Raw genomic sequence first — 68,164 nt, 5'->3', positions numbered from 1 at the left:
TATTTTAATCAAGTAATTCAAGAAACTAAACACTAGGAATATAGGTTCCACATGCAAGTTCAATAATCATGCTAATTGATAGTTCATTCAATTGATTCAAGCATTGCAAAGGACAAACAATAGTAGCAATCAAAAGAATTCAAGAGCTATTTCCTAGAGGCAAAGCTAGTGGTCACTATGAATGGCTAGTCAAGGAAAATCACAATCAAACTCAATCAATAAAAACAATTTTCAAATTGATGGTTCATGTCATTGAGAATTGTAATGCAATTTAGATTAATCTTATATGTTGATCACTCCTAATCTAATTAATCACATACAAAAATATGTCAACCAATTTAATTGCAACAATTCAATCAATCAATGATCATCAACTAGCACAAATTATCAATCAAGCATGCTTCCCCTTCTCCCTAGCAACTAATCTACTCACTAATCATGGTGTAACTCAAGAACAATTCACTAGAAATTTCATTGATCATCATTCTAAATCAAAATCAAGAGAAAACATTATCAACTACAAAAACAAATTCAAATCCAAGGAAATCAAACAATCAAACATGAATCTAAAACCACTACACCAAAAACAAGAATAAGGAACGCAACATACAAAACGGTTAAGTAGTATAGGCGTTTTGTGGAATTAAAAAGAACGCTTATCTTATATATACGTTCTATAAGTAAAAGTATATAGAACGGTTAGCTTAGTTAACCGTTCTCTAATATTATTTTGTATATAAAAATAAATTTAATAAATTACTTTAAGATAATATAGAACGGTGTTTTGTTCAACCGTTCTGTATTCCATTCCAAAAATATGAAATTCACCCTTCCAACATTAGAGTTGTCGTGTCTTTTTTTTGAATTAAAACCCTAACTCCACTCATACAGTCATACGCTCATACCCCTAGTCCAGCCGTCATATATCATTCTCTATAAACTTCATTTTCTACTCTTCTCACAATCTTCTTTCATGAATTTCTACAGCTTAAATTATTTACTCTTCTCACCGCTTTCCTCTTCGTCCCGGCAACGTCAGTGAAATCACTCGCTCATTCCCTTCTTGGCCGACCTTGTTCAGATTTCTAGTTTTCGTTGTATTTCTTTCAGTTTTTTTATTTTTTTTTTACAGATTCATAAAGTAGGATAGTGTGGGTTAATTTGTGTTCTTTCGTTATGTCTCTAATTGAAAAAAGCGAAATTTTGTATCAGATCTTTAGTGTAGATGGTATTGGTTCATTCCGTGATTTGCAATTTGGTACCGCCTAAATTAGTTCCTTGATGTCAGGTTTACAATAAAGTTGGGTGAAGGGGTCATTTTTTACCATTAATTTTCATTCTTATTATTTTTTATGTCATTTTGTTTTACAGGAAAGTAAATTTGTCACTTCCATACATATTTATTTTAATTTTTGTATCACAATTCAGATTACTTTTGAGTATTCAAATTTTATGAATTTTTTATTCAATTGTTATAGTTATTCATATTACAGAATTGATTATTCAGCATGATTTTCTCATGTTGTTTTCTTTTTGATGCAGACATATGTAAGGAAGAACAAGGAATTTCTCACAAATCTTCTCAAATACATTATTTTAGTTCTCAAATTTCTCCTTTATTATTTTTCATTTAAATTGTACCAATAGATATTGTAATTAATTAATAAGATGAGTATATATTCAGTTTCGTATTTCACAATTGCATATCTGCTACGAGTCTAGGAGCACTACAATTTTTGTTTAATTCAGTTTTCAACTTTTCATGTGGAATTTGAATACCAATCATTTTTAGATCTGCAGATTTGCAGGTGACAATTATTTTTTTTTATAAAAAAAAAATATAAGAAAAGAGTACTGTTGTGTGTAAGAACCGTTCTCTTTTCCCATGAATTTGTAAGCGTTATTTGGGAGGGAAAAGAGAACAGTTGTTCTACATAACCGTTCTCTTTTACTTTGCATACAGATCGCCTCTTTCACCCGTTCTATAAACTTTACACATCGCTTAGCAGAAGAACGGTCCTAAGGCGTTCTATAAGACCTATTTTGACCGTTCTCTAATCCCTTTTTTGTAGTAGTGAACAAACAAGTAAAGAGATGAACTAAAAGAAGAGATTCTTACTAATATTAATGATTGAAGATGAAGAAATCCAAGCACAATTTAACAAATGTTGAAATACAAGTCCAAATCCAAGAACTTCTCTCTAACTTCTCTCTCTAAAACTAAGCTAATGAAAATGATCTAGAAGTTAGTTTTCAAAAAGGAATTACAAGTGTATTTATAGGCAAAGAAGGAAAATAGGATTCCCGCGCCCTCTCTAAGAAATCTCGCGCCCGCGGGGAAATGGGTACGGAACCCATAAAAAACTCCGCGGGCTGTCTGGGCAACACTCGTGCTCGCGGCAAAAGCCACTGCGCCCGCAGTAAGGGCGCGATGAATCTCCTGCTCCCAAAGAGTAATCAGAGGGCCGCGGTCTCTCTAATCTAGAGCGCTCTCTCCAATCTACCCGCGCCCGCGGGGAGCCCTTGGCCAGACCGCGGAGAGTTCCTGGTCGAATTTGGCTAATTTGGTGCAATCGAGCCCGCGCCCGCGGCAACCTGGCTAGAGCTAAGTCAATATAGCTCATCTTGATCCCTTTGCAAAGACAACTCCTAGGTACCTACAAGAGCAAACAAAGGAAAGGAGTAAAAGGGAAAAAGGGCCAAATAAAAGGAAAACACAAAGAAAACACGAAAAACACAAAGAAAGAAAGAAAGAAAGGAATTAAGGGAAGAAGGACCAAAAATAAGATACAAAAGCATGAAAAAGGGATGAAATCATCCTAAAAGACTACCCTATGAGTGCCATTAATGACACTCAACAAATTCCCCCAAGCTAGACTTTTGCTTGTCCCGAGCAAAACAAAGGCTAAAAAGGAAAAAGAAGGGCTTATTCAAAATAAAAAAGAAAAAGAAGGAGGTGCGAATATACAATAACTCACTTTCGTAGGAATCACGGTCAATTTTAGCAACAAAAGACAAGCCATTTAAACACCTAGATCGCCCTAGAGGACGAGTGATGCTCTCATAAAGGTTTCCTAGAGATAACCTATAAATCTTATTAAGCAAAACAAAAGAAGCAAAAATGAGGCAAAATACAAGAATAAAGAGCAAAGTTTGAAAATCAACAATTTCAAAAATCTTTGTGAAAATGGACTTTACAAATGGACTATAATTCAAATGAAAAACAACATTTCTAAGGTTAATCCCATGGTATGCACGTTATAAGATACCTAAGGTTGATTGAAACATAAATATGCTAAGCATAGGAACTAGTTATCACACTCCACTTTCATCCCAAATGATCTTACCGCGTTCCCCCCTACTAATCTCATATCCCCCCTTAGTTAGCGTCTCATAGATTCCGCGAAGGAACCGGAAAAAGATCAAAATTTTGGCTACTCGACATCTTGACTTCGCATCCACTTTCCTTAGGCTATAACCCATGATTCCATCCACCGATGAATGACTCAACCCCTAGGTAAAAAGGTCTTCCCAAAGGTTGTAACGTAAGGCAAAAAGGGTCCAGGTAGGCTAAATTAATAATTTGGTTGTTAACCTAAATTGTGAAGCAAAGATTGCGCATTTCTTTACACCATAACTAAGCAATCACCAAACAAAAATACCAACACCCCCAAGCTTATTCAAAGCTAAGATCACAAACATATACACAAAAAGCGTGAGAACGCTTCCCCCCAAGCTTAAATGGAGCATTATCCTGAATGCTAAAAAAGGAAGAGTACTCATAGAAAACTATTTTTTTGCATTTTTGCAATTTTCACTTTTTTTTTTGTTTTCTCTTTTGTTTTCTTTCTTTAGTAGTGCTTGTCCTCGCCTCTTTTAACTTTGGACGGTTTTTATTTTCAAACTTGCATTTATTTTGTCCTTGCCTTTTTGAATTGGGATGGCTTTTCACTAGACATTTGCCATTATTCACAATGGATCTACAACACAAACTTGCTCATAAACTTGAACCAAGTTCCAGACTTATAGACCACAATCTTCAACAATAATGACCATTACTTCACAAATACCAAAAATGAAATTGAAAATGAAGCAAAATGCTCAAGATCTAAAGATGTGGCTGGAAAAGATGAGAAAAAGGCTCAAAGGGCTAGCAAGTAGGCAAATGTATCCTAAAAACCAAAAGTAAGGACACTATCTTAAAAAAAGGAAAAATACCTCCCCGAAAAGATGCCTTTGTCCTCCCTAGGTGGTTCGGTCTCGGTCTTAGGAATCATACGTTAAGATTCTAGATTAGGGTTGTGAAAGTCAAGGATCCACGCCGCTCATGCAAGAATATGTTGAAAGCTTGAAAAAGTATGAATCTCCCATGGTTATAGCAAAAACTCACTAAGTTTGTCAAGTCGAAGATAGGGAGCAACTACCAACATGCCACAAACAAGTAGAATCCGGCTTCATGATCCCCATAGTTTTAGACAACTACCTTATCATGCTTTATCCTAGAATCAACCAAACGTAATCTCAAACCTTGCATACCATGACCACCTAGTAAGATTATTATTCAAAAGCAAAAGTCCATTGTTAACAAGTCCAAGTCAAAATAGATAGAGGAAAAAATAATTCCTTCAAAAGCTATGTACAAAACCAAGAACAAAAAGAAAAGAAAATAAAAGAGAATAAAAGATGGAAAGCAAAGATAAAGGAAAAGTAGGAGAACAAAGAAAAGGACAAAGATGCAATCATAACACGTATTTCCCAATCGACATACAAGCGATCAAATGGCCACATCGCCAAAGACCCCAAACACACTAGGTGTTATAATCATATATCCTCGAACCGTTCAACTCCCCTAAAACTAATCCTAATCTAAGCAACCAGGAAAAGTAAAGGAATAAAAGAAAAGAGATCAAACAAGAAAGGTCTCACCAAGCGTCCAAGCTATGCTACAATAACCAAGGGGCAAGAACGACTTCCTTTAAGAAGCTTCGAAGACCAAAGCATAAGCTACGAGCAAGGTGAGAAAAAGAAAAGGTCTATATACAAAATGAAATTGTTAGTAACATTCAAACAAAAGCAAACAAAAGAAAGCTTACTCGAAAACTATGTACAAAAACCTAGAGAAACCATCATCATCATTGAAAGAAACCTCAAAACATCATCATTAATATTAAGACAACAAGACAAACATCATACCAACTAGAATACCAAGAGCAAAGCAAGAAAAATCCACCAAATCCTTTTCAAACACATCCCCATGATTCCCAGGTGCCTCCCCCAAAACCTACCCTAAACCATCCTTTTTGATTTCCCCCTCACAAAATAAGAGCATCGACCGCGATGCCCAAAAACATGCAATGCTAAAAGGTAGGAAACAAAAAGGGAATCAAACAACCAAGGGAGAAACTATTGGCCACTAGGGCCGGCACCACCATCACCCACATCCAAACCTCCGGTAAAACCGGGAGGGAACCCATAACGACCCTTGAAAAGGTCAAGTTGGGATGTGGACAATTGGTCAAATGGCTCGGGCTGCACACAGAGCTTGGGGTGAGTGAGGTGAATATAGTAGTAGTCGGGGTCACCCTGATAATCACTCCCCCCTGAAACCCGGTAGTCATAATGACCGGACTCATTTGGAAAGTCACGCCGTGGCTCATCGGGGTGTGTAAACTCGGGCCAATAGGGGTACGTGGGGAGGTTGTCACCACCCCAAGAGGGCACAGGCCCTTGTTGGGGCGGCACATATGGGTAGTTCACCGGAGGAGTGACCTCCCCCCTACGCACACTATCGTCATATAGGGCGCTAGTTTGAAAAGACAAGGTTTGATGGTTGGAATACATACCTTGCATGCTCAATTACATGCGCTCCATATGCTCACGCATAGCCTCCATCACACGGAGATAGGCATCTCCTTGGTGGTCATGTTGTTGATGTTGTTGTCTTCTTCTTCTTCTTTGCCGCGGTTGTTGTTGTTGTTGTTGTTCATGTTGAAATTGTTGTTGTTGTTGTTGTTGTTCTTCTTCTTCTTCTACTTCTTCTTCATCTCCAGCTTCTCCTTCTCCTTCCCCACCTTCTGCATTATCATCATCATCGTCACCACCATTCACATCATCATCATCCTCCTCCAGATCATCCCATTTCTCCCATCGTCCATAGGAATCCTCCAAACAATACTTTCCTCTCGAGTAATTGAGGTGGAAGCCGGGTTTGGGAGTAAACAATGGTGCACATTACGCACTAGCCAAGAATAAACATCGTCTCTCTTAGTTCTAGTAATGAAGCGCAAATTGTTAAGTTGCTTCAAATCTAGATACATGTCTTCACTCCCTCTAATTGGAGTGCATGACCTCAAGAAACCTTCTTGCTTGAAATAATGAACCAATCTAGTAACCATACCACCCCAATGTATCTCACCCGTTTTCTTCCCATTAATGATTACTTGACAACAATTCATGAAAATATACCCAAAATTCAACCTTAGCCCCAAATCCGGCCTTGTAGCCATCCAAAGAACTAAGATCTCCTCCCTCGAAAGCTTCCCAAGATCTTGCTTATTAAACACGGCATAGCCAAGAACCCGATGAAGAATTCTAAGAGCTGGGTGAATGATCTCACTAGCTAGTGAATTTTTAGAGTCAAATACCTTCTTTTTAGCAATGGCTCTCCACCATGAAACCTCATTGTAATCGGACTTGAGAAGGGAAACCAAGGGCTCATAGATATCGGTATTGGGGGTTGAAGCCAAGGGCTTTATTGAATTCGGCAAGGTTCATGGTATGCTTGAAATTGAATAGTTGGAAAGAGATGATATAGTCAGTATCCCCCGCCCTATTATACTTAAAGGTGGAGAAAAACTCAATGCACGGTTCCAAATAGGTTCACGGAGATGACTTTACAAACTCATCCAAACCAAGGTTACGGAGTAAGATGTCAAGATCGGCATCAATTCCTAATTTGACCATATCATCGGGAAGATAGTTGTGGGTAGGTCTATATTTCCGGGATTTCATTTTGTTATAGATAGGGACATGTTTAGACCGATTGTGAAATTTGAGAGGAGGTAAAGGAGGAGGTGGGGTATCGTCTTGAGTAGTTTGGTTGTGAGGAGGTTCGATGTTTGAAGGCTGGCTACGAGAGGATTGGCCTTGGGAGGATTGGCCGGGGGATTGGTTAGAACTTTTCTTGCTACTCTTAACTTTCCTTAACAAATCCATAGTCACAAGCTCAACCAACACAAGAAACTACACAATCACCCAAAATAAACACCAACACTACCACCAATTTTTCAAACCACCTTCACAGTACCACCCAAAACCACCACAAACTACAAAGTACCTGTTACAAGCAACAAAACAACCAAAAATCCAAAAAAAAACCAACAACATTAACAATCCATCACAAAAATAAACACAAATCACTCAAAATAATTTCAAAATCACCATACAAACTACCAAAAACATCATAGTCATGCTTAATCAAGGCAAACCAAAACCAATGTATAATAATCAATTGAAATTGACAAAAATAAAACAAAGGTTAGAAATATACCAAGATTTAAGACTCAAACAAAGCTCAAAATCCCGTCAAGGACTCGAATTTTCCGAAAAACTACGAGAAAATAGACTAATATTGATGAAAATGGAGTGTGAAGGAAATTCAGATGGAAAATTGAGTGAAAACAAGGATGAATTTGAGTGAATTTGTGTGAGAAATATGATTTAGGGGTTAGGGTTGGAGAGGAGGAAGAGAGAAAAAGGGTAAAATAAGGGGGGATTGAAAAATAAGAGAGGAGAGAGAGAGAGGAGTAAAATTGGCCCCCTTGTAACCCAGCAAGCCGCGCCCTCTCTCGCCTTCCCCGCGCCCGCGGCGAATTGCCCGCGCCCGCGTTAAGACCGCGGAGAGACCGTGGGACCTTACTGGAAAAATCCTTCGATTTTACCTTTAACTGATGTCGCGCCCTCTCCAGAAGGGCCACACCCTCTCCAAAGTTGCCGCGCCCGTGGGGTAACCGCGAAGAGCTCCTTATCCCTTTTGACATAATACGCCGCGCCCTCTCCAATACTCCCCGCGGCCTCTCTAAGACACCCGCGGGGAGACAGCGGAGAGACCGCGGGAAGTTCCTGATCGGATTTTCCCTTTTTTTTATAGCAAGGGCACCCGAGGCCTCTCCAAGTCCGCGCCATTTCTAGGGATCCTTTTATGAATAAGACCAACAAATACTCCATCATAGTATCTCTTGAGCTGATGACCATTAACCTTAAAAGAAGATGAGGAATCCAAAGGAGAAATCTCCACGACACCATTAGCAAAAACATCTTTCACCAAGTAAGGGCCACTCCATCTTGACATGAGCTTTCCGGGAAACAACTTCATTCTTGAATTGTAGAGGAGGACTTTGTCACCAACAAAAAACTTTTTTTTCTCAATAAGCTTATCATGAGCTTCCTTGGAAAGAGCATTTTAGGTGCTAGAACAATCAGAAGCATCATGTCTAAGCTCCTCTAGCTCATGAAGATCCAACCACCTTTTCTCCGCCGCACTTTCCAAATCAAAGTTTATCTTCTTGATTTCCCACAAAGCACGGTGTTGAAGCTCCACCGAAAGATGGCATGGTTTTCCATAGACAAGGCGATATGGAGTGGTGTCAATAGGTGTCTTGAAAGCCGTTCTATAGGCCCAAAGAGCATCATCCAACATGTCCGACCAATCCTTTCTATTCCTTTCAACCGTCTTCTCAAGAATAAGCTTTTTTTGACGATTGAAGACCTCGACTTGGCCACTCCTTTGCGGATGATATGGAAGGCCGAACCGTTGATGATACCCATGTTTCCTCAACATCTTTTGGAAGGCATTGTAAACAAAATGAGAACTATTATCGCTTATCACAGCCTTAGGCACACCAAACCTTGGGAAGATGATTTTTTTGAACAACTTCAACACTACTTTGTGGTCATTTGATGGGGAAGCAATGGCCTCAACCCACTTATAAACATAGTCCACAACCACAAGTATGAATTGATTCCCATATGAAGATGGAAATTGTCCCATGAAGTTAATCCCCCATACATCGAACACCTCCAACTCAAGAATAGGTTGTTGAGGCATCTCATTCCACTTGGAGATATTCCTAACTCTTTGACATTGGTCACATGACTTGACAAAGCCCCATGAATCCTTGAAGAGATGTGGCCACTAAAAACCACATTGAAGAACCTTAGTAGAGGTTTTGGAAACACCCATATGGCCACCACTAGGGTCTGAATGGCACATCTTTAGAACACTAGGCATATTTTCATTCGGAACACAACGCCTAAGCAATCCATTAACCCCTCGTTTATACAAGATAGGATCATCCCACAAGTAATGTCTTGCCTCTCTCTTGAGTTTCTTTCGTTGGTTCTTGGAGAAAGAAGGTGGAAACTCCCCACATGCTAGAAAGTTCACCAAGTCGGCATACCATGGTAGCTCCTTAACCTTAATGGCATACAAGACATCATCAAGCATTCTATCTTCAATTGGTAAACCATCATCAACAATTTGATCACCCTCAAGGCGAGAAAGATGGTCCGCCACAACATTTTCCGAACCCTTCTTATCCCTATTCTCTATTTTAAAAGTTTGTAGTTCAAGCACCCAACGAATCAACCTTGGCTTGGAATCCTTCTTGGCAAAGAGATACTTGAGAGCCGCATGATTCGTGAAGACAATGGTCTTGAAACCCAACAAATAACACCGGAATTTCTTAAAAGAGTGAACAATGGCCAAAAATTATTTTTCCGTTGTTGTGTAGTTCTTTTGGGCTCCATTTAGTGTCTTGGACATATAGTAAATCACATGAAGATTTTTGTCCACACGTTATCTTAATACACCTCGAATTGCCCAATCACTAGCATGACACATCAATTTAAAGGGTAGATCCCATCTTGGGGCTTGAATAATGGGGGTAGAGATTAGGGCCTTATTCAATCTATTAAATGCCTCCAAGCATTTACCATCAAAAACAAACTCAACATCTTTTTGAAGAAAATCATTAAGGGGCTTGGAAATGAGTGAGAAATCCTTGATGAATCTTCTATAGAATCCCGCATGTCCTAAAAATAATCTCACTCCCTTGACATTCACCGGAGGTGGAAGTTTCTCAATAACCTCGATCTTGGTCTTATCCACCTCTATTCCTTTATGAGAGATTTTGTGTCCAAGCACTATTCCCTCCTCCACCATGAAGTGACACTTCTCCCAATTCAAGACAAGATTAACCTTCACACACCGTGCCAAACATTTCTCAAGGTTTACAAGGCACTCTTCAAATGAAACCTCACCTACGGAGAAGTCATCCATAAACACCTCCATTTCTTCCTCCAACATGTCTCCAAAAATGCTCATCATGCACCTTTGGAAAATTGCGGGGGCATTACAAAGGCTAAAGGGCATTCCCCTATAAGCAAAGGTCCCATAGGGGCATGTAAATGTTGTCTTCTCTTGATCATCGGGGTGGATTGGGATTTGGAAAAATCCTAAATAGCCATCAAGGAAGCAATAAAACTTGTGCCTTATTAGTCTCTCTAACATTTGATCAATGAATGGAAGTGAAAGTGATCCTTCTTGGTGGATGTATTTAAACGTGTATAGTCTATACACATCCTCCAACCGATGACCGTCCTAGTCGGAATGAGCTCACCTCTCTCATTCTTGACTACGGTCATACCCTCTTCTTAGGAACGACATGAACGGGAGAGACCCACCTAGAGCTTGAGATGGGGAATATGATTCCCGCATCCAAATGCTTGGTAATCTCTTTTTTCACCACCTCTCCCATTTGAGGATGTAGCTTTCTTTGTCGTCCAATAGAAGGAATGGTGCCTTTCTCATGCTTTATGTGGTGTGTACACAAAGCGGGTCTTATACCCTTAAGATCATCAATAGTATAGCCCAAAGCAACTTGGTGCTTTCTCAAGACACAACACAACTACAAAACTGGTAAAAAAAGACCGCTAATTAAAGACCCGTCACATTAGCAAACATGTCTGTTTTATGAAAAAGATCTAATATTACATATAACGGGTCTCTTACCTTGTTTTCAATATAAAAATAAGAAAGCTAAGAGACCCGTCATTAAAGTAATAGGTCCCTTAACGGGACTCTTACCTTCTTTATGAAACTCAACGGGACTCTTACCTTCTTTATGTACTACCTCAAGGGCTCCCTCAGATCTAGAACTTCTAGTATGTTCTTCTTTATACATATACCTTCAACCTTACTTTAATTTTTCAAAACCACCTTTCATATTCCTTTTCTAATCCTCATTTTATCTCCTCTTAACTCTCTCCATGTAAAATTGAAGAGACTAAATGCAAGAAAATCTAAACTAAAATAATGTTGCAACGATGACGACGACGATACAACAGGGTGCTACTTCTATTATTGAGTATAGAAGTATACTCCAATTTTTTTTTTTTTTTAATTGTTGGTAAGTTCATTCAATTAATTAATACTTGATGGATTTACTTTAAATTAACTTCATTGTTATTTATGTATTTTGATTTATAAAATAACTTGAACTGTTAATCTTGAATTGTTGAAAGTTTTATAATTATTTTTATTTTATTTGCATGCAACTTGATTGGGTATTTTGTAAGGAGTTCTTAATATTATTTGACCACTATAATGTACAATAAGAATGGTGGGTTTAGTTTTGTTGGGGTGGATGATGGATTACTTTGGTATTTTGTTATTTATTTTATGAGGGTGTAAATAGGTGTGGTAAAATTAATTTCGTTTTTATACTATTGAAAATCTTTGTATTGCGGTGTTCAAGAGAAGAAGAAGGAGGTCGGTTTTTCTCTTATATTTTGCCTGATTTTCGTCTCTTAATCTAGACAATGCATTTCCCTTTTTAATAACTTTCTTTTCTTCTTAATTTGTGTTTAATTATATATTTTGTTTAATTTTTTTTTTTTACTTTGTGTTGTTATTATAATTGATTCTTTGGTTTTTATAATTTCAGATCTGATTCAAGGACATCTCAAATGCAGAGAGAAAATATGCAGTACACAAGCCATACTAATGATTGTAAATATAACTTTTTTTTGTTGAGGAAATTTTAATTATAACTATAAATTATATGCAATAAGTGTATACATTTTATTGTTGAAATTTCAAAGAGTTGATTTTGATTATATATCAGTTATTTTATGAAGTACTTGTTTTTATTTTTTTTTTTGAATTCGAAAATTACCATTTTTTCGCCATTATATTGGAATCAAATTTCAAAATTCATATTTCAATCTTAAAATAAGAAAAAATAAACAAATATATTATAATGGTTTTTTTTTAAAAACAAAAAGGATCGAAGAGACCCGTTGTAAGACACAAGAGATCCGTTAAATACAACTAAAAAGGCCTAACATTTTAAATAACATATCTGTTTCCCTTAATAAAATATTCACTTAGTACCACACATAACAGACCCCTTATCTTTAATAACATGCCTTTTTGCCTTTTAAAACAGACCCCATCTGAAGAGGCGGTCTATTTATCAAACAGACCTCTAAGAAAGAGACCCGTTCAGAGGCGGTCTGTTAGACATATTTGAACGGGTCTCTTTGCCAATTTTTATAGTAGTGCAACATAACGCTTGAGCTAGGATTTCACTCAAGGATGCACTAACAATTACGGGGTAAGTGAAATTGAGGCCTAAGAATTCATACCTAAAGTGTGATGGTAGAGGTTTGAGCTCTACCATAGTCACACCTTTACCTTCTTTTGTTGCGGCCACTTGCTAAGCTTCATGGCTTGAGATCTTCAAGCACAATTGTTCATCCACTTCCTCTATGCTTCCATTAAGCAATTCCTCATACAATGTCATCTCCTTGTATGGTGCACCTAGCTTATCTTTGTTCAACAAAACATTCTCAATAGCATCGTTAGAGATGAGCAAGTGCTCATGCATGGAAGACACAACATGATCAAGAGAGTGAATTATCATGAAATTTTCTAGAGAGGAACTTGGATATATATATTTCATGCTTTCATTCAAATCGAATTCTATGACTTCATCCCCTACCTTAAGCGAAATCTCTGCACTCTTGAAATCTATCATAGCACCCGAGGTAGCAAGAAAGGGTCTACCTAGAATTATGGGAATAGTAGCATCTTCATCCATTTCTAGTACAACAAAATCCACCGGGAACACAAACTTCCCAACCCTCAATGGAACATCTTCCACTTTACCTTTTGGAAACTTGATTGACCTATCGGCTATTTTCAAGATAATGTTAGAAGGTAAGAGTTCCCCTAGATCAAGTCTTTGATAAACCGAATATGGCATTAGGCTTACACTAGCTCCTAAGTCACATAGGGCATTATCAATTTGCATCTTGTTAATAGCACAAGGGATAGAGAAGTTTCCGGGGTCTTTCAAATTGGGTGAAATTTTGTTCATGATGATTGCACTACAATTCTCAGTCAAGTTGATAGTACACACAACATCACAAGTCCTTTTCCCACTCAAAATGTCTTTGAGGAATTTAGCATAGTTAGGCATTTGGGTGATTACATCGGTGAAAGGTAGAGAAAGGTGAAGTTGTTTGAGCATATCAATAAATCTCCCAAATTGCTCATCCAATTTGTGTCTCATGAATTTTTGGGCATAAGGGAGCTTGGGTTTCACAATCTCTTTCTCTACTCTCTCCTCTCTAGGTGTCTCAACCACAACCTCATCTAAAGATTCTCTATCTCCCTCATTCTCAACCAAAGCTTCCTTGGGGACCTCCTTGTCTTCTCTCTTCCTAGGCAATCTCTCCTCAAGAACCTTACCACTCCTTGTAACAATAGCATTCACGGGTTTCTTGGGATCTAGGCCTTGGGAAGGTAAAGAATAAGGGCTTTCTTGGTCTATCAAATCATTAGCAAGTTGAGAAATTTTGTTTTCAAGCATTTTGTTAGGGGTCATCATCTCATTGAATTTCTTGTCACTAACGGCCATGTATGTGTTCAACAACTTGGTTTGATTTTCAATTATTTCCTCCAAATTAGTCCTAGAAGAAGAAGAAGGTTGTAATTAGGAATTTTCACCTTGAGTCTTTGGAACAAATACGAGTAGGGGACCTCTTTGAGAATTATTTTGAAAATTGCCCCTACCTTGATTGTTCCAATTACCCCTATTTTGATTTTGACCATAACCTTGATTATGGTTTCCAATAACTTGGTTATGATTTCCATAACTTTGGTTTTGATTACCATAATTTTGGTTTTGATTTTGACTAATATAACCTTGATTGTTATAGTTACCACGAGAACCTTGGTTCCCTTAGTTCCTATAACCACCACCTTGGTTATAGTTGTCAAAATTACCTTGATTTTTTGTAATTCCTATTCCATAGACCCCTTTGATTATCAAACCTTTGCACATTATTATTTGACACATAGTTCACATGCTAACTCTCATTATTATCAAAATCATCACCACATTCCGGAGAAGCATGAGGGCAATTACAAGAGTCATGATCATAGATCCACATGCATCACAAAACAAGCAACCACTAGGCATATTATTTGAGGAGGAAGGGGGTTGAGTTAGAAAGACTACCTCTCCCCTTAAATCGGGAGGGAAGATTCGACGCTTGAAAAGAAGAAGAGCTTTCCAATTTGGCCTTGATTGCGGTCATTTCTTTTCCCAAGTTTGTCATTTATGAGGATAGGTTGTTGATCGCATTTAGATGGTCTATAGAGTACACCAAAGAGCCACTCTTTCTAGTTGAATCCCTCTCACCATCTTACCAATCTCTATAGTACTTCACCACATCCTCAATAATTTCCACCACTTCTTCCTCCGTCCTATTCATAATGGGACCTCCGGCTCCCCCATCTACGCATGACTTACCTTAAGGACTTAGGCCACCATAGAAAATTTGAATGACTTGATAGGTTGGAAATCCGTGGTGGGGACACTCCCTTTGGTACTCTTTATACCTCTCCCATGCTTCGTAAAGGCTTTCATTAGGTCTTTGCTTGAACCCTTGAATCAAAGCTCTAGCCTTTGCCATTTTCTTTGGTGGGTAAAATCGGGACAAGAATTCCTTGGTGACTTCGTCCCATGTTCTTAGGGAGTTTGGCTTTACGTCCTTATCCAACCACTCCAAGGCTCGACCTATGAGAGAAAAGGGAAACAACTTTAGCCGGATGAACTCTTGAGAAACTCCGTTTACTTTGATAGTATTGCAATACTTTTCGAACTCCTTGAGATTGTTTAATGGACTCTCATTCTTAGCTCCGCTATATTGTCTCCTCTCGATCAAGGCGATCATAGCCGGCCTAATTTCGTAATTATTCACCGGTGTTGTAGGTGGAGCAATTCCACTCTCAAACTTGTACGCACCGAGAATTCCTAATTCTTTCACAGAAACTCTTGGTTGTTCTCCCGTGCTTAATTCTTATTCAAATCCTTCCTCGCTTGAGGAACTAAAATCCAAGGATTGACTACCAATTCTTCTCCTTGAGAGAGTCCTTTCGATTTTCGGGTCAAAAGGCACAATGGATCGATCACGAGCTCTATGGATACAAAACTCAATGAAAATATTAGTAGCACGGCTACAAATGTAGCCTTAACAAAAAAAAATCTTTTTGTATTTTTTCAATTAAAGTGAAATAGACTCAACAACTAAAGCTAAGCACCAATATCACTCCCCGGCAACGGCGCCATTTTGATAGAGGAATAAACGTGTCGTCAATTGTCTATTCCTAGATCAAACACAATTTATAACAACCTAAACAAACCTAATACAACTATAAGGCAAGTATAGGGTCAAACCCAAAGGAGTGAGTCGGTATTAACTATAGTCTAAGTAAAGCTACTTCGAAGATTGTAGTGAGTAAATGGTTGGTACTATGGTAACAAAGCTAGATTAATCAAGTAATTCAAGAAACTAAACACTAGGGATATAGGTTCCACATGAAAGTTCAATAATCATGCTAATTGATTGTTCATTCAATTAATTCAAGCATTGCAAAGGACAAACAATAGTAGCTATCAAAAGAATTCAAGAGCTATTTCCTAGAGGCCAAGCTAGTGGTCACTATAAATGGCTAGTCAAGGAAAATCACAATCAAACTCAATCAATTAAAACAATTCTCAAATTAATAGTTCATGTCATTAAGAATTGTAATGCAATCTAGATTAATCTTATAAGTTGATCACTCCTAATCTAATTAATGACATGCAAAACTATGTCACCCAATTTAATTGCAACAATTCAATCAATCAATGATCATCAACTATCACAAATTATCTATCAAGCATGCTTCCCCTTCTCCCTAGCAACTAATCTACTCACTAATCATGGTGTAACTCAAGAACAACTCACTAGAAATTTCATTGATCATCATTCTAAATCAAAATCAAGAGAAAACAGTATCAACTACAATATCAAATTCAAATCCAAGGAAATCAAACAATCAAACATGAATCTAAAAAAAACAAGTAAAGAGATGAATTAAAAGAAGAGATTCTCACTAATATTAATGATTGAAGATGAATAAATCAAAGCACAATTGAATTAATGTTGAAATACAAATCCAAATCCAAGAACTTCTCTCTAACTTTTCTCTCTAAAACTAAGCTAATGAAGCTTATCTAAAACTTAGTTTTTAAAAAGGAATTACAAGTGTATTTATAGGCAAAGAAGGAAAACAGGATTCCCGCGCCCTCTCTTAGAAATCCCGTGCCCGCGGGGAAATGGGTACGGAACCCATAACAAACTCCGCGGGCTGTCTGGGCAACACCCCCGCCCGCGGCAAAAGCCACTGCGCCTGCGGGGCGCGGTGAATCTCCTGATCCAAAAGAGTATTTAGAGGGTCGCGGTCTCTCTAATTTGGAGCGCTCTCTCCAATCTACCCGCACCCACGGGGAGCCCGCAGCCAGACAGCGGAGAGTTCCTGGTCGAATTTGGCTAATTTGGTGCAATCGAGCCTGCGCCCGCGCCCGCGGCAACCTGGCGAGAGGTGATGCCCTCTCCGAGGCCTCTCCAAGCCCTCTCTTAGCAGAATGCTTCCTCCTCGCTTAGTCAATATAGCTCATCTTGATCCCTTTGCAAAGACAACTCCTAGGTACCTACAAGAGCAAACAAAGGAAAGGAGTATAAGGGAAAAAGGGCCAAATAAAAGGAAAACACGATGAAAACACGAAAAACTTAAAGAAAGAAAGAAAGAAATGAACTAAAGGAAAAAGGATAAAAGATAAGATAAGAAAGCATGAAAAGGGATGAAATCATCCTAAAAGACTACCCTATGAGTGCCATAAATGACACTCATCGCATACTTTTATTCAAATCAAATTCAATTCCCTCATCTCCAATTTTAAGTGAAATCTTAGTACTTTTGACATTAATCAAAGCACTAAAAGTAACAAGAAATGGTCTACCAAGAATAATAGGAATTGTGGAATCCTCATCTATGTCAAGGACCACAAAATCTACCGGAATGATGAACTTTCCTACCCTTAAGGGAACATCCTCCACCTTACCCTTGGAATCCTAATTGATCTATCGGCTAATTGCAAGGTAATGTTGGTAGGTAAAAATTCTCCCTTCTCTAGTCTTTGATAAACCGAATATGGCATAATGCTAACACTAGCTCCTAAGTCACACAAGGCATTATCAATTTTCATTTTATTAATAGCACAAGGGATAAAAAAGTTTCCGGGATCCTTTAACTTGGGTGGAATTTTGTTCATTATTATTGCACTACAATTCTTGGTCAAGCTAACCGTTTCCGCCACATCACATGGCCTCTTTCCACTAAAGATCTCCTTAAGGAACTTTACATAATTTGGAATTTGTTCTATCACATTGGTGAAAGTAAGAGTAATATTAAGTGTTCTAAGCATCTCTATATATTTCCCAAATTGTTCATCCAATTTGTGCCTATTAAACTTTGGGGGTAAGGGATCTTGGGCTTGTAAACTTCTTTTTCTTTCTCTTTTAACTTCTCAAATTGTTACTTGGCACTTCCTCAACCAAAAGGTTCTCATCTCCCTCAATCTCAATTTGACTCTTACTAGGACTCTCTTTAGCATCACTCTTCTTAGAAATGTCACTCTCAAGGATCTTACCACTCCTAGTCACAATCGCATTTATAGGGCTCTTAGGATCTAAGCTTGGTGAAGTAAAAGAAGAAAGATATGTAAATTCCTTAAACTCACTAGCCTATTGAGAAATTTGGGTCTCCAACCCCTTATGGTAAGTCAACATGTCATTGAACTTCTCATTACTTAGGGAAATGTAGGTGTTCAACAATTTGGCTTGCTTCTCTGTGACATCATCCAAGAAACTCCTAGAAGAAAATGGTTGATCATAAAAATTATCACTTTGGCCTTGGGTATTTGAAATAAATCTAAGTGGGGTAACTCTTTGAACATTTGTTTGAAGATTTCCCCTACTTTGATTGCTCCAATTACCTCAACATTGATTTTGGCTACAATCATGATTATGGTTACCATAACCTTGGTTACGATCCCCATATCCTGTGCCATGACTTTGACCGTTATAACCATGGTTGTTATTGTTACCATAAATCCCTTGGATTCCATGGTTTCTATAACCACTATTTTGGTTATAACTATCATAATTCCCTTGGTTGTGATATTCCTATTCCAAACATTCCTTTGAACATCAAATCTCGCTCCAACATTATTATTAACAACATATATAATTCACACGTTCATTCTCATTTCCAACATATTCATCACAAGGAACAGTAGGGCAAATTGAAGCATCATGGTCATTCATTCCACATATATCACAAGACCAACATTCTCTAACCATGCAACAAGAAGAGGGAAGAGTGTTAGGGAAAGAAGGTGTATCTCTCCCCTTAATTTAGGAGGGAAGAGTCGGTGCTTGTGAGGTTGCACTCTCAAGCTTAACCTTGATAGAAACTACCTCCTTCACTAAGTTTGAAATTTGAGTTGACAAATTGTTGATAGCATTGAGTTGATCAACTGAGCATCCCGTAGTGCTACTCTTATTTATCGGCTCTTTCTCACAATCTTTCCATTCCATGTAGTGTCAAACTACATCCTCAATGATATCTACAACCTCCTCCTCGGTCTTGTTCATGATTGGGCCTCTGGCTCCGGCATCAAGACTTGACCTCCCTTGAGGACTCAACCAACATAAAATTTTTTGAATGATTAGGTAAGTGGGGATTCCACGGTGAGGACACTCGCGTTGATACCCTTTGTATCTCTCCCATGCTTCATAGAGTATTTTACTAGACCTTTGCTTGAAACCTTAAATCAAAGCTCTTGCCTTTGCCGTTTTCTTTTGAGGGAAGAAACGGGAAAGGAATTCTTTGGTGACTTCATCCCAAGTTCTCAAAGAATTAGGTTTCACTTCCTTGTTTAGCCACTCTTAAGCACTTCCAATTAGAAAGAAAGGAAATAGCTTGAGCCTTATGAATTCTTGAGCAACTCCGTTCACCTTAATTGTGTTGCAATATTTCTCGAACTCCTTAAGATGATTGAGGGGACTTTCATTTATTCCTCCACTATATTGCTGCCTTTCAATCAAAGTTAGCATTGCCGGCTTGATTTTAAAATCACTTTCCGGGATCAATAATGGAGCAATCCCACTCTCACACTTGTATGCACCCGGAGTGCCCAACTCCTTCAATATAACCCTTAGGACTTATCCCATGTTGACTTGTACACACAAAATCAAAGTAAAATATTAATAATACGGCTTCAAATGTAGCCCAAAGAGAAAAATATTTTTGTATTTTCGAAATTAAGTGAAATAGACTTTACAACAATAGCAAACAACTACGCCATTCCCCGACAACATCGTCATTTCAACGACCTAGTTCCACCCCTCGTCACCTATCTCTCTCACGCACGCCCCTCTCTCTCCCCTTCCTTGTCCATACGGTACGGACACCAGGCCCCCTAGTGGCGCACGTTGGTGGTGGTACGGTGGTGGTGGTGGTTCGTGGTTAGTTTGTTTCTCTCCTCTCCATAGAAGGTTGATTGAAGGGTTCAATCACGACTAACTAGCATTAGTGAAAGCTCAATTTTGTGCCCGTGAACCATGTAGAGGAATCACGTTTGGAGTTCTAGATCTCCTCATTATTCTTGCTCGATCACACGTGATCACGCTTCAAATGTACAATTATGTGTTCAATATGGGTTATGCAATGATCTTGGTTATTAGATGCTTATGAGTATGTTTCATGCAATTCCGTTTATAATACATAAAGTCCTACAATACTTTCATATACGCAGTAGCGGATAACAATAAAAAAAAAAAAGAAAATTAGTGACGGATGTAGGGGTACATAGAGTTACAACTGTACTCTCATTCCACCAAAAAAAAATTAATAACAAAGAGACTGCCTATAGCATACAACAAGTACGATATGTTAAACGTATAATTCTTACATCGGTCTTTATCTACTTAGGTTTATTCTATTTACTTTATTATTAATATTCCCTTCATTTTATAATAATCACAGTAAAGTATTATGTTGCACAAAGTTTTAGGGAAATTAGTTCACCTTATTTTTGCTTATTTCATATCAGATTAGAAAAATTAAGTTCACATTTGATTTTATTAGAATATATAAGTTCCAATCATATTTTGTCGTTTTATGTACGGTTCTTTATCGTAATCTTTACTTCCATTTAGGAAAAATTTACGAAAATTTCATGTTAGTAAAATACTAATTATTATGAATCTAACCCGTTTGATATATTTTTTTCCTTAAAGATAAGCGTACTTATATATAAGGTCAAAGTTTGGTCAAACATCATGTCTTATCAGATGAAATAAGATTTCATCTGATCTGATTAAATAAGATAAAATAAGCAGAAATACACATAACCTTATAGGATGGGGGTCTAAGAAGAAATTTTATAATTTGAAGTATACTTATTGGGAAACATTTCATATTTAATTTAATTCTTAGAATGACATAATAAAAAAGTGTAAAAATATAATAAGGGTGGGTGGAGTCTAATAAGTTGTGCCCAGTTAATTCCCAAAATTTTGGTATATAATCGTTTTTTCAAGTATCAATGAAGGGCTACATGCATCTTTTCATGTAATAATTGAGTGGTACATGTATAATTTTCTAAATGCAAATTGCAAACAATAATTAGACAGCTCACCAAAAGTTCTGAATATATTAATGACCACGCTTTTTTAATAAATTTTACGAAATGCTACCTGATTAACAAATATTCGAGAATATAAATATAAATCTCTAAATTGAATTGATCTAATTATATTCCCTCTTCTAATATTTGAAGTATTCAATCAATTTTGGATGAATTGTATTTGTCGTTATCAAATAAGGGAGTGTTGTAATTAATACAGAACGGATAAAAAAATAGTTTTGCTATTACGCAAACTTTTAAAAAAAAATCGAGTGTACAATAATTATTGTACATTCATTATAAAGATCTCTTAATGTGATCAAAAGATACCTTTGAAATGAATAAAAGCTAACCAAATATTTATAAAAGTAACCCAACTGAAATAAATAATCAACGCTTTATTGGTAAAGAATCACATTTCAAATGACTAAAATTAAATTATTATTGATTCAAAGTAATTTTATTACCCTTATAAAACTTTTCTTGTTATATATATATATATATATATATATATATATATATATATATATATATATATATATATATATATATATATATAAATTTAATTAAGTTCAAAATTACCCAAAATAGGGAAAAAAGTTATCCTAAATTGGTTTAAAGTTATCCTTATATTGCTCGATGTACACTAATATTAGTGTAAACCGGATGTAGATAAAAGTTTTTAAGTTATTACCTAATAGAGGAGTACAAAGTAACTTTTTCACTATATTATTATTTTCAATATTAAGCCATATCGGATCATATCACCAAATTTTTAGATTAGATCACGCCAGACCATATTTTCTTATTTCTATTTGATTATTTTCGTATATTTTAACTTCATATTTGGGCATATTTGATATAATGATAAAAATTAGATATTTGAAATTTACACAATGATATTAATCTTACAGTATTGCTTACAAAGTATGACTAAGAGTTTGTTTTCATTGACTGAAATGAGCTGAATTGAACTAAATTAGGAGCTGGACTGAACTGAACTTAACTGAACTTATTAAAGTTAAACTGAACTGAAAATAATTTGATAAAAACAGGGCCTAAATAGGAAAAGACATAATAAGTAGTTCATATATTGCAAAGTATATAATAAGTAGTCCAAGTTAATTTTTAATTTTTGTTAGTTTGTTTAATTATATGAACTATGATTGCTTATAAAACAAAATTTGATACGTTTGAATTAATAAGAATGTGGAAATAAATCGTTACCACTAACTGTAATTCGAATCAATTTTTAATTATTACTTGTTTCAGTTGGTTAGTATTAGTTGATTAGAAAGAGATAATGTATTATTGCCTAGCTATTAGCACTAGCATAGCCAATATAAGATAAGAGGGGGACACCACTTAAAAAATAATAAAATTATAATAAAAAATTATAATAAAATTATAAAAGAAATTGTGTAAAAGAAAAGAAAAAGTAAGAACATGAATCACCATATGATCTCGAATTAAGCTTATAATAAATCATAAAGAAAAAGAACAATATAACACATTTTAATCTTCATCGCTTTGTATGAGAGCGTAGGTCCTATAAGATAAAATAAGAAAATATGTAACGTACGCCCTTTTCTTGTTATATTATTTTCAGTTCATTTCAGCTCTAATATGTTCATTTCAGTTCAGTTCAGTTCAACTCTAATAATTTCAGTTCAGTTCATTTCTAATAAGTTCAGTTATGTTCAGTTCAGTTAATGATAATAGGCCCGCAGTAGAAAAGAATAGGGTGATGAGTTGGAATTTGTTTTTTTTTTTGAACGGAGTTCGAATTCTTTCATGCTAATGGTGAAACTAGCCGTGCGTTGGGGCGCGCATGGCATTTGATAATCACCAAGCTTTTAATGGCTTGCAAATTAAACTTCCAAATAATTGTGGCACTTGTCGCAACTCCGTGCATAAAGTGTACAATTGGAGTCATCAATTTTTTAAATCTTCGAGGGTAAGGATTTTCTAGAAGGCTTCGATCTAATTGCAAATGGGCTTTCGAGGATTTTTTGAGTTGGAATAAATAGGCTTTAAAAGGTTGGATGAGAAATCTGAAGTTTTGGGTTTTGGATTGGACTTTGGGTTTACATGGGTTATCTTTTGATGGTTTGGACCTTAGCAACATTATCGCTCATTTGTAGGATCATATTAGATAAGCAAAAATGCTAATTTTGTTATAATGGGGCGTTTAATGAGAAGACACTTTAAAGGTTGCGCCTACTTACATTTTTATTTTATTTTTTTATTTTTATTTTTTATAGTTAAAAATAAAGGAAAGGATTAAAAACAAAGTAAAGAAAGCTAAACAGATATTATAAAAAGTTAAGTTACAAGAAAGACCAAACAAAACAAAATACTAACACAATAAAAATGAGAATAATATATAATACAGACAACAACAAAATAAATGTCAATAATATTAGGATTCAAGTTTAAATTGTATGCCCATCTTCAATCTATTCCAAGGAGTCTCTTCCTTATTTCATGAACATATTCATAGATTTTGAGCTCATTTGGTACATACTTTTTAACACTATTCCTCTCCATGCATATCTTAGCCCATGCATTAAGTTTTGGACATTCAGCTAATATGTCCAATTTAGTGAACATCCCATAGGTGCAAATATAATTATAGTTTGGAATTAGTGCGACGTCCAAGTATCCAAAATTGTTTCCTCCAAAATAAGGCTCGTCTGCAAGCTCTTCTTCAAACAACTTGAGAAAATTTATGAAATCCTTCTTTTCATCATACTCAATTACTTCTTTTTGAGTCCATATCTTGCTAAGAAAGGTGCTAAACTGGATGTCACAAATTTGAGAGAGACTATCATTATTAGAAACAATAAAAAAATGATTGAACTCAAACTAAGTAATAATAAAATCAATTAAGCAAGTCTTTTTTTTTCTCTCAAAAATTACCAAAGTCGGTTCCGAGGTTTCTAGGGTTAATCTGTTATTTTTGGTGTTTTCCTTCATTTTCCTCTAATTTCTTTCTTTTTAAGGTTTCCTTTGCATCTGTCTTATTCATATTTGATGTTAAAGGCCCTTTCTACTACCCAATCTGTTTTTTTGGAGGTTTTAAAATTCTTTTACTCTTAGTGGGAAGTTTACTTAAAGCTCAAGGCTTTGTTCTTCAGCCCCACTTCTCAAGCTTGGTCACTTCTTTGTTCTCCTTGGTCCAACAAGTGGATTCCTTGCAAGGTCTAAAGCAAGCTTAGTGTCTCCAATAATTTTAGGGGAATTATAATTTGGTTTTACCAAATTTCAACTCCTCTTTCTTCTTTTCTCATTCTGTAAATCAAAATTTAATACTCTCAACTCCCCTGTTCTTACCCCTGCTCTTTAACTCTCCTCTTCTTTAATACCTTGTCCTTTGTTGTCACTTTTGTTATGGCGCATGTCAACCGTTGGACTGTGTACCAATCCGGGGTTTATCTAAATCAACCTTTGAAGAATTATATTTCGAATATCGATTGGAACAAATCGGTCGTTGGGTGGTTCTTTGGCCCCACTCCTCCATGTCGTGTGATTGTTCAACAGATGATCGATTCTCAATGGCTATCACGAGGTAATATTATTGTTCATCGTACTGGTTGTTACTATGTTTTTGCATGATCAAATTTGGCAGATGTAGAAGCTTTACTTGAGCAACACACTTTCGTTTTGGATGGACGTATTTACAATGTTCGTAGGTGTAATAGGTATACCGTCCCTGCCAATGTCAATTTAACATGACTAGACTGTGGATTCGGGTGTACGGGCTTCCTTTTGGGCTCCTGGACCCAGAGTGGGCTGTTGAAACCCTAAAACTTGTAGGGGTAGTTGAAACTCTTGAATATCATAGTGATGGCTTTCCTACTGAGCCAGAATTTTGGGATCAAGTTTTAGTCGATCTTTCTAAACATTTAATCCCTGGGTGTTTTGTTGCGGGTGAATTTGAGTCTATTTGGATTTATTTTCGTTAAAAAGGTGTGTTTATGTACTGTAAAAAATGTGGTTTGGTGGGTCATTTTAAAGAATTTTGTCATTGTTCGGATTATGTGGCTGCTAGAAGGATGCATTCGCGTATGGAAGCTTTCAAGGCTCAAGGGTTGACGGTGCTATATAATCCAAACAACAGGCCATTATACACCAATATGGTTGAGGGTACTCGGGATGTTTTCATAAATCGTAATACAACAATTAATCTTCTTGTCTTAGCACAAGATTTCGAGTACGATGATATTAGCTCTGGTAATGACAATGATAATGGGGACGGGGATAATGATGATGAAAATTCAGATTATAATGATGGTAATCCTGAGAATGCCGATGATAACCAGGAACCTCCTGACAATAATGATCAACATGATGAAGGTAATTCGGATTCAGAGGGAGGGAATGAACCAAAAAACTATGACTCTGATTCGTGCTGATCAAGGGGCAATAATTAACCTAATGGTCATGATAATCTACTTGAGCCGAATGGGGATAATGATGATAATGTAGCACCTGAGTTTATACCAACTAATGGGGTGCATTAGAATGGATACATGTCTCACCCTATCAATGCTGCTACAGCTTCTTTGTCGGATGCTTCGGTTTATGGCTCTGCTTCTAAACAGGGGACCGATAGTATCACATCCTCTGAGAAAGACCCTTCTACTTCGGAGTCATATCACAACCCGTACTCAATGCGGTTTATTGAAGAAAATTGTGTTGAAGCTATACGAGCTCAACAACAACCTGCTATTCAAACTAGCGATCCTTATGCTCTGTTAACTGAAATTCGGTCAGGGATTAATCTTGGAGGGGCCTTTCACATGACAACAACCTTGGAGTAGCCTTGCGTAATCACGCGGGGGTAATACACCTAAGTCTATCTCTATTGTATAATTAAACGTATTATACTAGTATTTCTATAGAGTGAGATTTGGGGGTGTTACATAGAAGTGTGCCCCACATGTGAGTAGTTCCTTGGTAGTACTCTATAAATGTTTTAGGTTGCCGGAAAACCATATGGTGGTATTAAAAATGGTTCTGAAAGAACTAGGAAGCTACGGTTTCTACTAGCACTGAAAGTATTCTGGTAGTACATTAACTAGTAAGTGAACAATGCAAGACCAATGTGGATTGGCAATACTATGAAGGGTTTTTTTTAGCAACTGTCTGAAAAGAATTATAAAGTTTTATGATGATAAATTGAAACATTTTGGTAGAACTGTCAAATTCAAAGTTGGTTTCATACGTGCCCTAGAAGTAGTATATGGCGGTAATAGAAAATTTTATGGTAAAAGTTAGGGAGGCAGTAGAGCTGGATGGGAAAGGATGGGGATACATCAAAGAGTAGACATTGAGTGAGTAACAGTCTAAAAAAATTCGTAGAATTGTAACAGTCTAATTTATGTTCCAAATTCCAGCTCAAATTATGCTTGTAATGCCCCTGATTCTCCTTCAGTACAACGCGACAGTGCTGCTCCTGCTATCAATTCGCATCCTACTAACTTTGTGCCTCCTTCCTTGTTTGAACAGATCTCTTTGCAGGAAAAAATTATGGAGAATGCGCCACCTGCTGCTCTTTTAAGCAGCTTAATGTTTAGAGTGACAGTCTTTTGCCATCAAATTTAGAGGTTCGGCCGCCTAAACGGAGTCGTTCACTCCCTTTTCATCGGTGCAGGTCTTATAATCAGGTGTCTTACTTTGGCTATTATGGCTCTACTTGGTCTAAAATACGTCGCAAAATTCATACTTTGAATTTGCAAGGCAAAGATGGCTTCACCATGCCTGTTTCTGTTCCGCATAGGGTGTCTCACCGCAACTACAACTCAGATATCTCAACAGTAGCTCACTTAGGGGTCTAAGGTTGTTCTTCTGACTTCACTTGCCAACATCCTAGTGTTAATATTCTCCTTGGGAATAAGCATAAGGCAGGATACTCTAGCGGTGCATCTTATTCTCTAAGATTGTTAAGGTTTTGAAGGATGGGCTTTCATCTCAAAATCTCATATATGGTATTAGTGCTACCTCACCGAGTATGTCTTTTGGGTTCTCGGGCACCACTAGTTTGGCGGCTGGCCTTTCACAGCTTCCTATGGTTTTATGAAGACTACATCGTGGAATTGTTGGGGACTAAATGATCAGACTACTCCTAAGCTCCCCTATGTGTTTTGGTTATTAAACTCTTTTACTCTTAACTTTTTATTTTTGTGTGAGACTAAATTTTCCATTTCAGTTGTGATTAGCTTGCTTAGTTTCTCTAATCTTACTTTGGTTTTTGGGGTTGACTCGATTGGTACTAGCGGAGGTCTAATAGCATTTGGGTTTGGCTCGGAAGAAGTTTCTTGTATTTTTTGTTTTACAAATGTTGTACTCTGTAATATAAAATCAGTAATGAAATTAGTAAATGTGTAACGTTTGTTTACGACGCTCCTGTTCTTGAAGATAGACCTCAAGTGTGGGGTTTGATCCTTGATTTACTTTCCATAGCTCCTAATTGTTTGATTATTGGTGATATTAATCACATAGAGCATCACTACGATATATTGGGTGGGTCAAATGTCATAAAAGGGTGGGATTCCTTTATTGCTTTCAGACATAAATCTAGTTTACTGGCTATGCCCTTTAAAGAACCTCCGTATACTTGGACAAATAATAGGGATGAAGATAACTCATTTTACAGCGTTTAGATCGCAACCTCTGACTGGTGTCATAGTTATCCGGATAATCGATTATTCAATCAGTCGATCCTTCTTTCTGACCATGCTGCTATTTTGTTTGATGACTCACCCGTTCAATGGCAGTCAAACCGCCCTTATCAGTTGGATAACTAGTGTGTTCACTACAATGAAATTCATGACTTCGTTTTTAATACTTGGCAGAGAAGCATTTCTTGCTCTCCTATGTTCACCCTCTTTAAGAATTTAGAACATTTTAATTATTTGATTCGAAGTGGTGTCTAAACAATAAGAAATTTTGGGGGGTGGATTGGAAAATTTTCTCTTCAGAGCTTTCTAATAAGGGTAAGTTAATTCAGTTCATTACAGATGCCTCTCTCTATATGGCTAATATTGTGACTTCAAAAGAGAATATCTTGTTGCAACTTCAATTTTGGCGACAACGTTGCAAGAAAAATTGGATTTTCAAAGGGAATTGCCCTTCTAAACTCCTGTTCTCGAAGGTTAAAAGCCGCCAGAAAAAGGATGAGATTTGTTCTTTACTTGATGATCAGAGGGTCATCCAACACGGCCACATGAATGTCCAGCGAGTCATTGTGTAATCACTAAAGAAAACCTTTAAGAGTGATGTAATGCCTCCGTATTACCCGGAAACTGATATTCCTTGTTCACAGCCTCTCAGGTCAGTAATTTGGATCATCCTTTCTCTGCTTCGGAAATTAAAAATTCCATGTTTGCCTTGGGAAACTATAAATCTCCGGGCCAAGATGGAATTAATGTTGAATTTTTCAAAATTCATAGGGATGTCGTGGGAGAGTCGGTTGTTTCAGGCGTTCAAAGTTTCTTTTAGACATGGTTCCTCTTGAAAGAATGGAACCAATCTCTCTTAGTTATGATTCTAAAGATTAATACTCCAACAGAGATGGGCCATTTACGACCAATTAGCCTTTGTAATACTATTTACAAGTGTGCTTCCAAATGCTTTGTGGACAGACTTCGCTAGTATCTTCCTCTTCTTATTTCAGATTCTCAGCATGCCTTTGTTCAAGGTCGTGTTATGCTTGATAACATCTTGTTGAACCATGAATTAATGGAAAAACATAAATTGCTCTACTTCAAGCACTAATTGGCTTGCTGCGGTTAAAATCGATATGAGCAAAGCCTATGATAGAATTCACTGGAGCTTTCTTTTGCGAATCTTAAGAGCCTATAGATTTCTTGATCGGTGGTTAGTTGGTTACAGATGAATCAACAATGTCTATCGATAGTTTCTTATAAATCCCTTGTCAATGGTACTACCTCGGCTGCTTTTAAACCACAATGTGGTCTTCGCCAAGGAGATCCTCTCTCTCTGTACCTTTTCCTTTTATGCATGAATATTTTCTCCCGTATGCTACACCTAGGGCAAGATCTGAATTTGTTTCAAGGAATAAAGTTGTCTAGAACAAGTCCGTCTATCTCACATCTATTCCTTACTGATGCTGCTCTAATATTTTTTCGGGAAACTACTCTTTTGTCTACTAATATTACGCAGATCATTTAACAATTTACTAGGATTTCAGGGGAGGAACTTAACCTTTCAAAGTCATTGATTAAGTTTAGCTCAAATGTATGTCCTCCTATCCAAGAGAGCTTCAAATCTATACCTTCCAAATGAAGCTAGTTCAAATGTTCGATCACTATTTGGGAGCTCCAATTGATTTTATCGGCAAAAAGAGGGACCACTTCCAATTTCTTATTGACAAAATTATCTAAAGAATTAATTTCTTAAACGCTATATGGCTCTCTCAATCACAAAAGTTAATTTTTATTAACTCTATCTTTGTTTCTTTGGTGTCACATGTTCTTTCTTGCTATGAGCTTCCCATCTCGGTAACAGGGAAAATTGATTCCTTACTCATGCGCTTCTTCTAGGCGCATTGTGATGCTAAGGGTATGCATTGGGTTAACAAGGATACCATGCATCCTCCTCGTGGTATGGGTGGCTTGAGAATTCGTTGCTTATCCTCCTTAAATAAGGCATTCCTAATGAAATAGGTGTGGAGGTTTGTTACGAATCCACAACTCTTAGTGTCTAAAGTCTTCGCTGCGTGCACTACCTTTCTATGTGGTAATTCTAACAACAGCTCTAGGGTATCGGGTCGACATTCGTACGACCTACGAAGGTTACTTAGGGCGAATACTCATTTACAACAGGGCCATCACTGGAAAATTGGTAATGGCCGCTCTACTCTGGGAGGCTCGGCAAAGTGGGTCAACGATCGCATTCCAGAGTTCAAGCCCCGCCACTCACGTCAGTCTACTACAAATCGTACTGCTTGATTTTTCCTCTATCCTCAGACAAATACATGGGATTCTGACAAAATTGTTGATTTATTTGTTCCTGGGGATGCTTCTACAATTTTAGCCATGGAAGTTTCGGATACGATGAATGAAGACTTCTGCTACTGGGCGCGCACCCCTTCGGGGAGATATGTGGTGAAGACTACAAGTTATGCTATGCTTCAACAACAACAACAACAACCTTCTACTTCTGTGCTTCCTGGCTCAGGCAACTTTTGGAAATTGCTATGGTCGCTCCAGTTATAACCTCAATGGAAACTATTTTATGGAAATTGCTACATTGTGCTCTCGCGGTTAAGGGCGAGCTTCATCACCGGGGTGCGCCCATTCAATGTGTGTTTTGTGATCTTTGTAGCTCAGCACCAGGATTTTCAATATCTACTTAGAATGTGCATTAGCGCACGAACAGTTTGGATGGGTGGATGCTTGGGCATCTGCTCAGAAATTAATGTAGACCTTTCTCTCTCAGGTTGGATCCAATATTATATCCGACTTTTTATTAGTCAGGATGGCCCTTCTAGTACTCGCTTTGGTACTTTCGTTTGTACCCTTTGGAGTCTTTGGTTACCCTTTGGAGTCTTTGGTTATGTCGGAACTCCAGAATCTTTAGGGATTCCACTGCAATACGACCCTTTTTGTCGCAGTTTGAGGAGGTTATTGATTCTCATAAATTTTATGTTACGCCTGAAGCTTTTGGAGGTATCTTCTCTTCGAAGGAGGATGTTGGTGGTTCTTCTCACCCTCCCGGGTTTCATATAGCTCATCTTAGTTTAATCAGCCAAGGGCTTGCTTTACGGTCATTACAGGTAGATAGCTCTTGGTTCCCAGATACTCTCCGGGCGGGGATGGGCTAGGTCTTAGATAATGATGATCCGTTGGATGATCGATTCATTGGCGGTAGTAACTTCAGGGTTTGCACGCCTGCCTTACATGCAGAGGCGATGGCTTGCATGTATGGCCTTCAACGGGCTTGAGATCATGGCTTTCATTCCATCACAGTGTTTATGGATTCCTATAATCTTGTTACCCTTCTACATGGAGATGGGCACGGAAACATTGATTATCTTTGGCTCATTCGCAAGATTAAATGACTTGGAAAATCCTTTCAGTATTGCAATGTTCATAAGGCAGAGCGTCACCGTGTTCATCGTGCTCATCAAGTCGCTGCGGAAGCTGCTGCTCATTTTATTTGCTTTAGTATTAATATGTAGTGTGTTTTATCCTTTGTAAAAAAAAAAGGATGATTGAAGATATAAATGAAACAAGTAGCTGACTAAGACATAGAATTGGACGAAATTTGATCATATAAATTTAGAATCCATCAGTTAATGTGTAACTATATTTTTGCTTTCAACCCTCTAATTAATATTATAGGATCTTTTACCAAAACGGCTAATTTGGCAAAAATATTTACCATAATGGCTAATTATGAATTTTAATTCCAAAACTAGCTAAATTATTAACTTGGAAGTAAATTAGCTATTTCTTTTACCTTAATTTGCATCGGTTTTTGTTTAGGGTTCACTTTTTTTTTTTTTTTTTTTAATTTAGTTTTTTAGTTTTATTTTAAGTTTTATTTTAGGATTTTTTTTAAGTTGGAAAATTTAACGATATACAAGTACAAATATACTTCCTCCGTTCTTTATTACTTGACCCGCTTTGACTTTTACACTATTCACCACCCCTCCTTTGGCCGTCTTTTGTGAATAATATGTAAGAAAAAATATATTCATGTATGATCTTTTTGGATTCGTCTCAATAAGTACTATAATAATATATAACTTTTATAATTTTTACTTATGGAGAATTTAAGTTATTGATCGTTAAAATTTTGTATTGGCAAGCGTGATAAAAGAAACAAGTCAAGTAAAAAAGAACAGAGGAAGTACTAAGTTTTTCGTCTAGATCGTATCATTTAAATTTGGAATTTCAAGTAGTATTGTTCTATTAACACTACCACAAATTTACACTCATATTTTCCTTTAAATTTAGCCAATTTGAAATTTAATAATTTAAATAGCTATTTTTTATAAAAATATTTAAATGACTACTTTTATAAAACTATTTACCAAAACTACTTGAAATTTAAATGGCTACTTTTATAAAACTATTTATCAAAATTATTTACCAAAACTACTTGAAATTTAAATAGTATTACATATATAACAAAATTTTAAATGAAAAATTCCCTCTAATTTGTTACTCGTTATAATAAAAAACTTTGGCTAAATATTAACTGCCTCTGTTTAGAATTGAAAACTACTATGGGGTATTATTTTGTATGTTACAAAATCATACGCAATTATTTTTTAAGAATAATATATTAGTTTCATTTCTATTAGAAATCTCTTTAAAGTTTATATTGGTTTAAAACTTTAAACAAAAGTAAAAGAAGGTGGTAGTCTGTATCTAATACGTACTCTATGTTACTCCTCATTGACTTTTCATGTACTAAGACAATATGAAACAAACCAAATGAACAATAAAAGTTGGTTAAATTTAAGTAGAAAAACGTTAAGAAATCTTCAAGGAATTATATGAAACAAACCAAATGAACAATAAAAGTTAGTTAAATTTAAGTAGAAAAACGTTAAGAAACCTTCAAGGAATTATTATGTTAATTATACTTAACTATTGATTATCTACTTATTTAATCATATGTAACGTGGCAATCAATATATACACAACGATTAGTACATGATTAAGAGATAGATTAGAAGTACCGTAATATCGAAATAATCAGCCAAAAACCGAGCTCGAGCCCTCTCATAAGGATCAGCAGGCAACAAGTTACAAGACTTGTCATTCCAAACTTCATCAATGTACTCCAAGATTACGAGTGACTCGCAAACCGGTTTTCCATCATGTATTAACACCGGAACTTGATTATGAACCGGGTTCATATCTAAAAGAAGTGAGCTTTTGGCATGCAAATTTTCATATTGGGATACATAATTTGTTATGCCTTTTTCTTGTAGTGCAATATTGACCCTCAAGGCGAATGGACTAGCCCACTGATCCAGCAGCACCAGCTCGTCCGGCATGGTTATTAGTATTTGTGGACGGTCAAAGTAATAAGGAAACGATATAATATAATCCCGTCTTCCTTTGTTACTAGAAGTTCGACTTAATTTTCAAGCAGAAGTTTAATTTTGGAGGGTTGGTCTCGATCTGATTAAATGCTTTTTGCATTGTTGTTGGATTTGCATTTTGTAGATGGCTCTATTAATTTCTAAGTCAAAAAGACAAAGAATAAATTTATGTTTAATGACATGGATAAATGCATAACTTAATTAAGAATTTCATTTGTGATGTCACTGCTTTCGTTTGATGTGTGTTGACCAAGTTTTTTGTTTTTGTTTTGTTTTTTTTCTTTATAATCTATATATATATATATATATATATATATATATATATATATATATATATATATATATATATAAAATAACAACCGCAGATGTTATTATTGTCTATCTGTCAATTTTTTATTTAATTTTTTCCCTCTAAAATGCAAAAATGATGTCATATTGTTTTTCCTTTTTAACCTAGTCTATTTAACATAGCTTTGAAAATATATTCCATTTGAATTTTTAAATTTTGAATTTTGGGTGTTCTACACATATTATGCTATTTAGTTATTTACGAGTTGTTAACAATAGTCAATAATATAATTTTATTGAAATTTCTTAATTAAATATGAATATTATGCACTCTCGGGAATTGTATATTCATATTTAGATAGAAATTAGTTAGAAAAAATGAGGAAGTTATTTTTTTCAATATGTGTTAAAAGTCTATAATTCAATTTTTATTTTAAAACCGTGCATTGCATGGGGTTAATTAAGTGGGGATATTATAATTATATCCTTTGCTTATATTTGATAGTTTACAAGAATAAATAAAATACTCGTATTACCTAATTAAATACTCCATCCATCTCAAAATAATTGATATATTTGACTTTTTTTATCAACTTTGACCATATGTTTTGCTTCCATATAAAATAAAATGTTAATAATGTTGTGACAACAAGGGAAAACATCAGGGATTGAGAGAGAATTAGTCTGTTATTCCATAGAGTAGGAGATATATAAAGATATATATAATATATTTAGGGTTTGGTTCGATAAGAATATAATCTCTAGTTCTAGATTATTCCGGAATGATATAAGGGAGGATAATGGATATCCACAAATATTTCATAACACTCCCCTTTGAATGTCTATTATTGAAGATCGTGTCTCGTTAAAACCTTAATAGAAATAAACCCCTATCGAATAAAAACATAATTAAGGAAAAAGAGTACAACATTCTTTGTAATACGCTCAAGATGCTGCCTCATTAAAAACCTTACCAAGAAAACCCAATGTGGGACAAAACCTTGGTCAAAGGAAAAAGAGTGCAACGCGTATTTTCTCCCCCTGATGAATACATAGGAAACATAACTTGAGATCTTCTGGTCCCGCATCAATGAATCCAAATTAGTTGAGTATCTTCTCATAAGGTGCAGTATAGTATCATTCCTTGATCTTCAATCATCCTAAATCTTCACATCTTTACATGAACAAGTGAGTCTTCATATCACCATAATTATGATATTATGATAATAATACATGTGTTTGTGCACATTTCATTCAAAATCTTTGTTTAAATTTTCCTTAATCATTATACTTTATGCCTTCTTCTTGAGGCAGTGAATAGTAGAAATATATTGATGATCATAATAATTATTTGATCAAACATTTCTTATTAATTATATGGAAACACATGCTATTATTAATGCTATTCTTCAATCTTGTATGAATTAAAAAATATAACACATGTAATTATATACGTTGATCCTGGTTCTTCTAGACCATAATAAAACAATCTCATGCATAACTATCCCATTGATTTTCTTTAGAATTTTCATAATTGATATGATAGTTCTCTTGCAAACACAAATAGTAATTCTCAGTAAATTTTATATAATCAATCTTCAGGTTAAGATGTCAATGATGTAGTCACAGAGACTAAAGTTTAATAATAAGTACAATATTCAGAATATAAAATTTGTAAGGGCTATGAATACGTTGCATATAAGTTCTTTGGGAACTTTTCTTAAATGATATTAAATCGATGTCATCAACAATTTCATCACAACTGTAAGCCCATTGAAATATAAATATCTCTTTGAAAGTTCACATCAATGTTGTAAATACGCCATACTATATTTTGGAGGAACATTCACACATACCACATTAATTATATAGAAATTAGTGCATGCAATATGACATATAGAAATCATGATAAGATATTGAACAAAATATACAATGAGTAATGCATCTAACAACTTCCTACACGTGTCATAAGTATCCATTAACCTATGACTCACAGTTGCACATGAATATAAGACACAAAATAATGCAAAACACTGTACAGTGTAGATTTTAAAAATCCATATTCCATTGTACTTCTAGTCCATGATAAACTTTAGTTATTATCATTATGTTGACATTAAATAGACATATATATATTTCATTTCCCTTATTCACTAGTCCATTATATCATGCATATGCATTATTTATCTGTTCCATCATATACCGATATTGTAGGCGTCGGTCGAAGTGCGCTTACGTAAAGCATGTGATGAATATTCTTAGCACTCATAGGAAGTGGGAATTGACATATACGATTAGGGACAACGATTAGGGACAAGGAAAGTAGGGAGCCGCCAACAAGTTTTTAAGGAACTTGTAAACCGTTCACGGATCATAAAAAGGCAACCTTGATAAGGGACAACGATAGGCAACAACGATTGACCCATAAAGGTTACACCCCATTCATAATCCATGAGATTACTACCTCCATATGGTTCGGAACCACGAAAGGAGGATCAAGGATGATGGTACCAAGTGAGTCATGGAGTCACATTCGCCTATATTTGCTTCTACTCGATTTGTATTGTGAAAAATGAATCCTATGATCTCAAAGGCATGCAAACAAAGATTCAACTCGCTCCAAAATATTATTAAGCTAAATCGGTTGAATATTATTGCAACACATAATTCTAAAACTTGTGATCACTTGATTAAACAACAAGATTAAAAAGGAACCTAAACCGGTTGTCCTAATTATCTTATTAGGCTGATTTTCAATTACATATTCCCTTTAACATGCAATATGGTGATCAGAATTATAATAAAATAAGCATTAATATTGGAAGCAATTTAACATAAATCCAACAACATAAAATCGTTAGAAAAATAATAGAAGTAAAAGGAACATAATTCTTACTTTGATTATGTTTGCTTGCAACTATAAAATAATAAACGAATTAGTAACTTCAAGGAAAATTAATAAAACAATAATTAAATTAAATTAAATTAGATAGAGTTGATTTGGGGTCAAACCCTTAAACAGTTCTACCTTTCACGTCTTGATTTAAGGACATAACCTCGAGTAAAGTAGGGACTCCTTGGAGTGCTTGAAGAGGGAATTTTGAAAGAAGAAGTGTAGGCTAGTGTTTAGGCTAAAGCATAGAAGAGAGAAAAATAGAGTTAATTAATGCCTCGTACATCAGAAATGAGGCGGTATTTATAGGAAAAATGAGTAGAGGGAACACAAGGAACCCTAAAAAGATAAAACCCAATAAAATAACACTGCGACACGGCAGAGCACGTCGCGACACGGTGCCGGAGATCGTCAGACGGGGGAAATTCCCGTGACACGGGGGAATATGGTGTGACGTGGGAAATAAATAGGTTATAGGAGATAAAACGCGTAAAAGGTTTACGCGGAAAGGACAGGGAGCTGCCCCATGTCACAGCACTGGCCCCGTGTCATGGCAATGCACACCGTGGCGCGGCATTGTGCCCCATGACGCGGTGCTTATTGTCGTGACGCGAGAAACTGTGCATCCATTTTTCCGTCTAAATACATTTTTGCCCTAATTTCGTTCAGCCTTTTTAAGTGTCGATTGATAATTTCGGGCCATTTCTGATTTATTATTTATTAATTGTGCCAAAATAATAAAGTAAATAAAATAAAAAAGGTTTGGGCCAAAATAATAAATAAAATAAAAAAAGTTTGGGCAAAAATTAAAAATAAACTATGCTTTGACTAAACATAAAGACTGATCCATGGACTATTGTAGGCGTCACTCGAAGTGCGCCTACGTTAAAGCATGTGTGAATATGCTTGGCACTCATAGGAAGTGGGAATTGACATATACGATTAGGGACAAGGAAAGTAGGGAGCCGCCAACAAGTTTTTACGGAACTTGTACACCGTTCACAAATCATAAAAGGCAACCACGATAAGGGACAACGAAGGCAACAACGATTGGCCTGTGAAGGTAACACCCCATTCATAATCCATGAGATTACTAACTCCATATGGTTCGGAACCACGAAAGGAGGATCGGGGATGATGGTACGAAGTGAGTCATGGAGTCACATTCGCCCGTATTGGCCTCTACTCGATTCTTATAGTGAACAAATGATTCCTACGATCTCAAAGGCATACAAACAGAGATTCAATTCACTCCAAACTATTATTAAGCTAAATTGGTTAAATATTAATGCAACACATAATTCTAAAATATTTGTGATCACTTGAATTAAGCAATAATATTAAAAAGGAACCTAAACCGGTCGTCCAAATTATCTTATTAGGCATGATTTTCAATTACATATTCCCTTTAAACATGCAATATAGTGATCATAATAACAATAGAATAAACATTAATATTAGAAGCAATTTAACAATAATAGCGTTAGTCAAATCAAATAATAATAATAACCTAATCATGATACTAGCAATAAGAAAATAAAATAAGACACTACTACAAAAAGCGTACTTTTTGGACGCTTTTGCTGCGACGCCTTTGATATGGCGTCAGTGTACGAATTTTGGTACCGCCTTTTCTCGACGCTTTATAGAGTCGAAAATTGTATCGACACATAAAAGCGTCGGGAAACTCACATGCTATGCACGCGAGTTATTTTTTTCGCAATTTTGAAACTTTTAATGAAAATATTAGCGGGTTCCCCAAATTTCCCAATTAAACCGCCCACGACTACTGCTCAATTGCGCTGCTCATCTCCTCTAAACCCACGACTCCTTCATTAGCGACAATTTTTTTGCAATTTTGTTTGCTAATCTTCAAGGAATTTGGGGGTTTTTTGCTCATCACTTTCAATAATTTCAGGTATCAACTTACAATTTGATATACAATATTGTTTCTAGGTATATATCTATCATTTTTGGTACCCTAATATCTCACAATTCTCTAAATTTCGTTAATATTGGGAATTCTTCTTTGCATTCTTCGATTTTGAGTTGGGGTAGAACAAGAATCGATCTTTTATTGTGAGGTAATTTTTTGCCCTTAATTAGATGATTTAATTTCTTTTTATGTTGTTTTTTTCGTGAATTCTAATTTCATATCCATGGTTTCCATGTTTTTTTTTTTTGTAAGTAGTTTTTTGGGTTTTTGTTATGATTTTTATGTCATTTTTTAGGGTTTTAGTTTGGAATTTTATGGGTTTTTGATATGAATTTTATAGGCTTTGAATTATATGGTTTTTGATATGAAATTTATAGGCTTTGACTTTTCTGGTCAGAGCTAAATAAATTAGCCATTACACATTAAAGTTGCAGTGCATTAATAGAACAATATGAACTTGGGAATATTGGCAGCATAATTTGTTTTTTCACCCAAAAAATTAGATCAGGTTCTTCAAAAAAGCAAGTCCACTTCATCTCGACACTTAAAAGAGCTCAAGGTGTGAAAATTCATGGCATAGCTAAAGAAGCTAAGATCGAAGCCGATTTGTGAATTTCTCTGTATATAGTCTGCTCACCCAAAAAAAACAAAAAATAAATAAATTGTTATCATCTCTAGATTGCAGCATTTTTTTGTGATTGTGAAGTTTATCTCTCCAATCTTAATCTACATGTATCCATTTATCTTAGACCTTCTGATCTTGTTGTTTTAGTTTTCCAGATTGGTGATAGTTTTGATTCTTTATTAAATTGCTCAAATGCTCACCAGACTGCTAGAATTATAGATTGGACAGAGGTGATAATTCCAGATCTTATTGTTTCTTTTTATCCACCCAAGAAAAATCTTATGTTAAAGCTTACTAACACTACCTTTTCTGTTTTCAGCCTTGTTCAGTAGCTTGAAACGCACAATTACTTTTGCGGCAAAAGAAGGTACACTCTACCTAAGACATTAGCTCAAACTAGAATACATTTTTAAAGATTGTGGCTTGATTAGTACGTGTATGTCATATACTTATTTCAATTGTGTAGACTTTATTAGATTTCCCTAATTGGATGATTCATGTGACACTATCTTTTAGTTACTTGAAAAACGTGTGCCTATTGCCTTGGAGTCATGTTTTGTAGATTTCCAGTGTGGTTTGTTGAATAAGAAATTCATCGAACTTGCATGACTTATTTTTGTTGTTGTATGTTTCTTACTAATTTTCTTCTTTCACCCCTCAACAAGTTTGTAGGCTTAAATTACTTACATTATTTTTAAGTGGATAAACTTGTTGATATTATAACTTTGATGGATGTCTATTTACTTAGTGAAAGTGATGTCCCTATTATATATTGGTTTAAGGATCCTTGTAACATGATTTTTTTTTTATTTTTTTTTAATATCATTGTTTTTAATTAGCAATTAATTATATACTTCTTTGTAGACATGGATACTAGTTGGATTGATTTACCAAGAGGTGATCCCGGTTATTTTAAAGGTTGCATGAATTTCTTGAAACTTGCTAAAGAGACTCTTTTACCAAATACACGTGAATATAAATGCCCATGTAATAAGTGCAAGTTAAATAAAACGAATTCTGTAGAAGAAGTTGGAGGCCATATTTTATTTTATGGTTTTTATAAAAACTATAGAAATTGGATATTTCATTGTAAAGATGAAGGGAGTAAGACCTATGATCTAAGTGATGATCAAGTAAATGCAGTAGGTCGAGATGATATGGACGGGTTACTAAGAGCAGCTTTTAGAGTTAATACGCGACAAACCGACAAAACTCAAGATCCATCATTTAATGAACAAAGTATTGAAGATGACAATTCATATGACATGGATGAGGGGTTTACGATTTATCGCGAGGTAGATGATGAGTATCAATCAACTTTCTCAAATGAAGAACAGGCAAAGTATAAAAATCTCATGGAAGCTTCTGAAAAAGGCCTGTACGAGGGGTGTACTACTTTTTCAAAACTTTCATTTCTATTGCATTTGTTTCACCTAAAGTGTATGTTCCATTGGTTTGCAGTCATTTAATAAATTACTTGAACTTCTAATTGACGCATTTCCCAATATTAAGGAGTTTCCATCGTCCTATTATGAAGGCATGAAGATAATAAATGATTTAGGGTTAGGATATGAGAAAATCCATGCATGTCCAAATGACTGCATGTTATATTGGGGTGAATTCGCAAATAAAAGTGAGTGTCATATATGCCATACATCAAGGTGGAAAAATGTGAAGGGAAAGGAGGGTGATGTAAATGAAAAAGGAAAAGAAGCATGTAAGAAAGGCGGGGCAACTAAAGTAATGCGGTACTTTCCCCTTATCCCTAGATTAAAGAGGCTTTACATGTCATCTAAAACTGTAGAGGACATGAGATGGCACTTTAATCGTAAGGATGATAAGATTTTACGACACCCTGCTGATGGCGAGGCCTGGAAAAAATTTGATGAAAAATATATAGAGTTTGCCGCTGATCCTCGCAGTGTTATATTAGGCCTAGCGAGTGATGGTTTTAATACATATCGTCTTATGAACACAAATTATAGTACATGGCCGGTGGTCCTCATTCCTTATAATTTACCACCATGGCTTTGCATGAAACCATCATCCTTTATTCTTTCTATAATTATTCCTGGTAAATTTGGTCCCGATATGGATATTGATGTGTACTTGCAACCACTAATCCATGAATTGAAATTATTGTGGGAAGGTGTTGATGCTTTTGATTCTTATAGTGGAAGCAACTTCAAACTGCGAGCAGCCCTACACTCTACTATTAATGACTTTCCGGCTTATGCTATGCTGTCAGGTTGGAGTACGAAAGGCTACAAAGCTTGTCCTTCTTGCACTCATTCTACTAATTCAGATAGATTTTGTGGCAAAATTATCTACCCTGGGTATCGAAAATGGTTGCCTATTGATCACCCATATCGTTCACAAGCTAATTTGTTTGATGGGAAAGAAGAATATGGTATTGCTCCGATTCGTACCAGCGGGACCGAAGTTTTAAAGCAACAAGAAGGGGTAAAGTATGTATTTGGGAAGACAAAAAAAGTTCCTAAAAAAAGAGGGAGAAAAGCTGCCAATGAACTTGATGATGATTGCGATCCCGATGGTGATGATGTTCTTTGGAAAAAGAGAAGTACATTTTTTGAATTAGAGTATTGGGAGCATATTCCTCTTAAACATAATTTAGATGTTATGCACATTGAAAAGAATGTGTCCGATATTTTATTAGGAACTCTTTTAGATATGGATAATAGTAGGGATGATGAGAGTGGCAGAGAAGCCCTAAAGAATTTGAATATAAAACCTCATCTATGGATCAACCCTCAAGGTTACATCCCGCCGGCTGCATACACCATGTGTAACAAGGAGAAAGAATGATTTTTTAAAGTCTTGAAAAAGATGAAAGTTCCTGATGGATATGGATCTAATTTGCAAAGATGTGTGAATCTAAAGCAACGGAAACTTATTAATATGAAAAGTCACGACCATCATATTCTCATGCAAGATATCCTCCCGGTTGCTTTAAGGGCGTCGAATGCCACAAGAGTTATTGACTTGCTTGAGGAGTTGTCTGACTTTTTTAAGAAGATATGTTCAACTGCTATAGATACAAGGGAATTAGATACCATTCAATCAAAGCTCGTGTTGACTCTTTGCAAGTTTGAAAAAGAATTTTTACCAACATTTTTTACAATCATGGTTCATCTACTAATTCATTTAGTGGAAGAGGTCAGACTAGGCGGACCGGTTCATTATAGATGGATGTATCATGTTGAAAGGTACTTTATTATTATTATTATTATTATTATTATTATTATGATTATTATTATTATTATGATTATTATTATTATTATTATTATTATTATTATTATTATTAATATTCTATTTATTTGTATTATTTAATTTTTAAATAATAATTTTCCTTATTCTTTCACATTCACATACAAAATCGTTACTATAATTCAAGGTACTTGGCCTTTTTGAAATCTCATGTAAGCAATAAAGCGCAACCGGAAGGATCTATAGCGGAAGGTTACCTTTTGTGGGAGAGAATTTCATTTTGTTCGAGATATTTAGAAAGTGTTGAGACTATGTTCAATAGACCTAGAAGGAATGAGGATTGTGTATCAAACATTGACAACTATTTGTATAACTCTGGTGGTCGTGTTGTTGGAAAGAAAGAAAATGTCCGTTTGGATGATAGAAGTTTAAAGCAAGCTCATCGCTATGTTTTACTTCATTTTGATGAACTAACCCCGGTGCTCAAGTAAGCAGCATTATGAGTTTAGTTAAAGCGTCCAATATATAATTGTTACTAACATAAAATTAACAATCTCGATAGTGAGTTCTTAAAATTAAAGAGGCAAGAGAATGACGTTGGAGGAAGTCAAGCTGATGAATCTATTGAAAATCAGTGGATAATTGATGAATTTGCAGATTGGTTGCAAAGCCAGGTCATATGCTTTTACATTTAGGGTCTTTTTATTTTCATATTATACAACTTTCTAATTCTAACTTTATTATTCTCGAATTATAGGTCCATAATTTAGATGATAGCACGGTAGAAGGAAAGTTAAGAAAAGCCTTAGCCGGTGGCTTGAGTAACCGCGGGAAAAGGATGAAAAGTGTTATTATCAATGGTTACAAATTTGATATTGTGGATCGTGAGCGATTTCGAATAACTCAGAATTCGGGAATCATGGTGGAAGAAGAGGGTCACGAATATTATGGAAAACTCAATGAAATTTTGGAATTAGATTATTATGGTTCTTATAAGGTTGTATTGTTTCGTTGTGATCGGGTCGATATCCGTAGGGGTATCAAAACAAATCCAAATGGAAGTGTTCATATCAATTTCTCAAAGTTGATGACACTGGTCGATTTTTGCGTGATGATTCATTTGTCTTCTCATCTCAAGCAAAACAAGTTTTTTATATTGAGGATGAGATACAAAAAGGGTGGTGTCATGTTGTGAAAACTAAGCCTAGGGACTTGTTTGATATACCTGAATAATTTGTTTACAACTTTTATAATTTATTATAGATTTGAGTTCATAAATTTGGATGAGTGTGTATTTTTATATTTCATTTAGTTATTCTAATTCATCAAAGTTTGCATTTTGTTAACTTAATTTCTGTTTTTATGGTACTAAGTAGTATTATTGTCTTGGTTTCTTATTGGTCGAATAACAACTGAATTCTAAAACTGAATTCCAAACTGAATCCAGAACTGAATTCAGAGCTGAATTCAAAAACTAAATTCAGTTCTGGAATTCATTTCTGGAATAATTCAGTTCTGGAATTCAATTATGGAATAGTTCATTTCTGGAATAATCAATAATTCATTTATGGAATAATTCATTTCTGGAATAATCAGTTCTGGAATTCATTTCTAGAATAATTCAGTTCTGAATTGCAGCTCTGAACATCAGATTTTGTCCTTTTGGTCACATTTATTTCCTGTTATTTCAACTCTGATGCATTGATTATTGTTGTTCTTATTTTGTATTTCTGTTTAGATGTTTAGTTTAGCTGTACATATATTGTCTTGTCTTTATATCAGTTTTGTCTATATATAGTGTCTTTACTTTCCACTGATATTGTGATTACATCAGTTCAGAAATGTAATTGAACTAAGTGTTGTTGCTGTTTGTAATGAACCCACTGTAATTGTGATATTGTGATTATAGTTCAGAACTATATAGTTTAGATACATAGTTTAGATCTTTATATTAGTTTATTTTGTATTTCAGTTTAGAAGTATAGTTTGTATTTCATTTTACGTCTTGTCTTTATATCAGTTTTGACAAACTAATGTAGCTTGTCTTATGGTTTTTATCAGGTAAAAGATGACTTATCGAAGCAAGAGAGCAAGGGAAATACTTGCTGCCACAGCTAAGTCAAATGCTACTGAAGTTGTTTCACAACCTACCAAAAAACAAGCTACTAAGTAACCGCAGAATGAGGTACTTAAGGATGACAAATGGGGACCTTTTTCTCCACCCATTACCACTACAACATCTGACCAACAACCACCTAATAGTTTAGGATCCATTTGGAAAAACCCTCCTGGTTCAACATCGAGTTCAGTCAAAGAGGTAGCTACATCAGGTTATCAGAATAAATACCCAGCAAAAGTCCCACCTAATATTCCACATTCAATTGCACCAGACTCATTGAACTCCCCTTCTACTTCTCACAAACCTCCCGAGCGCCCAAAACCTGCTACACGAGGAATCCGGAGCCGTGAAACAGGTGCTGTGAAAACTTCAGCTACAGCTCCACAGGATAATAATGAAAGACAAAAAAATGGAAACGAATCAGAAGAGATCCCGAAACAATCTTAGTCCTTACGACCAAAAGCACTTCCAAATTGGCCTGTAGACATTGATTTTGACAACAAGGAGGAGGTTCTAACCATAGGTAAATGTTTTCTATTAAAGTTGTCTGCTGATGCTTGTTGTTGTTGTGGTGTGATCCTGCCATGTTGCTGCTGCTTGTTATTGTGGGGGGAGGGGGTGGGGGGAGGGGGTGGAGGCTAGCTTAATTGTGTTATACGTGTTACACATGCATATGTATTTTACATATCATTGTCAAACTTGTTCTAAATTTGGATATATGGAATTGTTTATATCTTGAAACTTGTATTGAGCTGCATAATTAATTTTTCAAGTAAATTATGCTTGTTATGTTGAGGTACATGCTAATTGACATTTGAATTGAGTCTCTATGATATGTGTTCTGTGCTAATGTCATGTTTGTTTTGTTTTTATTTTTTATTTTTTTTTATTTTTCCTTATTGCATCATGAGATCACATTTTGAGACACACATATGATATGTGTAGCATGCTTTCTTTTTTGATCCAGTACATGCTAATTCTATAACTGAAATCAGAACTAAAATTCAAATCTGAATTCAGTTCTGTATTTCAGTTTTGATTTCAGCTCTGAACATCAGAAATGAATTCTAGAACTGAAATCAGAACTGAAATTCAAATCTGAATTCAGTTCTGGAATTCAGTTTTGATTTCAACTCTGAACATCAGAAATGAATTCTAGAACTGAAATCAGAACTGAAATTCAAATCTGAATTCAGTTTTGGAATTCAGTTTTGAATTCAGGTCTGAACATTAGAACTGAATTGCAGCTTGTGTGTGTGTATTTGCAAAATTCATTGGCTACAGTGTTGGGTTATTTTGTAGATTTTTTCTTAAAATAATTTTATCTGCTTCTCTGTTAGAACATATTGTTCACTTAACTGATTATTTCTTTTAACTTAATTTTGTTATTTTATTTAGATGCCAAGGGTAATACTACATTAGTAAGTGGTATTATTCTGCCAATTGACGTGTGGAGTAATAACGGCGTCCAGTACTATGTCGAGTTCAATGATTTATGCCAGCCAATTAGGAAGGGTGGACATATTTTGGTTAAATTCATTAGTATGATTGCGAAGATGGAGTCACATTGTCCAGTTGGGGAAAAAGATTGGAAAGCAATCGACAAGCATTTTAAAGGGAAAATAATTAAAGACATAAGAGTAAGTATATTCATCCCTAAGACATCCCTTGTCATTTCCTAAACACACATACTTAGATGGTCTCTTACTTCTAATAGATTACTTACTGATTTATATTTTTAACTAATTATTTTTACTGAAGGACCGTTTTGTGATTCCTCCTGGTGTGGAATATGACAACCAAGCTCTCAAGGGTGCCAATAAATGTTGGAGGCAGTTCAAATATTCTCTGAAACTGATTCATTACAAGACACTAGAGAAGAAATTGGATGATATGTGTAATAATGTGCCACATGGAATTACCAGTAGTAACTGGTTCAGTTGGTAAAATATTGGGATTTGGATTACGGCAAAGGACAATATTTACCTTATTTTTTACTCTATTAAACGTTATTTAATCTCTAACTAAAAAATCTGAAAATGTGATTGCAGACTATGTCAGCATGCGGTAAAAAAGCACGAGCTTGTCAAAATCAGATTCATACATCTGGCTCTAAAAGTTTTGCAAACCAACAAGCTGATTATGTATGGAATATATATGTCATTTTATATTTACTTAGGATATTAGTAAGAGCAAAGCCAAGTTATATGCGTTATATACTATTGTACACATATTTAATGCTTGTTTTGCCTTATTATTTATAGGAAGATGAACATGGACAAAAATGAGCTTGTTAGCGCTGTGGATTAAAACCCATGCGGGTGAAGACGGAAAATTTCTTCCTGACACAGTCACTCAAGATTTTGTTGTATGGTTTTGTGACAGATTTCTGGTATCATTTTGTGTAGATTTTGTGGTGTGATTATGTGTTATTTGTGGTCTTACATTACTCCTAAATGTTGGTATAGGATGATGTTAAAGCTAAGGTTGAAGAGTTGAGGATGGTGCACCCTAAGATGTCTGAACAAGAGCTCGAAGATGAAGCATTTCAGCAAACTATGTATGGCAATGAGATTCTCGATCGTCCGGTAGGTTACGGACTAGGGGTTAAAAAGGGGGACATTTTCGGAGTACGTGGTGTGTTAAGGAAGGAAGGCTATGGAAAAGTTCAAAAGAGGACTATTGTGATGGATAGTGTTAAAGAAGAAGTGAATGCTTTGCACAAAAAAAATGATATACTATCTCAAGAAAATGAAAAGCTGAAAGACGAGGTCGGACACAACAATCTTCTTCTTAAAGCGCTTGTTGGAAAATTTTCTCAGATTGTAGGTGCAGTTCTTCAAGGGAATGCATCTCCGGGTCTTCTAAACAAAGCATCTGAATTCTTAGGAAAGGCAAAACATCAGGTAACATTTAGAGCTTGTGTGAATGCTTGCTTGTGATGTGTGTGTGTGTGTGTGTGCCATGCTCCCCTGCTACTGCTTGTCCTGCTCCCCTGCTGCTTTTATACTACTTGTCTGCCCTGTCCCCTGCTACTTACTGTAATGCTCCCCTGCTGCTTGCTGTAAAGATTGAATTAAGTAACATTTAGAGCCACTTTTTGGAGGAAAGCCCTCAACAATTTCAGAACTGAAATCCTGAACTAAATTCAGATCAGAATTTCAGAATTGAATTCAAAACTGAATCCAGAGTTGAATTCAAGAACTGATCTCAGACCTGAATGCAGAGCTGATCTTCAGAACTGAAAATCAGTTCTGGAATTCAGTTCTGAATTGCAGCTCTGAACATCAGAACTTGTGTGTGTGTGATTATATTTCAGAGCTTGTGTGTGTGTGTGTCATCGGATTTTGTCTTTTTGATCAAATTTATTTCTTGTTATTTCAACTATGATGCATTGATGTTTGTTGTTCTTAAGTGTTGTTGCTGTTTATCATCAATTTGACTTTGAGCTTTATTATGGCTGAAGTTTGGGGATAAAAATGTCTTTGTTGTTAGAGTTTTTACCTCCCCCATTTTGAATTTGTTATGTGATTGTTGAGGTCTGATGATTTTACTTGCTCTAATTTTTACGAAAAAAAAAATACAAAATTTCTCATAAAAGATGGATGAATAAATAAGACAAGTAAAATGAAAGTGAGATGATTTCAAACAAAGCTGATGTACATATATCTATATGAAGTATGAACTGAGGTCTGATGAATTTACTTGCTCCCCTGACTAAGTGATTGTATGATTGTGACTTTTATACATATAGTCTTAACTTATTGGATAGATAGAGTATAGGGATCATTGAATATAGTGGGTGCCTTTGTTCTGTATTATATTGTGAGAATGTGAGGAACTCTAACTGATGGTGCATGCTTTGTAAATGGCTCTAACTGATGGAGCATGCTGAGAATGCTTTGTAAATGGCTTTCTGATGGAGCATTTTCAATCTGCAAGGATTTCAGCATGTATGTCAGCTCCATAACTAAATAAGTTTATGCAACCTAGCACCTAAGTGTTTGTATGATCTCACCTAAGTGTTTGTATGATTGTGCTACCATGGCACTGACCATGCAGCTTAAACTTAAGGTAGAAATAAAATAAAAATCTTTAATATTTTTAAATCTAGCAAAACAAATATGGTGCAATGTTGTTGAAAGATGCTCTTACCCGACACGTATTCCACAAATGACCATAAGGAAGATGAGATTGGTAACATTGGCTAGACTGTCCATAAGAAGACAAACAGCATAGTTAGGCAAACATGATTAATAAGAAGAGCATGTGGTAAGTGTTCTTACTTATCGAGCCTATACCTTGCTTCCAACTCTTGCTTGCCCAGTTGCCCTATTGAAATAAAAGTCTAAAAAGTTGGGTGTTTCATTATGTTGACCATACATTTTCTTCAATGGTCCATGATTGAATCTACTTACAGCAAAATTTATTTTTATGGGTTTCTTCTGTATGATTCAATGAATACAATAGCTATAGTGCTTTTGTCTATGCATTGTTTACTCTTTGTAATTTTGTGTGAGTGGGTTAGATGTCTGTGATATCTTCTTGATATTATCTTACTTGCCTTTTGGTCCCTCCTTTATGATCCAGTATATTCCTTGTTTATCCTAGGTTTTTTTGTTCATTAACAGTGAGACCTTTTGATGAAATAACAATGAGACAGTAGACAGTAGACGTCCACTAAGAACTCTTGATGAAAGACCTTTTGGCTTTTTTTGTTCATTTATATTTTCATGTTTAACTCACAATTCTATGTTTAAATACAACATGTTGAATCTTGAGCCTATATTGTGTAATGTACTAATTTATACTTTGTATTTTTTTTTTTTTGAAGATTGGAAAAGGCAATGTAGGTGCAACAAAAGAATAGGCCGGGACACTTGAGCATCAACAAGCGACTATATCGATCAATGTGGCCATCATCTATCTATTTTGGTTTTTAGTCTTATATTAGTGATGTATTTATTTAGGGACAAGCTACATACTATAATATGCGACCTTTTTTTTTTTTTTTTTTTTTAATGGTTGTACTGTGTTGATGTTTTCTTTTCTAAATTTGGTAATTAACTACGTACTCTTTTTATTGTTAATTAAATATTGTTTTTTTTTAATCTAGTTATATAGAATATTTGTTTATTTTTATTTTAATATTATTAATTTAATTTATGATAAATTTAAATAATTATAATGTATGTATGATGATAATAATTTGATAAAAGAAAAAAAAGCATAAAAAATAAATCTTGAGGCTTTTTAATGTCTACAGAATTGCACATTTTCAAATTTCAAAGACTTTCCCGCCATACCATAGGCTGACACGAATAAATGCAAGACAATAAAAAGCGTCGCTAAATTTGATTATGTGGACAGGAAAAAGCGTCGCTACAAAACTACATACATTTGGGATAATGCGCAAAATACGTAATTTTCGCGCTTTTTTGTGTCCCTGAAAAATTTTCGACTCACGGATTTGCGACATTTTTTTGCAGTGTCGAGAAATAATTTTTCGACGCTAAAAGGCCTAAAAAGCGTCCAAAAAACATGCTTTTTGTAGTAGTGCGAGTAATTAAATTAACTAAGTACTCACATTTCGCGCGTTCCTTTAAATTGCTACATCATGAATAAATTGTTAGTAACTTCAATAAAAATATAAATCAAATTTATTAAATTAAATAAGAAGTAGAGTTGATTTAGTCCAAACCCTCAGTCAATTATACCTTTCATGCCTTGGTTTAAGTATAGAACTTCGGATATTGTATGGACTCCTTGGAGTGCTTAAGGGAAGAATGGTGTAATTAGGAATATAGGTTTAAGGCTTAGAATATGAGAGAGAGAGAAAAGAATTTTAGTGTAAAAGAAAGGAAGAGAGAAGGATTTGATGATCAAGCTTGTTCATGATTCATGGAAAAGGGGAGATATGACCTCTATTTATAGAGAAAAAAGAAGGTCGAAGAATCAAGAAAAGATAAGAATTCGAATCGGATTAAACTCTTGCGATAGGCAGCGGTTTTTGTTTTTATCATATCTTTTGATCCAGAAATCAGAATAAGATGAATAAGATATCTTTGGAAATATATTGAAGTTTAATTGCTAACCAAATGGGAATCAGATTAAAATATTTTGTAGAAGTAAATATATGGCCGAAATAGTGAGACGGTGTAAGTTTTGGATAGAGTTTGACATTTTATTCATATCTTTTCCGTAATAGCTCGGAATTGATATTATAATCTATCATTGGAAAGATAATTTCAAGGGCTATCCAATCATATAAAATTTGGATAAAAACTATGAATAACGAAAATAATATCTGTCTATTTTCGAACGTCTTTCAATTCGGATATAAATAGGATTTAAAAAAAAAGAGTTTTATTCAATTTCAAACTATTTAATCTTATCTTTTCAAAAAGGATAATTAAGATATTTTAGAAACTTATAGAAGCTTCCAATTGTTTTAGGAATGGGATTAAATAATTTGGACCCTCCACAAGATCATTGGGTCGTAGGTAAGGTGGGCTTAGGTTCGGTTTGGGCTCGGTTTAATATTTTGGCCATAACTTATTCGTTATAACTCGTATTTGGGCTTATAATATATCGTTGGAAAGCTCTTTTCAAGCTCCATCTAAATATTCAATCATTAGACCCAGATTATGGACCAAAATAAACTGGATCAAACGTTTTTATAAAAAGGACACGAATTGAATGATTTTGAAGGACACGAAATGAATTATTTTGGTTTTAAAGGCACGAAAAGAGGAAAATAAGTTATGTTTTGGGGAAATGGGCTAGGAATTGGTTTGGTTTATGAAATGAAAATATGGATTTATGCACTCCAAAAATTATATACTCAACCCGACCAATAATGGCGGTGAAAGGTTGTTCATCATTGGGTTTGGTTTTGGGAAGACAATTTTAGCTATCTACAGAAGCCCCCACTTTGACTAGGTTTGTAGAAACGTCAGGTTCGAAAACGATAGTCAAAGTAGTCGATAGGGATGGAGAATGATTTAAGACGTTCTACGATCCTAAATCACTCTGTATACGCCGATACCTGCAGAAAAATGTTAGTTCTACAGATAAAAGAGTAAAGGGATAGAACGCTTATCTGACACTAGTGTATCGGTGACAAATGAATTTGGTATTTTCCTATGTTTGAAGGAATCCACCGGATGACGTTTGTTGAAATGCTTTCCATGCTTGAGGAAAGCTGACAGATGAGTTTGGTAGCTTTCTAAGCCTGAAGAAACCTACCGGATGACACTTTCCATTCTTGAGGAAAGTCGACTTATGATTTTGGCATTTTTCTATGCTTGAAGAAATGCACCGATAATGCTTTCCATGTTTGAGGAAAACCGACAAAGGAATTTGGCTGTTTTCTATGCTTGAAGAAATCCACCGATAATGCTTTCCATGCATGAGGAAAGCCGACAAATAAATTTGGCGTTTTTCTATGCTTGAAGAAATCCACCGGATAATACTTTCCATGCTTGAGGAAAGTCGACAGATGATGAGATTACAAGTCTCTTTGTATCGAGAACCTTGCGTCATGAAATGATGGTGGTTCGATTGTCCCCGAACATGGGTTGTAGATGGTCCGCTTGTCCCCGTACGTGGGCTGTAGTTGGTTCGCTTATCCCCGAACGTGGGCTGTAAATGGTTCTCTTGTCCCCGAACGTGGGCTGTAGATGGTCCGCTTGTCCTCGGACGTGTGCTGTAGATGGTCTGCTTGTCCCCGGACGTGGGCTGTAGATGGTTCGATTTTCCTCGAACGTGGGCTTTAGATAGACCTGCAAAAATAAAATTGTCAATGGACTCGTATATATTGTGATTGACTTAACCACTGACTTGACCAAGTTTGACTTGATGTGACATGACATGTGTATGACTTGTGTGTGTGTGTGTGTGTGTGTGTAGGTGTGTGTAGACACAAGCAAACGAAGATGCAAAAGCAAAAATTTTCCGTCAATTTTTGTCATGAGTGGAGGGTACCGTCTTTCTCTCGAAAAAGAAAGATGTGAAAACTGAACTTTTATTTTCGAACTTCCCTCGATGAGAAAATTATGAAAAAGTTTTTTTAAACTTCCTCAAAAGAAAAGACGCGAAAAAAGGAAAGAAGTTCTGAACTTCCTCGTTGAGGAAGACAAAATGAATCGCATGGATTTTCTTCTTGTCATATTGAACTGCCCGTCTTGAGTATAATGTATGCATGATGTATGTTCTTAGGCAAGGAGGCTAAGGACAATTACGTCAAGTGACACGATAGATGAATGAACTTAAGTCATGGAGCTAAGCATCACATATGGTGTAAAGAAACGATCTTGAACGTTACATAGGTTTGGAAGCTAAGCACGTATATAGATGAAGTGATCGATGAGTATCGCATAATGAATGTCACATAGGTCAAGGAGCTAAGCACAATATGCGATGTATGAAACAATGAACATTGCTTAGGCCTAAAAGCTAGGCAAGTATATAATGTCTCTTTTGATGTTGTCTTAAAAGATGAAGAAACATGCGCATCGTTGAAGTAAGATTTCATGATAGAAGGTTCCTAGAAGGAAAGGTGATATGGATATGTATGTGTGAGTGAAGTATGTGAATGTGATACTAAGGATGGCTGCAAGGGTTATGGTGATGGAAATAGATGTGAGAAGAGCCAAAGATGATGACTCTTTAGGCTGGGTAGGCTAAATGATGTGGGTTCAAGCCCCCAAGTCTAGCTCTAAATGGGTAGGGGTAAGCATTGGATATTATTTGACTCGATTATGCATGGATATGAATATGAATGTGGATATGAATGTGAATGTGACCGCACCTCGATGTGAGGTTGCCTACGTATCCGTTAGGAATCAAGCCAACGTAGCTCTAACCAAACTTTGCACAAGTGTGTGCATACCTCAAAGAGGTCTTTCAAGGGTTGTAATGTTATTAAGCTGAAGGTTGAAGGAAGAAAGGGGTAAAACGCTCAAGACCCGAGAGAAGCCCCCAAGAGATGCAATTATGTATTAGACTTTGCAAGTTTTATTTTTCATATATTTTTTTTTTGTTTTGAATTCTTTTTTTTTTCTTTTTTCAATTCTTATGAATCAATGTAGGCAATCCCAGATCATGCGGTCCATCACTCACTTAGCATTCATATTTCTCAGGCACGATACCAAGCACTCGATGAGAGACACATGTTCATATCAAAGACATTGGAACACTTGCCTTTAGACATTGTTTTTTTTATTTATTTAGTTATTCTTTTCCCTTTTTTTAATTTGAACTTGCTTTCTGACTGTAACACAAATTGCTCACCTTCCCATCCTAGGGTTAAGTGAATGTGGGTTGAATAAATAAACTCAATTGTAAGACGAGGCTCAAAGTGGTTGACGAAGAAATGAATATGTTATTGAGCTGTTAATAGGGAATGACAGGGTTGCAAAGGTGCCTCAAGTCATTGGTGTACCTTGTGTTTAGTTCGGTAATTGATTTTTTTTTGCGAATGAATTCGATGATCGATTGAAAAGGAAAGGAATGCTCATTGATGGAAAAGGTAAGAAATATGACACATAGACAGTACACATGGATAACGAGAACCTATGCTAGAATTATTAGGGGAGAAGGTTGAAACAAAAGAAGAAAAAAAAAGCATGAAATCTTGTATGGAAACTTGTCTTGTACTTCGTCTTCATGGTTGCTTATGAATTACTTGTTACCGCTAGGGGGGACAAGAAATTTGTTGTTGTTGATGCTTTGATTAGAAGAAAAGAAGGAAGGAATGACGTTCCCCTTATTCTTCCAACTATTGCCTAGTGATTTTAGACTCAAGTACTGTATAAGGATGATTTCCCTTAATGCATTGACTCAATACTCGGATTGGAAAGGAAGAGTGTATGAAAGAATTTTGAAAACCAATAGGGAATATTCCACCCATTCCTATTACGACGGAAAACGACACATGCATGGTTCTAGTATACGATCATAAACAATATAGTGCATTACTCGAAGACAAAGTGTGTGCAACGACTCAACATGTGTGATTAGGTGAGTTTATTAAGACTCCTGATATGATCGCATAGCTAGGCATGAGGACGTTGTGAAAAACAAAGGACCCAATGACCAAATAGCATGGAAGACTAAAAGACAAACTAAATTGATTAATTTTGTCAAATTTTAATGTTTATGCTATTTACTAGGTGAAAACAGTTCATTGGCAATAATTAGTTATAAATAAGATCAACCACAATCAAAGACAAAGAACACATGTTAAGGTTCGCACAAAATTTGATCACAAGAAACTAGGAAGATGACTAGAATTCTTGAACAGTTATGACTCATGGGTATAAAAAATTAAATAAAAACAAAAATCTATAATACTATGTTATACGAGTTGACACAAATTAAAGGAATTAGCTAGGACTAGCTTGACACGAATTTTTTTTTTAAATAAAATAAAATAAAATAAGGTAAAGCTAAAAAGACACCTAAACTGGAGATGTTGTAGTATGTCGGATATAATTTTTGATCTGTGACTCATATTAGGACGAAACCAGCTTCAAATGAAAGATAAAACTCGGGGCTACAGATCCATAGTTTGTGCGACACGTAACTCTTTCTAGAACTCCGGCTATGACCAAAACAAGTTGACTCTTGTGCAGTATACGGGAATAAAAATCCGGGTGACTCAAAAATAAAAAAAAAAAAATCTATAACTCGACTCTAAAAAAAATAAAAATAAAAAGGGTTTAATAAAAAAAAATAATTAAAAAAAAATCAATAAAAAAATGCACATAAAAGCACATCGTCACGAATGATGCAATGAAGTTCGCAACCTAAATCAAGATCTAAGTTCCACTATGGTCAAGCTTGTGGGTGTCAAATGGTACCATGGTTAAGAGTTTGGACGCGTTAGCAAGGAAACCTCCCTTGAGGGTGTATGCCAATGGGCGGCTCCGCGAGTTCGTGATGAAATCGAACTCGACTCCATAGTTTGGGTAGATTTAAAAACTCGGATGAACCCTTATTGCCATGAGCGTTTTCGGATTGATAGAGCTTAAATTCCCCGGGCTAGCCACATACGTAGAACACGTACTATTGTGGAAAAATAGGTAACCTAAAAAGCATATGCATATGTGACAATGCCAATTAAATCGCAGGAATACAATTTAAGAATCTTTCAAGTCTCATCCACTCATCTTAATTAAATACCGATCACTCAAATCGATAAATAACCAAGAATCCTCCCCAGTGGAGTCGCCAAATTGTAGGCGTCGCTCGAAGTGCGCCTACATTAAAGCATGTGTGAATATGATTTACACTCATAGGAAGTGGGAATTGACATATACGATTAGGGACAAGGAGAGTAGGGAGCCGCCAACAAGTTTTTAAGGAACTCGTAAACCGTTCACAAATCATAAAAGGCAACCACAATAAGGGACAACGAAGGCAACAACGATTGACCCGTGAAGGTTACACCCCATTCATAATCCATGAGATTACTAACTCCATATGGTTCGGAACCACGAAAGGAGGATCGGGGATGATGGTACGAAGTGAGTCATGGAGTCACATTCGCCCGTATTGGCCTCTACTCGATTCTTATAGTGAAAAAATGATTCCTAAGATCTCAAAGGCATACAAACAGAGATTCAATTCCCTCAAACTATTATTAAGCTAAATTGGTTAAATATTAATGCAACGCATAATTCTAAAATATTTGTGATCACTTGAATTAAGCAACAATATTAAAAAGGAACCTAAACCGGTCGTCCAAATTATCTTATTAGGCGTAATTTTCAATTACATATTCCCTTTAAACATGCAATATAGTGATCATAATAACAATAGAGTAAACATTAATATTGGAAGCAATTTAACAATAATAGTGTTAGTCAAATCAAATAATAATAATAACCTAATCATGATACTAGCAATAAGAAAATAAAATAAGAGTAATTAAATTAACTAATTACTCACATTCCGCGCGTTCCTTTAAATTGCTACATCATGAATAAATTGTTAGTAACTTCAATAAAAATATAAATCAAATTTATTAAATTAAATAAGAAGTAGAGTTGATTTAGTCCAAACCCTCAGTCAATTATACCTTTCATGCCTTGGTTTAAGTATAGAACTTCGGATATTGTATTGACTCCTTGGAGTGCTTAAGGGAAGAATGGTGTAATTAGGAATATAGGTTTAAGGCTTAGAATATGAGAGAGAGAGAGAGAGAGAAGAATTTTAGTGTAAAAGAGAGGAAGAGAGAAGGATTTGATGATCAAGCTTGTTGATTATTCATGGAAAAGGTGAGATATGACCTCTATTTATAGAGAAAAAAGAAGGTCGAAGAATCAAGAAAAGACAAGAATTCGAATCAGATAAAACTCTTGCGATAGACAGCAGTTTTTGCGGTTTTTGTTTTTATCATATCTTTTGATCCAAAATTTAGAATAAGATGAATAAGATATCTTTAGAAAGATCTTTAAGTTTAATTTCTAACCCAATTAGAATCAGATTAAAATATTTTGTAGAAGTAAAGATATGGCCGAAATAGTGAGACGGTGTCAGTTTTGGATATAGTTTGACATTTTATTCATATCTTTTCTGTTATAGCTCGAAATTGATATTATAATATATAATTGGAAAGACAATTTCAAGGGATATCCAACCATATAAAATTTGGATAAAAACTATGAATCACAAAAATAATATTTTTCTATCTTTGAACGTCTTTCAATTCGGATATAAATAGGATTTTTAAAAATAAGAGTTTTATTCAATTTCAAACTATTTAATCTTATCTTTTCAAAAAGGATAATTAAAATCTTTTAGAAACTTATAGAAGCTTCTAATTGGTTTAGGAATGGGATTAAATAATTTGGACCCTCCACATGATCATTGGGTCGTAGGTAAGGTGGGCTTAGGTTCGGTTTGGGCTCGATTTAATATTTTGGCCATAATTTATTCGTTATAACTCGGATTTGGGCTTATAATATTTTGTTGGAAAACTCTTTTCAAGACCCATCCAAATACTCAATCATTGGACCCTGATTATTGACCAAAATAAACTAGATCAAACGTTTTTATAAAAAGGACACGAAATGAATGATTTTAAAGGACACGAAATGAATTATTTTGGGTTTAAAGGCACGAAAAGAGGAAAATAAGTTATGGTTTGGGGAAATGGGCTAGGAATTGGGTTGGTTTATGAAATGAAAATATGGATTGAAGCACTCCAAAAATTATATACTCAACCCGACCTATAATGGCGATGAAAGGTTGTTCATCATCGGGTTTGGTTTTGGGGAGACATTTTTAGGTGTCTACAACTATTAAAAACTGAATTTAATTAAATACGATCTTACATTTTCAAGATTAAATACTGAATCCGACCAATAATGGCTGTGAAACATTATTCATCATCGGGTTTGATTTCGGGGAGACTTTTTAGATGTCTATAGAAGCCCTTATTTTGACTGAGTTTGTAGAAACTTCAGTTTCGAAAACGATAGTCAAAGTAGTCGATAGGGACGGAGAATGATTTAAGACGTTCTGCGATCCTAAATCACTCTATATACACCAATACCTGCAGAAAGATGTTAGTTCCGTAGATAAAAGAGTAAAGTGATAGAACGCTTATCTGACACCAGTGTATCGGTGACAAATGAGTTTGTTAGTTTCCTATGCTAGAAGGAATCCACTAGATGATGTTTCGCTGAAACATTTTCCATGCCTGAGGAAATTCGACTGATCAGCTTGGTAGCTTTTTAAGCCTGAAAAAACCTACCGAATGATACTTTCTATGCCTGAGGAAAGTCGACATATGATTTTGGCGTTTTTCTATGCTTGAAGAAATCCACCGATAATGCTTTCCATTCTCGAGGAAAGCTGACTTGGCGGTTTTCTATACTTGAAGAAAAATCCACCGATAATACTTTCCATGCTAGAGGAAAGCCAACTTAGCGGGTTTCTATACTTGAAGAGAAATCCACTGATTATGTTTTCCATGCTTGAGGAAAACCGACAACTAATATATAATCGCTGACTTCTTTACTTTGAGAGGTGACAACGACCGACAATTTTCCATGCTTGAGGAAAAAACTTGTCCAATGAAATTTCCAAGTGTATGATGGTTCCATTATCCCCGAACGTGGGCCGCAGATGATTTATCTTGAAGTCGACCATCCGTCCATATTAGGTGTTTAAAGTGTCGAAAATGAAACCCTAATGCTTGTTAGGGGTAAATCGGTAATTTTGGAACCCTTTAAATACCAATTAGAATTTTCCGCATAATTCCGGTGAGAAAATAACTGTCCTAAAGTTGCGAAAAATCATTCCAACTTGGTCAAAGATGCCAAAATATTTGCCAGGAGGTTTAAAAAGCGTACAAGACACACAGGTCAGTACCGCGCCACAGGGAATAATCCCGCGACATAGTGGAAGTTCCCGTCAAACGGTGGGAAACCCCGTGACGCGGGATATTTTCCTTGCCGAAATATTCAACGCGCCTTGATAAAAATGTTGGGCTACGCGCAAAAAATCCGTTAAGCGGTAACGGGATAAGTGGAACGGGATTCTAGGGCCATGTAACGGGGTTCTCCTTTTGTTTTAAATTCAAGCTAAACAACCAGTATTCTAATTTTCCTCTTCTTCGCCATTTCCATTTTCTCACTCTTCTTCTGCTCTCTCTTCTCCCCATTTTTTTTTATTTTCGATTGCACAGACCACCGCGCCGCGGCTTTTAGCACTGGTGCACGTTGGTCTTTATCGTGACGCGGTGTCTGAAATTGTGACATGGGGGTTTTGTTTCGCCGTATTTTTCCGCTGCTGCTGTCCGATATTCGCCATTGCTGTTAGAGGTTGACCGTGACACGGGCAGATATACTCCCACGGTCTTGGACAACCGTGCCGCAGTGGTCGTGGTGGTTGCACTGCACAGGCTCTGCGACTTTTTTGCTATTTTCCTCATTTTTGATTCTCACAAGGATCTATGTAAAATTCCTTTGCTTTTGTCTCAAATTTTGTTGTAAATTCCATATTTGCTTGAAACCCTAAAAAAAAAATCAAATTGGGGGGTTTTTATTTTGAGCTTCTATGTCAAAAATCTTGCCATGAATTAACTTGTATACGAATGTATGTATGTTTGTGAGCAATTTGAGACCAAGTTTTTGTGATTTGGTGAACAATTGAGCAAATCACAATTTTTTTGTACTACTTGTGTGAATGGTGTTCTTGTTGTTCATGTTATGTTTTACACTTGAAATGATGACATATTGGTTGTAGATCTTGTAAAATATGCCATGATGTGTCAATATATTATTTTTTTTGTAATTTCGGAATATGCTATGTTTTGTGTATGTAATATATTGTCATGTAGAACATACTATCATGCAATTAAGATAACTGTAGTATTAGTTCATCATGGAGAAACTAAATACTAGAAATAATTCTATTATTTTGCTAATTTTTAGCCTTGAGGTAAAATTTTTGCGTATAATAGAAAATGCAACTTGAGGTAGCCGTTAAGCCGCTTTTGAAAATGCAATTTGAGACCAAGAAAACAAATGCCTTCGTCCTCCTCAATGTGCATAATGTTGAGACATACAAAAATTACTTATAGTTGCAAATCAATACTCAAATTCCTTGACATACCAGGAACTATCACACAATTCCTAACCTAATCAACTACTCAAGCACTATATTCATAAATAGTTGGGCGAAATTGACGCATGTTTAAGCATCCAAACAATTAAACTTCAAATCATGATCAACAAATTCACAAATCTCGTTATCATATACCAAGAATTAAAACAATATTTTCCAAGTATGGGACACAGGGAAGCATGATTTACAATTCATTGGAACGTATTTTTGAATTTTTTTTATTTTTGAATTTTTTTGTTGTATTTTTTTTCCATAAAGGAAAGCAATAAAAACAATAATAGAAAGCATTAAAATCTATACTAGAAAAGCAATAAAAAGAGAAAAAAGAGAAAGAGTTACCATATGTACAAGAAATCTCCCACCAAGCCAAATCAAGCAATGCCCTCATTGACTTGGGAGTGTAGCTAAGAAAAGCTACTCCTCGTCATCATCCTCGTCCATTCTCTGGTAGCCTCCACCATAGCTCGAGCCGGCACCACCCTGGCTCGTACCAACACCACCAAAGCCCGAACCACCTGCAAAGTAGTTGCGGTCTACATTCCCCCCCCATTCCCCCAAAAGGAGCATCGCCCCCATAACCATGGAATGAATAGTAGTCACATAAGTATCAAAAGCTCCGAGGGTCGAATACCCTCCTTCGGGGTATTCGAACCAATGGGGAACTAAAGTCTCGGGGAGAATAGCCCCTCGGCGTGCATAGTCGTCATACATAGGGTATAAACCCCTCTCGAGGTTCCTCTCAACATGGCCTACCATCATATCTATAGTGCCTAACCTAGAGTCTAGGTTTTGCACCATGCCCTCCACTCTTCCTTGCCCTCGCTCTATACGGTCAAGTTGGCTCCTAAAAGCCGAAAAGTCATAAGGGGCATGGGGGTCGATGTTATTATCGACGGAGGAGGTGTGTATGCCATAGGTATAGGGTTGGGGTGGTGGTTGGTATTTGGGTAAATGGTGGGGTTGTGGTGAAGGGTGAGGCTCTTGAACCTCGCCTTGACCATTTATCTCAAAAGTGTAAGAAGGCTTCCCCTTCTCAAATTTGGTCAAGGCGGGGTTGGGTAGTGTAAATTCTTGATCTCTCCTACCCGATTCTCGGTGGACTATCCACCATGTCTCACCAGCCATAGGTTGCACCCAATTTAGGCCCCCTAAGTATGATAGGCCCATGAGGGTAGAACCCTCCACTTTTCGATGCCTGGTCGGGTTCCATCCTAGGTGTTTCACATCTATATGGGTCACCAACCCCCCAAAGTAGATAGGCGCCCTAGACCTACCCCCCCTCTGCCGCATTGGCCACCCTTTGAAAATGTTGGGCTATCCTATGTGGTATGTTTAGTTTTTCAGCGTTAGGAATCATATAGGAAGCCAACAATTCAAGTTTATCCCTCCTAACGTTTGCCGGTACATGCCTCCCAAAGATTGTGAGGCTGGGAAACCATTGCCAAAACTTTGGGACGGGATGTTGAATCCACGTCCCTTTGGCATGTTGGAGGTTAAGCAAACCCTCCCCGGTGAGTCTTTTATAGACCACGACAATGTGGTCTTGGGAGGGGTTCAATAGGTTTGTCCGATTTAAGCTCAAACAATTTACCAAATTCTTTTATAGTTAATCGCACATCATTGTTTAGCAATCGGAATTGGACATGAGTGATTAAAGCATTAGTTTTAATAACATTGAAGCTAGAAATAAATTCTAATGTCAAGTAATCATAGGTATCATAATGCATTTGGAAAAATCCATTGATTCCTATACCTTTAAACAATTTCTCTACAGGTTTATCAAGACCTAGCCTAGACAATGTAGGATGATGAACAAATCGAGTAGAGATTACCTGCCTCTGGATGAGGTTGAGCATCCTAGCTCGTTGTTCGATTGAGGTCATTACAACTTCCTCCCATCCCGGCATTTGAAGCTCCTAGTCGACCAACGGTTGTTGTTGTTGCCTAGAACCCTCACCCCTTTGTTGTCTAGATCTCTTTGAAGCCATTTGTAGTGAAAAAGTTAAGAATTGAACCTTTCTCTCTCTAAGGGTTTTGAGAATTCTTGAGAGAAAGTGGTAGAAATTTAGTGGAGAATGTAGAGAAAGGTGTTAGGATTAAGAATATGTAAAAAAAATTTAGTTTTGATGGATGAATTTGAGGAGATCTTGAAAGGAAAGTGAGTTTGGAGGTTTGAAAATGGAGGTTTTAGAGAGATAAAGTGTGAATGAAGGGGAAGTAAGAAAGAAAAAGAAAATAAATAAGGAGAAAGAAATATATTGCCGGCCATAAAAATAGGCCCGCCCAATCAGGCGAGAGTGTGTTCTGCTGAAGTGTGAAGTGCGCGATTGATTGGGCGCGAACTCGAACATTAAAATCGCCATTTTGCTCGCCCGATCGAGCGAAATTTCCTTAGATTTTCTTCCTTCCTTGCGCGCCCGATCGGGTGTGCCTCGCCCGATCGGGCCAATTAAAGCTCCTATAAATTCCAAATTTTGCGCCCGATCGGGACTCCTTTCCCGACCAGGCATGTTTTGCTCGATTTTTGACCCCTAGGTGCGCGCCCGATCGGGCCCGTAACCAATCGGATGCTTCCTTTTTCTTCAAACTTTTTCTCTTGAAAACTCCTTACTTGATGATCTAATACCTGTATAAAAACACTTATGAAAGGTAAAATTTCACTCTCCTCACCTCTCTAAAAAAAATAAAAATAAAACAAAAGGAAAAACTATTCTAGAAAGCAAGAAATACGAGTTGCCTCCCGCAAAGCGCTGGTTTATCTAGGTCCCGCACGACCTTCTTACCACATTGAAGCTCACAATGAACCAGAACCGCTTAGGTAAAGTAATTCAATTTCACTAATCGTAGCCCCTTCATGATATAGCTTGAGTCTTTGGCCATTAACCTTGAACTCGTTACCAATTCATCGAATACCTCCACAGAACCGAATTTCTTAGCCCTTTTGACAGTAAAAGGACCGAACACCTTGACTTCAACTTTCCTGGGAATATTTTAAGTCTAGAGTTGAACAACAACACTTATCACCTTCTTTGAATTCTCTCGGAAGGATCATCTTGTCGTGCCATCTCTTTGTCTTCTCCTTGTAGACACGAGCACTATCATAGGTCGTCAACTTAAACACATCGAGTTGGTTAAGTTGAAGTAACCTATGTTCTCCCGTTAATTTGGTATCCAAATTGAGCTCCTTAATAGCCGTATATGCCTTGTATTCTAATTCTACAGGGAGATGGCATGCTTTACCGTACACGAGTCTATATGGAGTAGTACCTATAGGGGTCTTAAACGCAGTTCTGTATGCCCAAAGGGTGTCATCCAACTTATCGCTCTAATCTTTCCTTAACTTTACCACCACCTTCTCTAGAATGGCCTTGATCTCACGGTTGGAAACTTCAACTTGGCCACTAGTTTGGGGATGCTAGGCTAAACCTTTCCTATGGTAAACACCATACTTTTTGAGGAGGGTGTCTAACTTTCGCTCATGAAAGTGAGATCCTCCGTCACTGATTATAGCTCTAGGCACTCCAAATCTTGAAAAGATGGTCTTCTTAAAAATTCTGTGGACCACCTTGGCATCATTAGTAGGATTAGCAATGGCCTCAACCCACTTTGATACATAATCGACGACAACAAGTATAAAGCGGTTCCCTTTTGAAGAAGGGAACGGTCCCATGTAGTCAACACCCCAAACATAAAAAATTTCAACTTCCAATCTCCCAGTTTGAGGCATCTCATGCCGCCGCGAGATGTTGTCAGTCCTCTCGTAAGAGTCACAAGCCTACACAAAAATGTTAGCATCCTTAAACATAGTAGGCCAATAGAAACCTGACTCATTAATCTTGGCCACCGTTTTGGTGGGGCCATGATGTCCTCCATATGGCGAGGTGTGGCAATTAGTAAGCACACCGTGAACTTCCCATTCGGAAACACACCTGCAAAATAATCCATCTGCACACTCACGAAACAAAAAAATGATCATCCAAAAAATAATGTTTAACATCAGAAAGAAATTTCTTTTTCTGTTGGTAGGACAAGTCAGGAAGTAGAGTACCACCCATTAAATAATAAGCAAAGTCAGCATACCATGGGTGTTGCTCTACAACTGCATATAGGTTTTCATCAGGGAAAGAATCGTCTATAGGAAGAGAATCCTTACCCTTATCATACCTGATACGTGACATGTGATCTGCCACTACGTTCTCTGCTCCCTTTTTATCTTTTTTCTCGATATTGAAGTCTTGGAGCAAAAGAACCCAACTAAGTAGCCTTGGCTTTGATTCCGCCTTAGTTATCAAGTACTTCAACGCTGCATGGTCAGTAAAAACAATGACTTTGGAACCAACAAGATATGATTTAAATTTTTCTAAAGCATATATAACAGCAAGAAACTCCTTCTCCGTAGTGGCATAGTTGACTTAGGCTTCATCCAAAGTTTTGCTTGCATAGTGAATAACATGCAAAACTTTTTCCGAGCTCTCTGTCCGAGCACGGCTCCTAGTGCAAAGTCACTTGCATCACACATGATCTTGAAAGGTAGATTTCAATCAGGGGCACATATGATGGGCGCCGATATCAAAGCCTTCTTAATCCTGTTAAAAGCCTAAGACACTTGTCAGTAAAAATAAAAGGGGCATCATTGAGTAAAAGCTGAGTCAATGGTTTAGCAATTTTAGAAAACTCTTTGATAAAGGGACGATAAAACCCCGCATGACCCAAGAAACTTCTAACTCCCTTAACACTAACTGGGGGAGGTAATTGCTTAATCACTGAAATCTTAGCTTTATCTACTTGTATGCCCTTGTCAGATACAATGTGACCTAGAACTACTCCCTCTGTCACCATAAAGTGACATTTCTCCCAGTTTAGTACCAAATTGCATTCTTTACATCGTTTCAAAATTTTAGCGAGATTTATTAGACATGAATCAAATGAAGAACCATACACGCTAAAATCATCCATAAAGACTTCCATAATAGACTCTATGAAATCAGAAAAGATGCTCATCATGCAACGTTGAAAGGTAGCAGGGGCATTACATAAACAAAAGGGAATCCTACGATATGAAAAAGTTCCATAAGGGCATGTAAAGGTAGTCTTTTCCTGATCTTCAGGGTGAATTGGAATTTGGAAAAATCCCGAATATCCATCCAAATAGAAAAAGAACTTATGGTTAGCTAACCTCTCAATCATTTGATCTATAAAGGGGAGGGGGAAGTGGTCCTTTTTAGTGGCGATATTTAGTCTACGATAATCAATGCACATACGCCGCCCTGTTACACTTGTAGTGGGAATTAATTCATTTCTCATTAGTGGTAACAGTCATCCCACCTTTTTTAGGCACTACCTGCACAGGACTTACCCACTTGGAATCAGAAATAGGATAGATAATACCTGCATCAAGTAATTTCATAACCTCTTTCTTGACTACTTTCTGCATGTTAGGATTCAATCATCTCTAGGGTTGAATGCAGGGCTTATAGTTATCCTCTAAATGTATCATGTGCATACAAAAATCAGGGCTAATACCCTTGAGATCATCAATATTGTACCCGATTGCTTTCTTATGGGTTTGAAGGACCCCTAGAAGTTGGGAAGTTTGTAGGTCATTAAGTGCAGTACTGATGATCACGGGGTATAGTTCCTGCTCATCTAGAAAAATATATTTTAAGTGAGAAGGGAGAGATTTTAGTTCAGGTTTCTTGACCTTTGCAGGTTTCGATTCCTGAACTAAATTTACTACCTTCAATGTCTCTTTGGGGTTTGACTCTTTTAAGGAAAGAGCTCTTTCAATATCATGTAATTCATTACCTCAGACGCTTGCATTATCCGCATATAAATTCCCACAAAGAATTTTCTCTAGGGGATCTTTTGCAAGAACCTATGGCAAGCTATCATCACAAATATCGTCCATTATATCAATTACATCAATATAACAACAATTTTCTCCTAGCATAGGCCCTTTCAAAACTTTCCCTAAATTAAAAGTAACATTATCATCACCAACAGAAAGGGTTAGTTTACCATTTTATACATCAATAATGGCTCTTGCAGTATGGAGGAAAGGCCTACCTAATATAATGGGTATTTGTGTATCTTCTGCCATGTCTAAAATAACAAAATCAACAGGGATAAAAAATTTACCAACTCTGACAAGGACATCCTCTAAAATACCTAGGGGGTATTTTACAGAACGATCTGCCATTTGCAAAGTTATATTAGTAACTTTTAATTCTCCCATATTAAGTTTAGAAAAGACAAACGATGGCATAACACTAACACTGGCACCCAAATCACACAAAACTTCTATAAAAACATTCCCTATATGACAAGGGATAGAAAAACTACCGGGATCCTTTAATTTAGGCGGGGATTTATTTTGCAATAAGAAGCTACACTCCTCTATAAAAGCTACAGTTTCTACCTCATTAAAGGCCATTTTCCTTGACATTCATAAATTTAGCATATGCAGGAACCTGAGTGATTAAGTCAGTGAAAGGAACTGCAAGTTTTTCACAACCTCTAAGAACTTACCGAATTGTTTATCAAACTTACTCTTCAATTGTCTATTAGGGAACGATTGTTTGATAACCGGGCTCTGAACATCTCCTCCCTTATCCTGAGATTTACCCTGCAAGGAAACAATTGAAGGGTTAGTATCTGTTTGTAGCCCTACAGAGTTAGCAGGATTAGTGTTTGGTATAGAGGAATCTAAATCAGGAACTGGTCCATCTTCCTTTGGCATAGGAGGTCCATCATATTATGAACCACTCCTTAGAGTGATCGCACTGGCATGATCTGTGGGATGGATTGGTTGCGATGGTAGAGCTCCCTGCTGACGGGTTTCTAGGGTAGATGAAAGTTGTGCAATTTGATTATCCATTATTTTATTGTGGGGTAAAATAGAATCAATTTGCGCATCCCTACTCTCCATATGCTTCTGCATGTTAGTAAGCATTGCTCGAATTTCTGTCATAGCAGGGTCAGAAGATGATGAGGGTTGTGCTTAGCTTTTCTAGCAAGAATTTGGATGGTAATATTTCTTCTGTGGTGGGGGTTGCTGTTGTGGTTGTTGTGGAGGTGGAGGGTTTTGTACATTGGTACTCCGGTGCGAAAGATATTGATGGTTCCGGTAAACAGGATTATAAGAGTTGGAATATGGGTTATTCTGCCTATAGGTTTGGAAGGTATTAACTTGTTCCATGGAACTCCTACAATCTTGCTCCCAATGCCCTACAATTCCACAATTTTCACAAAAAGCTTCATTGTTAGCAATAGCAGAAACATTAGCTACAGAGTTAGGAGTAGCAATAAGATTATCTAATTTTTGACAGATAAATGTTAATTGAGCTTGCAAAAAGGATACAGAATCGACATTATGTTTTCCTTTATTTGCAAACCCTCTCGGATTCCCGTATTGGGAATTGTGTATTGCCATATCTTTGGTAACTTGTCCGGAATCGTCCACATTTAAATTCATGAATCTCCCACTAGCTACAGAATCTAGAACTGATCTAGATGAATTTCCAAGTCCATTGTAGAAAGCTTTGATCAATTGCCATTGTACAAGATTATGGTGGGGGCATTCTCTCTGTAGATCCTTGAACCTCTCTCAAGGCTCATATAGAGTTTCATCGGCCTCTTGAGCGAAGTTCTGAATAGCACTCTTTGGTACAGATGTTCACTCTGCAGGGTAATATTTATTATAAGAATTCAAGGCAAGAGTTTCCCAGTCAGTAATACCAAGTGCAGTTCTATTCAAACCATTAAACTATAATTTAGCTTTGCCACATAATGAAAAGGGAAAAAGGATCTCCCCTATTTGGTCCTGTGTGACCCCGGCTTGTCTAATGGTGTTACAATATTGGCAGAAATCTACAATGTGAAGATTGGGATCTTCACCCTTAGCTCCGCTTAATTGCTTCCTCTCTATCATAGTGATAAATTGGGGCTTGATTTCAAATTGAACTCCAACAAGAGCCGGAGTGGGAGTAAGGTGCAGGAAATCTGTGAGCTTTGGCCGCGAGTAGTCACCGAGCTTCTTTTTGGCCATCATCTCTTATTCTGAATCTGAAGGAATTTCTGCGTCACTAGAATCAGATGGAGGGTCTCTTCGATTATTGTCTTCCTCAGAACCCGCCAGGATTTGTCTTTAAAGACTCCTTTGCCTATGAAACGAGCGTTCGATCTCAGGATCGA

General features: G+C 36.1%; 3 protein-coding genes across 3 annotated transcripts; 2 read left to right on the top strand and 1 right to left on the bottom strand.

The window, feature by feature from the left end:
* Nucleotides 1–23,444: 23,444 nt before the first annotated feature.
* LOC110729229 (probable glutathione S-transferase) lies at nucleotides 23,445–33,528 on the bottom strand. The gene is made up of 2 exons (XM_021908937.1): nucleotides 32,872–33,528; nucleotides 23,445–23,951 (listed from the first exon to the last, which is right to left on the bottom strand). The coding sequence occupies exons 1-2, from the start codon at nucleotides 33,190–33,192 to the stop codon at nucleotides 23,604–23,606; spliced, it is 669 nt and encodes a 222-aa protein (XP_021764629.1). The 5' UTR covers nucleotides 33,193–33,528; the 3' UTR covers nucleotides 23,445–23,603.
* Nucleotides 33,529–39,848: 6,320 nt separating this feature from the next.
* Nucleotides 39,849–41,808, top strand: LOC110729279. The gene is made up of 2 exons (XM_021909009.1): nucleotides 39,849–40,319; nucleotides 40,444–41,808. Exons 1-2 carry the CDS (start codon nucleotides 39,849–39,851, stop codon nucleotides 41,806–41,808), a joined length of 1,836 nt encoding a protein of 611 aa, XP_021764701.1.
* Nucleotides 41,809–46,613: 4,805 nt separating this feature from the next.
* LOC110729278 lies at nucleotides 46,614–49,401 on the top strand. The gene is made up of 3 exons (XM_021909008.1): nucleotides 46,614–46,745; nucleotides 46,798–47,235; nucleotides 49,164–49,401. The coding sequence occupies exons 1-3, from the start codon at nucleotides 46,614–46,616 to the stop codon at nucleotides 49,197–49,199; spliced, it is 606 nt and encodes a 201-aa protein (XP_021764700.1). The 3' UTR covers nucleotides 49,200–49,401.
* Nucleotides 49,402–68,164: the final 18,763 nt, after the last annotated feature.

Source organism: Chenopodium quinoa, unplaced genomic scaffold, assembly GCF_001683475.1.
Source record: "Chenopodium quinoa cultivar QQ74 unplaced genomic scaffold, ASM168347v1, whole genome shotgun sequence".
NCBI classification, from domain to species: domain Eukaryota; kingdom Viridiplantae; phylum Streptophyta; class Magnoliopsida; order Caryophyllales; family Amaranthaceae; genus Chenopodium; species Chenopodium quinoa.
Note: the sequence above shows the minus strand (reverse complement) of the source record. Positions and strands in the feature narration are given on the sequence as shown.

Coding starts and splice junctions, on each gene's coding strand:
- LOC110729279 (XM_021909009.1), top strand. CDS start 39,849: ATGGATACTAGTTGGATTGATTTACCAAGAGGTGATCCCGGTTATTTT. Junction 40,320..40,443: donor CTTTCTCAAATGAAGAACAG/GCAAAGTATAAA, acceptor ATTGGTTTGCAG/TCATTTAATAAATTACTTGA.
- LOC110729278 (XM_021909008.1), top strand. CDS start 46,614: ATGAGCTTGTTAGCGCTGTGGATTAAAACCCATGCGGGTGAAGACGGA. Junction 46,746..46,797: donor CATTTTGTGTAGATTTTGTG/GTGTGATTATGT, acceptor ATGTTGGTATAG/GATGATGTTAAAGCTAAGGT. Junction 47,236..49,163: donor TAGGAAAGGCAAAACATCAG/GTAACATTTAGA, acceptor TTTTTTTTGAAG/ATTGGAAAAGGCAATGTAGG.
- LOC110729229 (XM_021908937.1), bottom strand. CDS start 33,192: ATGCCGGACGAGCTGGTGCTGCTGGATCAGTGGGCTAGTCCATTCGCC. Junction 23,952..32,871: donor CTGATTATTTCGATATTACG/GTACTTCTAATC, acceptor TGTGACATCCAG/TTTAGCACCTTTCTTAGCAA.